Raw genomic sequence first — 72089 nt, forward strand, 5'->3', positions numbered from 1 at the left:
AAGCCAAATATCAGAAGGCAGTTAATGGATCAAGTCGAGATATATTTGCTGGCGATTTCGTGGTATCGAAAGGATACCGAGATCGTGCCAGGATACAAGCTTGGTTACAGAACGTAATCGAATTCGCGCGAGGTCACAATCAAAGTGTGAGAATAAGAATGGAAGCACAATGTAGCTGTCATTAGCACAGTCAAACAAAAGCACATTAAAACAAACACTGGTACAGTTGGTTATGATAATAATTGTTTTCATTAAACCAGTCGTGTTCTCGTGATAAATGTGAGTCACTACAAGTCAATGTGTTTCCTCAGCCAAGCTGGCTAGTCTTATATGGTTTTGTTTTGACTTGTTTTCTAGAGATACAAAGCCGAAGCTCGTTTTTTAGCTAAAATAATTGTTGCTGCAGCCTGTGACTAACTGTCCGCATGTTCGTTCATAACCGTCATTTATGATATTGTCGGCAAAATGAAAGGAAACAATCTCCGGTTTTTAATTTTCTTCAGTATTATGGACAACACTATCCCACCAACGAGTCAAAATAATACTGAGTGCCCAGCAGTAGGGGTATCAGTATTTATTTCGAAAGGACCCAGAGTTCCGACAACCATAGACAAAGCCACATATGCTACCAATCTATTGCAGAGGGTTTGTTATAAAAAAAACATGCCATATAGCAGTAATGGAGGGGTTGTACTCATTACGTAGTGCGTTAAAGCAAGCTTAACATTGAAAAGCCGGAAATCTGCTATCAGTGTGTAGTGTATGTTTGCTGTTTTGGCCATAAAAGGAAGCCGAAGGGTCATGCTCAGGGAGTAAAAAGGTAATTAACTGTTATTAAGCTCACTTTTTTATAGATCATATTTCACCACTCGCAAATTCGTTTTTTTAACGGTATGATGTCAACCGTTACCTAATATATTCACCCTTACTATGAAAAGTACCTGCAAATTCTCATCTTCATATTCGAATTATTTTTGAACAACTGTCTTCCAGTTTGAGTGCTTCGTACGCCCTGGGAGACTAGATTCCTACATTATTCGTAGTTCCAGTATAACTTTCTCACTCAGTAAGTTCAAAGTAGACACTAGGCTTTCTAAATAAGCCTGTTAAGCTAATATCCGTATTCTCTATTTCAGTAAATCGATTAAGACATGTACCATGTGCATCTGCTGTATACTGTCATTTTACTCCAATTCTAACTGTTATATCTTCTGAAAAATAAAATTGCTATATGTAGCAAATACAGACTAATGCGTTTTGATGGAGATAGAGGGGTTCATGGGATTATTAGCAGGACTGTAGTAATATTCTCACTAAAGAGCTAAGCGAGTGCGTAGACCAATGTAAGGTACCATACAGAGTGCCTTTGAGTTACTAGTGCTCCATTAGTGCGGGTAGGGGCATTGCTTGCTTATCATATGGCATTTGAATAAGGAACTGTAAGATTAGACGCAGGTACGGTTAGGATGTGTAACGCGTATCCATCCATCAGCTGCCGTGACAATTCATGGTGGTTAGAATAAGTTATGAGAGGACCCGAATCTGTAGGTTTCCCAAGAAAATGATGAAAATATGTACTAAATCACTTAAATTTACTACATATGAACTAGATGCAAAGAGGCTCGTATATCACAAGTTTCATGCAATGATTAAGTAGATAAAACAAAGTAGCATTAGATTGAAAAATTTATTCAGGAACTTTCATTAAGAATCGAATATCAAACAAAGGTTTAAACGAAGTCCCCGTTTAAAAGCTGCACTGGTAATGTTAAGCTGCAGTCTTCGCTGTTTTTTTCCAAACGAAAGGATAAAAGAATTAACTCAAAAAGCACTGGAAGTAGTTGTGAGGCTAAAATAGACATCCAGCATCCTTCTTATAATCTGCTGTTAGTTGGGTCTCCCGTAAACAGTTTCATAGGGCCAAAGTTCTAAGGGCAAAACAGTTCTTAGGATCTGTGAAGGCTCACTCGTGTTGCATTCTAAATGAGAAAATAGTAATGAATTTAGTCAGAAATGTGAAATAGATAAATAACTGAATTACATGTTTTTTAGCAAAGAATTTATGCAGTTGTGGTTTACCTTGAGTTCATGAATATTAGATCAGGTCAGCTACCATTACTTGTGCAAAGCATAACATGGACTTAGTACCCTATCGCAATGCTTTTATTATTTTTCTCTCATTTAAGTATTGCCATGCATCTTCGTCTAGTTTAACAAGACATATAAGCAGAGTTAGTATCTGATAAACTAAAAGTCCCAGTTGTTAAAAAGATTCTTAACATTTGTCCACAGCCAGCTGCATTTAATTGAGACACAGAACACTCATCTAAGACTGTATACCGCGCTTCTGAAGGCAAATTAAAGCTCAGACACTTAGCTATCCTGCTACCGATGTTATTGCTGGGGAAATTGTTTAGTGACAGTGGTCTTGAAACATGAACAGTGATAGACGTACTGTCTACAAATAAACACCTAACGTACTTAAATCTATCTTATAATATCTGACAGCAGCAGCATCAAAGGCACGTTTTTTTCCTATTTTTAATCAGACTGATTTCAATCACTATACTCACTAAAAACAGGCAGCTCTACTTACTAAACTGATCCGTTTCGTTACAGGCTTTAAGCACTATACTTAAGTATACTATAATTCTATCGACTAATCTAAGTTATAACGGCAACCAAGGATAATAAACTAAGCAAGTGTCATAATTATTGTTACATTTGCACAGACATGCTGCTAAACTGAGTAAAATGAAAATGATTCGGCCGATAAAACCAAAACACGAAATATAGGCCATTTGAACTTACCTAACAGAAGACGAACGATACATATATATTGCTTTCAGACTGAAGACAACAGTCAGTTGTTCATAAAAACATTTCTTCAGTAACATCATGCACTGACTGTCTATCTGGAAACAATAAACTATGTGATTAAACTATGACTTGAGATATCATTCCAGCGTGCAATGAACGTACAGTGTAACGCAGTCAGACGTGGAGAATAAAAATTAAAAACCGAGCAAAATTAACCACATAATCTGGTTATTCAATTAAAAATACATTATGAAATGACAAAATCTGTGGTTACTTGAACGCACTGATGACCGTTATTACATCGGGCGATACATTAAGTTTACATGGTTGCGTTGCGGATAAATTCACCCGTCTCTGACGTATCTAGCGTAGGATCCGAGGTAGATTTAGAGACCCCTCAAGTAGGTTTGATGGATCTATCACTGAGTCTCAGTTTATCAGGTAGGACACTGTCATCGACGTGTGTTGGCTTGGGACGATCAATGCTGACGGCCTCGACGCGGCCATGTCGATCAACCTTGAAGGTCTTTTCGTGACGAGAAAAGGTCGTTCGTGAGGTTGTTGCAGGGGTTTGCGTACCGAATCTACTCATATGAAAACATGTGAACAGGTAGATAACTCTCTAGGGAGAGCGACCTGTTGATGTTGTATTCGAGTTGACACCTGAGGCAGTGTTCGTATAAATTCAGACAGTCGATGGACGTAGTCGGATTTACCGAAATTAGGTCTGCTCCGTGGTGTGAAAAATTCTCCAGACAGACGCAATGTCGTGCCGTATACAAGTTCAGCGGCGGAACATTGAATATCTGCCTTCAAGCTCGTTCCGATACCAAAGAGGATGAGCGGTAAGGTTTCGTACCTATTGTTGTTTTCGTGTACTCGAAGAGCACTTTTAAGTTGGTGATGAAACCGTTCAACTAAACCATTTGATGCTGGGTGGTGGGCGGTAGTGGGCATGCGTTCCATATCAAGCAGCCGGGTTAGTGAGGAGAATAATGCGGACTCGGTCGGTCGTCACAGTCGAGGGACAAACGTACAGTGCTATCCATAGTTCTACGAAGCGGTGAGCAACTGTCTTCGCCGTAACAGACGTGATGGGAATGGCTTCAGGCCATCTTGTGAAACGATCGATGCACGTGAGTATGTGGTCATACCCTTGAAATGATGGCAGTGGTCTTTTAATGTCTATATGAACGTGATCGAAGAGAGCATTAGGCGTAGCGAACGTGCCAATGGGGGCAGCTACATGCCTATGCACTTTTGATCGTTGACATTGTAACCATTGCTTTACCAACATACTGACATCTTTATTCATGGACGGCCAGACGTATCGTGCAGCAACGAGACGTGATGTAGCTGCGATACCTGGATGAGACAGTCCATGCAGGGCATCGAAGATGAGATGGCGGTAAGCAGAGGGCACGATGGGTTGGGGAAGACCGGCAGAAGTATCACACAGGATAGTGTTTGAGCTCGTAGCTAGGGGTACTTCCTGGCACTGAAGGGATGTGACGAAGGTCTGTCGTGAACTGAGAGATATAGTCCAAATGTCTGCCTTTTCGTGGTGAGTAGCGGTCAGACCTGGTATGCAGAGCATACGTTAAAGGCTTGTGGTCGGTGAATAAAATAAAATCGCGACCTTCTACTGCGTGTTGGAAATACTTGATGGCATAGTAGGCTGCTAGCGATTCTCGACCAAAAGCTCTATATCTCGTCTTCGTGGGAGAAAGGCGTCGTGAGAAAAATTCGAGGGGTCGCCAACTACCGGAGATGTTCTATTGCATAACGGTCCTATAGCAAAAGCCGATGCATCAACCACTATACTAAGCGTGGCTGATGACTCAGGATGAGCGGGGAGTGTGACTTGAGTCAGAGCCGTTTTGATCTCTGAAAATTCAGTACGTGCGGTATCGTTCAATTCTAATTTGCGTGGATTACCACGAAGTAAGTCGGTTAATGGTCGTAACCGTTCTGCCGCGTGTGGGATGAAAACTCGATAGAAGTTAACCAAACCGAGAAATACCTTCAGTTCCTTGAGTGTGGACGGCACGTTGTACTCCCTCATAGCACACACTTTGTCCTCGCAAGGTAATATAACAGCTCTCGTGAAACTGAGTTTGTTCACAATTAATTCAATCAAGTCATTTTATTAACTTATTAAAGAACTGAGTCATCCTAACAACAACTTATCTATATCATTGTATCTTTATTACTATTGCGAATGTATGAACATGTATGCTTGAATATTGCTTACGGCCCACGCATTTATTCACTATACCAGCCTTACTACTAACCACTTATTTGATTCGATGACTCATTCATTTCACTATGTATTTATATGTCCATGTTATTCATATTCATTGCTCTCGCTCTTTCAATTGCACTCGCTTACTCGTATTCATATTCTCTGACTCACTCGCTTGCCTGCTTGCCTTTCGGCACAACTCTTCTATGCTTGTTTAACGCATCTGTTATTTTTGGATATCCGTGTATGGTCCCGTAATAAACGTTATCAACGCTTCGTATTTGCCTTCTGATTAATATACCGTTGGGGTGTTATATAGGACAGTTATCAAGACGAACTGTATACGAAGTTTAAGGATTATATCGAATACCGACCACCAGAGTAAAATACCCTCTTGCTTAATGATGTGACCCAAGAACATTATTTCTAGTTTGCCCGATTCACACTTGTCCGGGTTGACTGCTATTCTATTGTCCAAAAGACAGTGGAATAAGAGTGTAAGATGTTATTAATGTTCATCTACTTTTGATGATGCGGTTAGCAGGCCATCAATATAGATATGAACAAAATCAAAGTCTCGTACTATGCTATCGATAAACCTTTGGAAAGTTTGAACAGCATTTCGCAATCCAAATGGCATTCGTAGGAACTCAAACGGACCGAAAGCATTTGTAATAGCGGTTTTCTCGATGTCTTCAAGAACGACTGGCATCTGATGATATACTCGTATCAGATCGACCTTAGAAAAGATAGTCGCACCCTTGAGCGAGGCCGTGACGTCGTGTATGTGGGGGATGAGACAGCTATCAAAACGTGTAACTACGTTTGATTCTCGGCAGTCGCCGCATGGTCTCCAACTAACCCCATCCTTTTTGCGCACCATGTGAAGAGGTGAGGCCCAGGGACTGTAGGAAGGACGAACAATGCCAGTAGCTAGTAAATTGTCAAACTTACGTTTAGCGAAAGCTAACTTGTCTGGTGCCAGTCGGCGTGGTTTTGCAGTGACTGGGGGTCCGCGGGTGAATATAATGTGTACCACACGGTTGGTTACCGATGGAATCTTCTCGAGTGGTTTAGGTAATCAGGGGAGTTTCTCGAATAAAGTGTGGAATATATCGTCACGCGAATAAAAGACACCTAAGATTCGGTACGCGTACATCGGAGTCTATTATATTAATACTATTCTTATCGTTATCCGTCATCTTAAGTTGTTGCCAGAATATTATATATTCAAAAATATTAACATAAAAATGTGCAACAGACGTGGATAGATAAGTAATAGACTCACCGCAACTGGCTTCTTTGGAAGATTTGACCAGAGTTTGAGACGTGTTCCTAGATTTGGCAAAACAGTTTTAGTGTGGCGTCGAGTTGCGGTTGACTATTATCACCACTACAGGGAGACTACGTGCCAGTTAACCGATAAGGTCCTCTGTAGGTCAAATATCGGAAGGCAGTTTATGGCTGTAGTAGTGATGTATTTGTTGGTGATCTCGTAGTATCGAAAGAATACCGAGATCGTACCAAAGGCGTACAAGTGGGGTTACCGAGTGTAACCGAATTCGTGCAAGGTCACAATCAACGGAAGAAAGAATTTAAACAGTTGAGGTCATGAGTCAATTAGAGAATGTCTTTAGTACAGTTAAACAAACAAGTGTAGTAAAACGACCCGTGGCACAATCGGTTATAATAATAATTGTTTCAGTCAAGCCAATCGCGTTCTCTTGATAAAACTAGGTCACTACGCACTTCTCAACTATGAATGCAAATAATATGAGCAAGATTAGTTTTTTTCAATATGACAGTTGGGGCGCTTCACGTAGGTTGGGTTGAGACGTGCAATTGGTAGCTGGGAGCAAGTCCATGTAAATTTGAGAGCTTCTATAAGCCGTGACCGTATATTTCCTCGAAACATCTGAGGCATTAATGATGGCACAAGACAAAATCACCCGTTCCATATGCGTTATCGGTGGCATTTCTTGAGAGGGTTGAAAAAGAGAGCAAGAAAAAAAAGCATGAGAAGCAAAGCCCAAAAAATTCATGCACATAAAACTTGAGTCATTTGTGGTGAAATAGTGAAGGTATGACCACTTAGTCTAATTTTCTCTTATCAAGGTACTCTCTAAGCAAGAGAATCCTAATAGGTTAAAGAAAATAAGCGTAAATAAGGTATGAGTGGATAAAGCACTGTATAAATGGAGGTGGTTCAAAAAGAAGCTGAACGTAAAGGATTATGATCAGTTTAAAAATATAGTACTGAAAACGGTATTCTGATACATAAATGGCTATCTCCCTCTTTTGTCGAAGTTATTTCAGCTCATTTTTGTGCCCATTGGTTCGTGACATCCCACTGGACCATAAGGAGGCGTAATTTAACAGAATGTTCTACCCTACAGACATGGGTGGATTGAAGTTAATTTCCCACCATCGTGTTCAGTGGTCAGGAACGCGACCCTCCCTCTTTTTGTGATGTCAGGCTCTCTTACGTTTGTGACGTGTATGAATACTGCTTTAATCTATGCATATTTTTGGAATACACTGTCCCTACCAGTTCCATATCACAAGTAAATCAGATGGCTAAAGCCACCGTATTTTGGGTTAGATATCTATTTAATATATCACACTACTATGAAGATAACTACGACGTACTGAGTAGTCCAGACCATCTCAACAGGGTAACACTACCAGAGGGATACGATATAGACACAGGAAGCAATCTTCACAGAGTTTCACACCAAACGGTATGCATCATAGTGATAAATCGGGTTTATATACTGCCAGTATTTTTCATTTAACAAATTCTCGTTGCACAATTATAGCTCTTTCAGTAGGCCGCAGCAAATGACAGCTAGATGATCCACTGAAGATTCACGAACTACCTTTAAAAAATGGCCAACAAGCGAATGACTAGAATAAGATGTCAATACAAAAATATCATGTGTTTTAACGCTTGAATTCACAACCTTATTTAAAAGTACTCTTTAAAAACAATTTCACTCGACTGAATGAGCAGAATTATGCATCATATGTCATACTATGTCTACATAACGACTTGTTAGGGCAGTTCTGAAATTTTCAGCGACTTCCTGTTCGTCTTTGATTTAAAGATACTATAAAAATTGGGAAGTTTGATAAAGCCTTTTTCCGTAACACCTTGGTGATCGAAGGATGCCAACCCAGTCAAATCAGAAGTCAGGAGTGAACGAATTTGAAAATATATTTGGAAGGTTGTAAATGTGTTGAGAAGCATTCAATTTGAGCTGGCTAGCAGTTGCAAAGGATGAGTAGCATGGTGTGCTCACTCGTGATCTGGTACAGATGGATGGTTGAGCGCCTTCAGTTAGGGTGTGTCCAGTAAGACTAACGAGGTCGACATCAATATCGACGTTTTACTTCGGAGGGCTGTGTTATTTGTCACCACGGATAGCTTGATATTATGTTGTATACCAGGGGTATGTGATGAGCAACATGCATGTGAAAACATAGGAGCGTGATGAGGAAGAAATGAAGCAGACCGATGACGAAGTACGTCCATACAGATCATAATAGACAGTGACACAGGGAACTTATTAGCATAATAAGAATTCAAATGTTTCACATATTATGATAGCTTGACATAGTCAACTGAACCACCTATGAATGGTGTACAGATTTCTGACCCCAGAAATCTAATTTCTCTGAGAACTTTTCAATGTTTTAGAAAAGAATTTGTCTTTAAGTACCCACCAAAGCTGCCAAGACAAAAGGGCAAGATATAAAATGACAAAAATGAGAATAAGTACTGGGAAATGAACGTTGCTCGTAGGCTCCTTCTGGTATAACAACAACAAAAGAGTACACTCGTTTAAAGAAGGTTCCTATGCACGGATGGCACCAGCGGTGTGAAGCGAAATACAGATCCGATGGCGTCATTGATTATCAAGGCTAAGAGTAACACGTAGTTTAGAGCGGCTTAAAAGGATGTTATAACGCTTATGATCGCCAATAACAGGCAATGGTCATTAGCGCAAAAGAATGGAGGGCGAAGATAGGATTTATTTGAATATCAGCAACAGACGTTGACTAAAAATGTGGTTAGGCATAAAGTGTCACAAATAAATAAAAAATGTGTCCCTTATTTTCGCTGTTACAAAAATCATTTGACACAGAGGTCACTATAAACTACTGCAGATGAATGGCTGAGTTAGCCTCATAGGATTCTACAAAATGAGTAAAGTAGTTGATTTAAGTAAATATAGCAACTCAAACTATCTAGCTGATGTATCTCAGGACGGTCATTGGGACTTCTTACTGCACACGCTCTTACGTGCTACAAACCATTCAGTTCCTCAAACGGTTCCCAAAAGCTGCAAGCCACCTACATTAATCAAGAACCGTACTCTTCGCCTGCTAAGCCGCGAAAGGCACTGTTGGGCGGAATACAAACGAACTGATAACGACGGAGCGTATAGGCAATATAAGCATATCAGGAACATATGCACGAAGGCTATAAGAGAAGATAGGCTTCAGTACCAGACAAAGCTTATGGACAGATTTGCCTCTAATCCCAAAAGCCTATTCCGTTATGCAGCCTCTCTTCGTCAAGCCAAAACAGGAGTTTCTCAACTGCTAGGTCTTAACGGCCCGACCAACAACTATGGCGACGCCGCTAACCTTCTGGCTGAACATTACTCCCAGACATTTCGACCGACCGACATTGACTTTACTGATGACAGTTTCGTTTGCAATTCCACAGAACTTTCCGAAGTGAACCTAAGCGCTGACTTGGTGTTCCAGAAACTGCAGCACTTAAGATTAGACACTTCTCCTGGCCCGGACATGGTCCATTCCGCCATACTGAGGGAAGCAGCCTCAATCTTGGCAACGCCGCTTAGCGTGGTGTTCTCACACTCGCTAAGTCGAGGAAAACTACCGGAAAATTGGAAGCTGGCTCACATCACACCAATTTTCAAAGCAGATCGACGCAGCGAACCTTCAAGTTACCGACCGGTGGCTCTTCTCTCCATACCCTCAAAAATCATGGAGTCCTTGATATGCGATGGTATAAACGACTATTTACTGTCCTTAAATTTCTTCTCACCCCAACAGCATGGTTTCAGGAAGGGTTACACTTGTATTACCAACCTGCTGACTGCGGTTGACAGATGGACAAGCATCCTTGGTCACAAGGGGAAGGTTGATATCATATACCTAGATTTCTCAAAAGCTTTTGATAAGGTTGACCATACATGTCTTATCAATAAGCTCAAACGATTGGGTATCAGACCACCTCTAATCGATTGGCTCACTTCATATCTGAAAAATCGACATTTTAAGGTCAGGGTTAATTTCACTTTTCTCAGGCTATGGAATGTCCTAGTGGGGTCCCCCAGGGCCCAGTATTAGGGCCTCTTCTCTTCTTGATCTACATAAATGATTTTCCTCAGCAGGTAACGTCAGACTTATTACATTTTGCCGACGACGTGAAACTTTGGAGAGAGATACGCAACTAAGACAATATACAGGCACTTCAGGAGGATCTGACTCGACTTCAAAGTTGGGCAAACGACAACGGACTTACCTTTAGCACTTCAAAGTGTAAAGTAGTCCATATGCGACATGTCGCAGACTACAATAATAACTTAGGTAACTCCTCTCTAGTAGTATCCCAAGTCGAAAAAGATTTAGGAGTCTTGGTGCCCTACGATTTAAAGTCTTACACTAACTGTGACAAAAATGCCTTCCGAGCAAACATTGCACTGGTAACATTGAAGCGCATTTTTGGCCAGTTTGACGGAAGAACTTTCCATATAATCTTCAATAGTTTTATCCATCCCCATTTAGAGTACGGAAACATAGTATTTCCCCCCTCACTCCAAAAGGATAAGGACACCCTGGAGCGTATCCAACGACGAGCCACGAAATCAGTTCGTGGACTCAAATTTAAAACTTACAAAGAGCGCCTCCATTCACTAGACCTTTACCCATTAGAGTATAGGCGTCTTAGAGGTGATTTATTAATGGCTTATAGTATTCTTAACACTTTTGGACATCCTCTTAAACACCTACTTAAGCTTAGTTCGAATAATAACCTAAGGGGTAACACCCGGAAACTGGAAACACAACATAGCAAGACGGAATGTAGACACAACTTCTACTCCTTAAGAGTTGTCAAATGCTGGAATTCACTGCCGGCCGAGCTAGTCCAAGCGACTTCTCAGGAATCCTTCAAGAGGCAACTTGACCTATTCTTAAGGACCAAGGACAGCATCACACTATGATTTACCAATTTCTTTTCCTGTTTTATTGTTAACATACCTAGGTTCCTGCCTGGAGGATTTGGTGATCCCCTGCTACTAGACACGGAAGCCTGTTAAGCGAAAGCTTCTTCTATTCCGTCCACAACCATTTTGAACCATTTTGAACAAAGATATAAGATATTGTCAGATTGAAACACAATTAGCTGCGCGATACGAGTTAAGTGCTGCATGTCGGGTTTAAGGAAACCACGGCTACCCACGCTCTTCCAGAAGTAGGTCCTATGTTTTTGTGATTACTAGTACTCAGTGATATAAATAGGCATAAAGCTACGCGCTTTGATTACTGATTATAACTGAAAATGTCAGTACTTCAGTATGTACCTTTCGAAACAGTAGTAGACACCTCATTCTGGCATGGTTTAGCTGATCGGAAGCTCAATGAATATCGTCTTTCCGAAGGCCCTTTTGAAATATCAGCACAATTCACAAATAGTCATGCTAATGGCGTTTCCCCCAGGCTGTCGATTGACGTCACGTCATTTTGCGATAGTAATGTCAAAAGAAGTCATACATCAACGACCTTCAACATTTATGGAAGCCTATTATGCCTAAATAGCTTGGATGAGTTTAAGAACGTCGACAAACAATGTCTTCTGAATGAGCACGGTAAGAAATTCATGACCGAAGCCGTTTCACAGAATGAATTTTTGAGGAAGCCTGGTTTACTTCTCCGGTTCATCCTTTTGACATACTGTGACTTGAAAAGATACAAATTTTACTTTTGGTTTGCTTTTCCTGCCGTCTTACATTCCGTTCAGCCAATAGTTACGTCTACTCGGAGTATTAGGGAGGAGTTTACTGAGGATCAACGTGTACTCATTTTCCGTTCATTTGATTGTTGGCGCAAAGAAAATACTTCTCCATTTTTTGTCTTAAAATCACAACCGTCGCTTGAAGTCCTTCCGTTGTCTTGTTTCGAATTGACTCCCTATGTATATGTTGGTATGTGTGATTCTTCTGTAGACTCACAGTCACCTTGCTGGCTATTACGCAATCTTTTATACGCCATGTCTTCTACCATTATTCAAACAGAATGTTCTCTAAGGATTTTATGTCTCAGGGATCGGTTCACTTCAGGAGAAAGATTTTGGGAGCATAGCATCGTCATACACATCAATATACAACCCACAAATCCGGCATTTACTCAGTTTGTTGGCTGGGAAAAATGGAAAAACAAATTGAGACCACGTGTAGTAGATCTTAGTGCAAGTATGGACCCAGTTAAACTAGCTGAATCGGCAGTAGATTTAAACTTGAAACTAATGAAGTGGAGGCTAATGCCAGACCTAAAACTGTCAGTTTTTCGCGATACGAAGTGTTTGTTGATAGGAGCTGGTACTCTTGGCTGCAATGTCGCTCGTCAGTTATTGGCCTGGGGTGTTCGTCATATTACCCTGATAGACAACAGCACAGTTTCCTTTTCAAATCCTGTACGGCAGTCTTTGTATGTTTTTTCTGACTCCGTGGGCTCTGTTAAAAACAAGGCAGTTGTTGCGGCCAAGGCGCTCCAAACAATTTTTCCTGGGGTGAATGCTCGCGGTTTTGATCTTAGCATCCCGATGCCTGGACATCCTGTATCTTCTTATAATCGATCTCAACATCCACAATTTTCCGAATTGGAGCAGTCTGCAGAAGATACTTGTTTCAAATTAAGTGCTTTGGTTCACGAACACGATGTGATATTCCTACTAACAGATACTCGTGAATCACGCTGGTTACCCACAGTTTTGGCGACTGCTCATGGAAAACTGGCAATAAATGCCGCTTTGGGTTTTGATACATTTCTTGTTATGCGTCATGGTGTACGAGGTTCCTTTAAATCCCCAAGTTCAAATGTGGATAGCCTTACTCCACATATTTCTTCCCTCAATTTCGACGAAGTGATTCCCAACAATGAAGATTCTTTCAAAAAGGCAAGAGCCATAAGTGGTTCTTTTCTAGGTTGCTATTTCTGCAATGATGTGATTGGACCTATGAATTCAACACGCAATCGCAGTCTCGATCAACAATGTACCGTTACTCGACCGGGAGTGTCTATGGTCGCAGCTGCTCTCGCTGTTGAGTTGATGATCAGTGTACTTCAACATCCACTCCTCTATGAGGCCCCAGCAGATACATTATCTCAAGAGTTTTCCAGCCTGGATTCAACTAAACTGTCTCTCGGTGTTGTTCCCCATCAAATAAGGGGCTTTCTTTCTCATTACACACAGGTTTTGCCTGCAACATCGGCATTCACCAAGTGCTCCGCATGTTCTCAGTCTGTACTGGACGCTTACATGAACAATGGGTATAACTTTTTACGACAGGTCTTTAATGACGCTTCTTATCTTGAAAGGATATGCGGTTTACAGAATCTTCATGATGAAATTAACAGTGAATCAATTTTGATGCTAAGTGACGCTGATGACTGACACTTATTTATCTGAGTTCGTCTTTTCTTATTTTATGAAGGGTTGAAATCATGCTAAGATTGTCTTATTAATTTTTATCTCAATGAACACTACTTCTGTATAGCTCAATAATTTTTGTGAATATATTGAAGTACCAACTTTGACTTTTTGATACAAGTGCTGTTTCATTCAGTAAGTACTACATGTCATCTGTTTTTTCTGCCCAAGTTCTTGAGTCATTTCTCTCTTAAGAATTTATGCAAATTTCCGAGCAGTGACATGGTTCAGACAATTTACATTTTCTTACCGTCAGATTACAATTCATACTACTTGCACTTTCGTTTGGACGACCATATTGGTTCTGCCTTCTTTACCCCTAATTGCCGAATTTGTATGTGGTTGTGTAGATGGATTGTCATTTGTATGAGTTTACGCCTTTTCAGCCTTCTTTCTTGTTATGTAAAGTGTTGAATATAAAGTTAAATAATCACTCAGTAGACTTCTGAGATATTTATACAATTGTAAACTGGTCTACAGTTATGGCTACACCATGTGGACATTAAAATAATTTGGATATGCGAATAAAAAAGATGTAAGCGGTTTGTAACATAATCTAGGTTTAAAGACGTATAAAAATAGCACGAGAAAACTATTTGATCTGGTTATTCCAAATTCCGATGCTTATCAATCTTTAAATTTAGTAATTCCTTCAGAGTTGAGTGACGTAACTCAACATATTTAAAATTCGAGAGGTCTGAACTGTTATTGTCACAACACTCTTTAGCGGTAGTTTTACATCTACTTGTATTGTGGAGTTCATCCTCCACTACATAAAACTAAATTGGGTTTATCGTTCAGTTCGAATCATTACCATTTTTAATTTGACTTTCGTGACTAGTGATACAGTATTATGGAATGTTCGCACAATTTTCTCCTTTCTTCAGCCGAGCCACCGACACTTCACTCATAAATTGTCAGAAGTGTTTAGAGAAAGGTCACTGGACTTATCAATGTACAAATCAACGAAAGTATCTCAAACGCGAATCATACACCAGTATACTAGTGAAAAAGCTTGAAACTCAGAAAAAGTCAAAGATTCAAAAGTACGTCTAAAGCATATAACCTGGTTTTGTTCCTACAGAAAAACAAACAACGCTGAATCATCATCCTCAAGCTCTAGTTCGTCCTCTGACTCTTCGACTTCAAGTTCTGGGGACGACTCTGATGATGGGGAATCTAGCTCAGAATGTAGTTCAAGCAGTAACGGAGATTCTAGCGACGACTCATCTTCCAGTACTTCCTCATGTTGCGAAAGCAGCCGATCTTCTTCCTCCACAAGTTTAAAGCGCATAAAGGAATGATCGTAATGGTACTGAAATTGTACAGTTATTATAATATATTTTAAATATCTGTAGCTTTCTCACAACGAGAGAAATGTGTTAAATCGTTTACTAGGGCGTTGGTATAATGGATTAGCATCGTTAAAATAATGGGTTTGATAATTGTTATTGATCGGGATTATTGACTGACGTATGGTGTTCAGAAGGAATCTGTACTACGTATCATCGTCTTAATCGCATTTTATTAGCTAGGGCAATTGTTCGTCATGTTTCTACAATATAAGGAAGGTTATCTGGATATTTGTCAGACTGAAAGTAGCTGTGGTAATAATATATGTCATGTTGTGGTTAGTGAAAATATTGTCAAACAAGACGAAAGCCTATCACTTACATTGGTTCAACTAGATTTTAGGAATTAGTTTTCAAATAAGCCCCATACACTCCTTTAGGCAAAAGTAAGAAAGATTGGTTCAGCTTAGGGTTCCCTCAGAGAATTAAAATTAGTCTTCAAACTAACGAAATCAGTATCTGTGGTTCGGAGATAATTCATTCGAAATAATCTACATCACCTAACAAATTCAAATATAATGTCATTAATGGTTGAGAGTTAGTTGTTATATACATGGAGTTTGTGGTTTTTAGGCTTTTAATTACACTGAAGATAAACATTGTAGGACTGGGTGAGTGTTAAGCTTACTTGAAAGCATGTCAGTCGCATCTTCATTCTGTATGGGGCTCTAGAACATTTATTTGTGGTACCTTATATGAAACTTCAGTTATTTAAAGGACGTCCTTAACTTCATAAAGTGTTGTGGCGCTTCCCAAGAGATATTTTAAGGCACTAGAAATTTAAGTAGGATAATACACTCAGGTATAAGTTTTTCAATAGTTACCTAAAAATTAAGCGACCACTGAGACTTACCAAAGATGTTCATTACTATACTCCCAGTCGTGTTGGAAGATATAGGCATTCGAATTGAATCTCGTGTAGTCATTATAATTTATGATTGAGGATCTTGAATGACGTGGCTGAAAATTAGTGGTGGTGACAGTGAAATTCATTATAGATATTCTGTATCCTGAGCTTAGTATCATCTCCTTCAAAATCTTCCGTCCCTTCCACACTTCCCTATGCTTCGTTCCCCACTATATGTTCATACCAGGCACTCATTTTATAACATGATACTGTAAAAACAAAGAACAGTTGTTTCAGTATATACCAATTCTCCAAATACCATCTTAATACTCATGCTGCTTCGTTGGTCTGGACGTGGTATGTAAGACTTATCCTTTCTCTACCTCATTTCCATGTCGTCGTGCTAAGCTGACATGATAAATTGAGCCAACGCACAGCCGTCCCCGGCTTCACGTTGGCGATGTCTGACTGTCTTGAATCTTATTTGATAAAGCTCACTGTTCTCACTTTTAGCAGATAAGATACAAAAAGACTAAGATTTTTACGGCGAATATCAATGTTTTCGTAATCTTTCTGTTCAGGGTGGGGTTTGTGGAGATTGTAATAAATTTAATTTATTATTTATTTGTTTGGACATAAATATTGGTACAAGGGAGCACCAAATATATATGCGCCACACAAAACAATGAGAATGGGAAGAGAAAAAAGGGAGATAAGGAGCGTGGAAAAAGAACAATAACGGCCAGATTAGTGTAGGGTAGTGTAATAATAATAATAATAATAATAATAATAATAATAATAATAATAATAATAATAATAAAGGGGGAGACGGAAAGGTACAACCAGAAGAAATCTTTCAGGTAAAAGAGACACAACCACTTTTATATGAAGAAAGTAAAAGAAGGTTACAGCAGGATCGCCACTGGCTTCTATTCTGGGCCATATCTGATAACTTCTCTAGCCATTGTGTCGCACCATCTCTCGGACCCCAGCCAGGGAGTCGTGAAGGACCAACAGAAGCCAGCTCTTTGCACCTTTCTTTCATACCACGACACCATGTCATACACTGACCACCTCTCCGCTTCTTCCAACCAGTCCCAGAGTTGGCAAATAATGCACGACGTGGAATTCTCTGGGACGACATTCGTAGGACATGTCCAAGCCACAGAAGTCGGTGTTCCAAAATGGTGACAACAATTGAATTATCATCTCTGTGCCCGAACATACGATGCCGAACCTCTGCATTACTGACATGGTGTTGCCACTGAATGTCAGCAATCCTTCGGAGACAGCGATGATCGAACACAGAGAGTCGTCTAACATCCTCAACTCGGAGAGGCCAGGTTTCGCCAGCATAAAGCAAAACTGCCCTCATCGACACGTTGTAGATCCGACCTTTTACAGCCAAAGATGCCACAGGGTCCTCGGATAAACGCATGTGAAACAAGCTTTTTGAAGCGACAGATGGAGTGAGGATTTGTAGTACTTCACCAGAGTCTTGAATACGGGTCTCGGATAGACAACAAACATCAATATTAAGACTTTCCAAAGACATAGCCAGCCCTATCTGTTGTCCGACCTGCATAAATGTTCGAACGTTGAAGGCAGTCAGTTTGAATGGCGCACGTGGTTTCAGAAAAACTGCTTCAGTTCTCGTATTCGGTGGTAACATACAATTTTCAACCGGACAGTGACTCGAGAACGTTTAGATAGAACCGAGTTTCCACCATAGGCGAGCTACTGTATAAGTCGAAAAGTAAAGATAGACAGAGTGGGAATAAAAGAGAGTGAATAAGTAACGTGGTGAAAAATAATAATAATGTGAATGTTTGACTGTTGGTCGAAGCGTGGATAGAATTTTCAGTAAATATCGTCATTTCCATTTCATTTGTATGTAGGCTGTGATACAAACCAATGGTGCACATGGGCTCTAGTATCCTGCGGGAACAAATGGCGTATGAACCAATCGTTGGTCACCGGCTACCATGGGATTGCATCTCCTTACGATGCTCCACTGCCTTGTGGGTTAGACCTTTAGGTCAAAGGCTCGGGGAGTGGCCCCCTAAGATAACCACCTGCTTCGGTTTGGGCACCCGGGCAGTATCACAGCCCACACACAAATGATGAACTCTCTATGCCTATGGAAATTACTTTTCTCGCTTCGAAAAACAATTGATTCAGATTATTATCATTACAATTATTGTCATTATTAATACTATCATTATTATTACTATTATTGTCATTATTACTATTATTATTATTATTATTATTATTATTATTATTATTATTATTATTATTATTATCCACATTATTCACCCTCTTTTATACTTATACAGCGGCTCGTCTTTGGTGGAAATTCGACTGTATCTAAACGTTCTCGAGTCACTGTCCGGTTGAAAATTGTATGTTACCACCGAATACGAGGACTGAAGCAGTTTTTCTGAAACCACGTGCGCCATTCAAACTGACTGCCTTCAACGTTCGAACATTTATGCAGGTCGGACAACAGATAGGGCTGGCTATGTCTTTGGAAAGTCTTAATATTGATGTTTGTTGTCTATCCGAGACCCGTATTCAAGACTCTGGTGAAGTACTACAAATTCAATCTCCGTCTGTCGCTTCGAAAAGCTTGTTTTACATGCGCTTATCCGAGGACCCTGTGGCATCTTCGTCTGGTCTTGCTGGCGTTGGTGTCGCACTAAGCGCTAGAGCTGAGGCAGCACTAATCAACAACCACCTCTCTCCATTGTTCCATTCGAGCAGTGGGTTAGGCAGGGTTGCCCAGTCTCACCATTCCTCTTCAACTTTGCCATCGATGACATTCTGGAAACAGCTCTGATAAATGTAAGTAATGGTGTTGTGGATCTGTTGCCTGGAGAAAGACTTCTCGACCTTGAGTATGCGGACGATATTGTCTTACTGTGCGATAATGCCCAAGGCATGCAATCCGCACTTAATCAGTTGACAATCAGTGTCCGTAGGTATGGTATGTGCTTTGCACCTTCGAAGTGCAAAGTACTTCTACAAGACTGGCAGGATTCCAATCCTGTACTCACGCTGGATGGTGAGCAGATAGACGTAGTCGAGATGTTCGTGTATCTGGGTAGCTGCTGGTGGGGGTGTGAGTGATGAGATCGATGCACGTATAGTGAAAGCCAGAGCGGCTTATGCCAATCTGGGCCACCTTTGGCGCCTCCGTAATGTTAGTCTGGCTGTAAAAGGTCGGATCTACAACGCGTCGGTGAAAGCAGTTTTGCTCTATGCTTGTGAAACCTGGTCTCTCCGGGTTGAGGATGTTAGACGACTCTCTGTGTTCGATCATCGCTGTCTCCGAAGGATTGCTGACATTCAGTGGCAACACCATGTCAGTAATGCAGAGGTTCGGCATCGTATGTTCGGGCACAGAGATGATAATTCAATTGTTGTCACCATTTTGGAACACCGACTTCTGTGGCTTGGACATGTCCTACGAATGTCGTCCCAGAGAATTCCACGTCGTGCATTATTTGCCAACTCTGGGACTGGTTGGAAGAAGCGGAGAGGTGGTCAGTGTATGACATGGTGTCGTGGTATGAAAGAAAGCTGCAAAGAGCTGGCTTCTGTTGGTCCTTCACGACTCCCTGGCTGGGGTCCGAGAGATGGTGCGACACAATGGCTAGAGAAGTTATCAGATATGGCCCAGAATAGAAGCCAGTGGCGATCCTGCTGTAACCTTCTTTTACTTTCTTCATAAAAAGTGGTTGTGTCTCCCTTACCTGAAAGATTTCTTCCGATTGTACCTTTGCGTTCCCTCATTACTACCACACTACCTTACACCAGTCTCTTCGTTATTGTTCTCTTTTTTTTTCTATTTCTCTTCGAATTCTCATTGTTTTGTGTGGCGCATATATGTTGGCGCTCTCTTGTACCAATATTTATGTGTTCAAATAAATAATAAATAAATGAAGGCCGTGATACTGCCCAGATGCCCAGACTGAAGCAGGTGGTTTTCTTAGGGGGCCACACCCCGAGCCTTTAACCTAAAGGTCTAACCCACAAGGCAGTGGAGCATCATGAGGAGATGCAATCCCATGGTACCCGGTGACCAACGATTGGTTCATACGCCATTTGTTCCCGCAGGATACTGGAGCCCATATACACCATTGGTTTGGGATCCGATTAAAGCGCCGGACATTCGCTTTTTGTCCTCTCATTTTCGTAAACAACACCCCCGCCACGAGAAGGCAGTGAGTAGGACTCCCCTGATAGAGGCTGTATACGCGTGGCTTGTGAGAGCATTTCGATAGGGGGCGGGCCCACCCCACCCTCGGTCATACCAGGGCATTTTGGGGAAATTTTAATAGTTGAATTCATGAGTCGATGTAAGCTAGACCATCAATGAAAACCTGGGAGCACTGGACAGCCTTTTCGTCTTAGTATGGGACTCCTCAGTTTTGCGTACCTATGGTCCCACACACAGGACTCGAACCCAGGACCTGTGGTTTGGCGTGCGAACACTAGTGACTAGCTTCAAGATAAATTTCCTGGAGTTCTCGTGAGAAGTTTTGACTAGTGAAACCCAATCTGTGTAGGATGTGAGACATCCACCTCAGGCAGTAGATCAAGGGTTGAGCAATATCATGGATTTATTGAAGTTAGACATTAACACCGTCGGATGTCGGGTCATTGATCTGGAGGCTAAGCGTCCGCGCACGAGACCGAAGGTCCTGGGTTCGAATCCTGCGTGCGTAGTTGTGGGTACTCACGACCGAGGAGTCCCATACTAGGACGAAACGGCCGTCCACGGCTCCCAGGTTTTAATTGGTAGTCTGGCTTACATCGACTCATGAGTTTAAGTATTAGTTTTCGTAATCATGTAAGTTATAAATTATGAAGAACGTGATGGTTATTAAATACTGAAGTACCGTTTTTTAAAACAGGTCGTAATCACACGGAAAAGTTTTCCTCTATTTTTATGAATGCAAGTTATATGTGAGATGCAATTCATTTCATAATGGTCAATGCACTACCACTTGCAAACTTTACAGGGAAATAGGCAGTATACCACGACTATCAACGTCAGCGGTTTAGGCTCATTGTTTGTTTTTAAATTGGTGTTATGAAAAGGAAACATTGTTACAGTACTGTCAAGTTACTTGCTGTGGTTCATTTTACTAGCTTTCTTGCTTTGCATTAAATTCACAAACTCATTCATTATCATTTAAGATCTTATACCATTTTCAGTTAGTGCATCGTCTTTCGCCGAATAAGCCACTCGAATTAATTTATCGGGCATTGGATGATATATCTATTGATGGTGATAAAAGAACTACCTAATACTAAAGTATAAGTTTATTTCAGTATCTAATCCTGAGTTTTAGACTGATATTTTAGTAAGTTGAGCATCGACAGAAGTCAAGAATAATCGCTACTTTACAGTTTTACTTGAATGAATCCTTCCAAAACAATAAAAGAAACCGACTTCGGATTCAAGCGTATCAATTATTTTTGACTAACTGAATTCGATTTTATAATCGGTATTTCAAAACAGTAAATTTTCGTGGTATAGCATGAGTCATTTTGTAGTAGGATAAGTTTAATCTTCACTGGAAAAAAATCGATCGGTAGTTATAGTCACTGACCTGTATGGTTACATCCAAGACTGCTGTTTATGTACACTAATTTGTAATAAATCATAATGATCTCTGCGTATGTTCATTGCTGTCAACACGAAGTATGGTTGTTATTGTTGTTGTGTATCAAATGTATGTACCGAAATTGTTCGTTACTATTACTCAGTTTTAGTTTTAACCTATGTTTATAATAGTTAATCATTTGTTTCAATATGTTCTATTGAAATTTATAGATAAATTTCATTTTTATCAAGGCTAACCACACGAATCTTTCCCTATGAGATGTGGAGCAGTGTTAAATAATATTTACTTAAAAATATTTGGCTTATAAATAAACTAAGCAAATCTAGGTTTGCCGACTGACCACTTGAAGGAACTATTGTTACGTTGTACCTTTAATATCAAGTTCAGTTTCAACAATGAAATATATAAAGAGATGGGATCACAATCGAGTCTCCATTGAGTCCAATTTTAGCAGACCGTTTCATAGCAAAACTGGAAAACGACCAACTCAGTTCGATGATTACTCGATTTCATCCGTACGTAATATACATGGACGACACATTTGTCGTTTATGACGATAATACTGAATTAGAAGATATCTTACACTCCTTCAATACGTGCCACCCTTCCATAGACTTCACGTTAGAAAGTGAGTGGGAACAGTCAATCTCTGTTCTCAATGTGCGTTTGATGAAAAGAGTAACGGTTCCTTAAAAGCCCCATATTTAAAAAACAAACATGGAATGGCCAGCTGACATACTTCTATAGATGGGTTTCTTTAGGCAAAAGAGAAATCTCATTCACTCTTTATGTAATCAAATACGTCGGATATGTAGTATGGAATGCATTGACGAAGAACTCGCATTCCTCAGGAAAACTCGAACGAAAAATGGCTATCCGGACCGCTTCATAGATAAGAATCTGAAAATAAGTAGTCGTGACAAGAAATCTGTTTGTTCCGTTTCAAAGAAAAACCTCTATATAAGTTTGGAATTTAGAGTGATCGAACTTCTGATGTAATCAAAAATCGTTTAACGACAGCGATTAAAAGAACATTCAATGCGGCAAAACCGCGAATAACGTTAAGTAGCGGGAACTTATTTTCTGTATCCATAAAAGATAAGCTTCCCCGTCTGGTCACCTCCATGTGTATCTACCAGTTCACTTGCTCTTGTGGAGCAAGGTACATTAGCCGTAGCCAGCGATCGCTTTCAACTCGGGTACGGTAACACGTTTCAGTTTGGTTCTACAAGGGTGGGATAAAGGAAGTTAGGAGTTCTATACTTGAACACCTAATCGACTGTAATCATTCTACGGATCCATAGTTTGGTTTTAAGTTTGTATATACGATTCGTTTAAATCTATCTAGATTTCTTCGTATCCAACTCCTAAAAATAGCCGAAGCTCTTACCGTCAATGAACTCAAGCCAAACTATGCGTAAAAGGAGTACGTCCTATCGTTATCGTTACCTTGGACTTAATTATTATTATTATTATTACTTCATTCCCCCTTTACTTATGTTTCATATCCTCATTATTTTATTCATAAGTACTCATCATATCACTTTAATTATTTATTATTTTACACCTGTATGACCTTTAGTTATTGTGACAAAAACATTTAAGTCATGTTACTACATTCACACTATAATCCGTTACAAATTTAATAAGTCTATTGTTATTATTCGTATTGCGTAATCTAGTATTACAATCTTTTTATCACATCACTTGGTTATTCGTGTTCACATTTCCTCACGGAACTAGTACTTTAGGAGAAAAACCATGTATATGCGATTGTACAGCTTGATAATAAATTCGTTGAAAAGAGATCCCTTCGCTGAACTTCTTTTCATTTTTAAATATGGATAAGTAGATTAAGGATTGAACATTTTACTTTTATCGCCGTAATTAGTTCGTGGAATTGATTGAAAGCTGTAAATGCTACTTAATACTGATAATGACTATTGTTAGACTGATAACTAGCATAGAAAATTTATCTAGATGCATTCGTATGTGATACATCTAGTTCTAAGAAATTGGAGAATTTTACGCACATATATTCGTTTTTGAAATTACAGACGAATATACAAATATGGTTTTCTTTACGTTGATTAACAAGTTTGGTATGTCTATATAATCCCAAGTGATTGTCAATTAGTTTACAGTTTTTACACCTTATGGTAAATAGAACTTTTCATTTAATATGTGTAGCGTCTATTCGTGGTTTCTTATTAAGAGGAAACTGTGTTACCTGGTCAGTAAACATCGAAGAGTGCATACAATCAAATATTAAACCTCAAAAAGAGCATGAAAATTTTAAATCACCAAGTATGAAATTCAGTGGTTCACATATCTCAGTCATAAGCAGCTTTCTTCCGTATCGCGGTATTATGTAATAGACCGGTTACCTTTCTCTTTTGTATGCTCAGTTCCACCGTCAGCATTTGAGGTTTGATGTGGAAGCCGCTGGGATAAGATCCGTGAAACATTCAAGCTTTCAGTTATAACGAGATAAAGATGGTAACAGCAATCGGATTATCGTTACTGCATCCAAATACAGATTGCTGTACCTTAGCATTAATAACATGGTTTTAACACTGAAAGAGACGAATCCTTAGGGAACAGTGATGGTCAAGCACAGTGTCCCCTAATATCTTCGAATTGGACGGTTCAGTTTTTCTAAGCATAGTACGGAACTGCTCTTATCGATGCGTCGTAAACCTAAACTTTTGCGTCTAGACTAATATCTTGACAATGCCTTAGATTGATGAAAATCACAATTTACGACCTAAATTGCAAAATCATGAATCAGTAGATTCCAATGCAGTGGTATTGTACGCATCTCAAGCCCTGAAAGTTTCAGGTTATATTCTGCGTAATATTGTAGAAAAGTACTTTACTGAGATGAGTCCCAAACTAAAATCCGTAGAAAACCACTTCATTGAAGAAAGTTTCTGCTTGTCAACGTGCTTAGCAAAAAGGCAGCAGATAAAAACTAGATAAGGTATATAAATCGCTATGATTCTCAGAACCTTGGAAAAACATGTTGGTGTTACATCCTCTAGTGCAAAGTTTCTTTTCGTGCAGAATTAGACCTCTATATGTAAATAGTCGGATCCCGTCTTTTTGACTTAAATAAAGGCCTTTCAGATGCCTATCATTAAGGAAAAGTGATTTGTTGTTTATTACCATTATATTTCTTAAAACGTTGTACTAAGTCTTGATTACCATTGCGAATTACTCGGTTACATATAGGAAGTCTAAATATCATAAAAATAGAGTAAATAAATCACTAAAAAATAAACACAATTGTTATCCTTTTGGTGGAGCGGCTGTTAACTAAGTCTCATGTTCAGATCCTACTGTAGTAGTTATAGTCACTGACCTGTATGGTTACATCCAAGACTGCTGTTTATGTACACTAATTTGTAATAAATCATAATGATCTCTGCGTATGTTCATTGCTGTCAACACGAAGTATGGTTGTTATTGTTGTTGTGTATCAAATGTATGTACCGAAATTGTTCGTTACTATTACTCAGTTTTAGTTTTAACCTATGTTTATAATAGTTAATCATTTGTTTCAATATGTTCTATTGAAATTTATAGATAAATTTCATTTTTATCAAGGCTAACCACACGAATCTTTCCCTATGAGATGTGGAGCAGTGTTAAATAATATTTACTTAAAAATATTTGGCTTATAAATAAACTAAGCAAATCTAGGTTTGCCGACTGACCACTTGAAGGAACTATTGTTACGTTGTACCTTTAATATCAAGTTCAGTTTCAACAATGAAATATATAAAGAGATGGGATCACAATCGAGTCTCCATTGAGTCCAATTTTAGCAGACCGTTTCATAGCAAAACTGGAAAACGACCAACTCAGTTCGATGATTACTCGATTTCATCCGTACGTAATATACATGGACGACACATTTGTCGTTTATGACGATAATACTGAATTAGAAGATATCTTACACTCCTTCAATACGTGCCACCCTTCCATAGACTTCACGTTAGAAAGTGAGTGGGAACAGTCAATCTCTGTTCTCAATGTGCGTTTGATGAAAAGAGTAACGGTTCCTTAAAAGCCCCATATTTAAAAACAAACATGGAATGGCCAGCTGACATACTTCTATAGATGGGTTTCTTTAGGCAAAAGAGAAATCTCATTCACTCTTTATGTAATCAAATACGTCGGATATGTAGTATGGAATGCATTGACGAAGAACTCGCATTCCTCAGGAAAACTCGAACGAAAAATGGCTATCCGGACCGCTTCATAGATAAGAATCTGAAAATAAGTAGTCGTGACAAGAAATCTGTTTGTTCCGTTTCAAAGAAAAACCTCTATATAAGTTTGGAATTTAGAGTGATCGAACTTCTGATGTAATCAAAAATCGTTTAACGACAGCGATTAAAAGAACATTCAATGCGGCAAAACCGCGAATAACGTTAAGTAGCGGGAACTTATTTTCTGTATCCATAAAAGATAAGCTTCCCCGTCTGGTCACCTCCATGTGTATCTACCAGTTCACTTGCTCTTGTGGAGCAAGGTACATTAGCCGTAGCCAGCGATCGCTTTCAACTCGGGTACGGTAACACGTTTCAGTTTGGTTCTACAAGGGTGGGATAAAGGAAGTTAGGAGTTCTATACTTGAACACCTAATCGACTGTAATCATTCTACGGATCCATAGTTTGGTTTTAAGTTTGTATATACGATTCGTTTAAATCTATCTAGATTTCTTCGTATCCAACTCCTAAAAATAGCCGAAGCTCTTACCGTCAATGAACTCAAGCCAAACTATGCGTAAAAGGAGTACGTCCTATCGTTATCGTTACCTTGGACTTAATTATTATTATTATTATTACTTCATTCCCCCTTTACTTATGTTTCATATCCTCATTATTTTATTCATAAGTACTCATCATATCACTTTAATTATTTATTATTTTACACCTGTATGACCTTTAGTTATTGTGACAAAAACATTTAAGTCATGTTACTACATTCACACTATAATCCGTTACAAATTTAATAAGTCTATTGTTATTATTCGTATTGCGTAATCTAGTATTACAATCTTTTTATCACATCACTTGGTTATTCGTGTTCACATTTCCTCACGGAACTAGTACTTTAGGAGAAAAACCATGTATATGCGATTGTACAGCTTGATAATAAATTCGTTGAAAAGAGATCCCTTCGCTGAACTTCTTTTTCATTTTTAAATATGGATAAGTAGATTAAGGATTGAACATTTTACTTTTATCGCCGTAATTAGTTCGTGGAATTGATTGAAAGCTGTAAATGCTACTTAATACTGATAATGACTATTGTTAGACTGATAACTAGCATAGAAAATTTATCTAGATGCATTCGTATGTGATACATCTAGTTCTAAGAAATTGGAGAATTTTACGCACATATATTCGTTTTTGAAATTACAGACGAATATACAAATATGGTTTTCTTTACGTTGATTAACAAGTTTGGTATGTCTATATAATCCCAAGTGATTGTCAATTAGTTTACAGTTTTTACACCTTATGGTAAATAGAACTTTTCATTTAATATGTGTAGCGTCTATTCGTGGTTTCTTATTAAGAGGAAACTGTGTTACCTGGTCAGTAAACATCGAAGAGTGCATACAATCAAATATTAAACCTCAAAAAGAGCATGAAAATTTTAAATCACCAAGTATGAAATTCAGTGGTTCACATATCTCAGTCATAAGCAGCTTTCTTCCGTATCGCGGTATTATGTAATAGACCGGTTACCTTTCTCTTTTGTATGCTCAGTTCCACCGTCAGCATTTGAGGTTTGATGTGGAAGCCGCTGGGATAAGATCCGTGAAACATTCAAGCTTTCAGTTATAACGAGATAAAGATGGTAACAGCAATCGGATTATCGTTACTGCATCCAAATACAGATTGCTGTACCTTAGCATTAATAACATGGTTTTAACACTGAAAGAGACGAATCCTTAGGGAACAGTGATGGTCAAGCACAGTGTCCCCTAATATCTTCGAATTGGACGGTTCAGTTTTTCTAAGCATAGTACGGAACTGCTCTTATCGATGCGTCGTAAACCTAAACTTTTGCGTCTAGACTAATATCTTGACAATGCCTTAGATTGATGAAAATCACAATTTACGACCTAAATTGCAAAATCATGAATCAGTAGATTCCAATGCAGTGGTATTGTACGCATCTCAAGCCCTGAAAGTTTCAGGTTATATTCTGCGTAATATTGTAGAAAAGTACTTTACTGAGATGAGTCCCAAACTAAAATCCGTAGAAAACCACTTCATTGAAGAAAGTTTCTGCTTGTCAACGTGCTTAGCAAAAAGGCAGCAGATAAAAACTAGATAAGGTATATAAATCGCTATGATTCTCAGAACCTTGGAAAACATGTTGGTGTTACATCCTCTAGTGCAAAGTTTCTTTTCGTGCAGAATTAGACCTCTATATGTAAATAGTCGGATCCCGTCTTTTTGACTTAAATAAAGGCCTTTCAGATGCCTATCATTAAGGAAAAGTGATTTGTTGTTTATTACCATTATATTTCTTAAAACGTTGTACTAAGTCTTGATTACCATTGCGAATTACTCGGTTACATATAGGAAGTCTAAATATCATAAAAATAGAGTAAATAAATCACTAAAAATAAACACAATTGTTATCCTTTTGGTGGAGCGGCTGTTAACTAAGTCTCATGTTCAGATCCTACTGTAGTAGTTATAGTCACTGACCTGTATGGTTACATCCAAGACTGCTGTTTATGTACACTAATTTGTAATAAATCATAATGATCTCTGCGTATGTTCATTGCTGTCAACACGAAGTATGGTTGTTATTGTTGTTGTGTATCAAATGTATGTACCGAAATTGTTCGTTACTATTACTCAGTTTTAGTTTTAACCTATGTTTATAATAGTTAATCATTTGTTTCAATATGTTCTATTGAAATTTATAGATAAATTTCATTTTTATCAAGGCTAACCACACGAATCTTTCCCTATGAGATGTGGAGCAGTGTTAAATAATATTTACTTAAAAATATTTGGCTTATAAATAAACTAAGCAAATCTAGGTTTGCCGACTGACCACTTGAAGGAACTATTGTTACGTTGTACCTTTAATATCAAGTTCAGTTTCAACAATGAAATATATAAAGAGATGGGATCACAATCGAGTCTCCATTGAGTCCAATTTTAGCAGACCGTTTCATAGCAAAACTGGAAAACGACCAACTCAGTTCGATGATTACTCGATTTCATCCGTACGTAATATACATGGACGACACATTTGTCGTTTATGACGATAATACTGAATTAGAAGATATCTTACACTCCTTCAATACGTGCCACCCTTCCATAGACTTCACGTTAGAAAGTGAGTGGGAACAGTCAATCTCTGTTCTCAATGTGCGTTTGATGAAAAGAGTAACGGTTCCTTAAAAGCCCCATATTTAAAAAACAAACATGGAATGGCCAGCTGACATACTTCTATAGATGGGTTTCTTTAGGCAAAAGAGAAATCTCATTCACTCTTTATGTAATCAAATACGTCGGATATGTAGTATGGAATGCATTGACGAAGAACTCGCATTCCTCAGGAAAACTCGAACGAAAAATGGCTATCCGGACCGCTTCATAGATAAGAATCTGAAAATAAGTAGTCGTGACAAGAAATCTGTTTGTTCCGTTTCAAAGAAAAACCTCTATATAAGTTTGGAATTTAGAGTGATCGAACTTCTGATGTAATCAAAAATCGTTTAACGACAGCGATTAAAAGAACATTCAATGCGGCAAAACCGCGAATAACGTTAAGTAGCGGGAACTTATTTTCTGTATCCATAAAAGATAAGCTTCCCCGTCTGGTCACCTCCATGTGTATCTACCAGTTCACTTGCTCTTGTGGAGCAAGGTACATTAGCCGTAGCCAGCGATCGCTTTCAACTCGGGTACGGTAACACGTTTCAGTTTGGTTCTACAAGGGTGGGATAAAGGAAGTTAGGAGTTCTATACTTGAACACCTAATCGACTGTAATCATTCTACGGATCCATAGTTTGGTTTTAAGTTTGTATATACGATTCGTTTAAATCTATCTAGATTTCTTCGTATCCAACTCCTAAAAATAGCCGAAGCTCTTACCGTCAATGAACTCAAGCCAAACTATGCGTAAAAGGAGTACGTCCTATCGTTATCGTTACCTTGGACTTAATTATTATTATTATTATTACTTCATTCCCCTTTACTTATGTTTCATATCCTCATTATTTTATTCATAAGTACTCATCATATCACTTTAATTATTTATTATTTTACACCTGTATGACCTTTAGTTATTGTGACAAAAACATTTAAGTCATGTTACTACATTCACACTATAATCCGTTACAAATTTAATAAGTCTATTGTTATTATTCGTATTGCGTAATCTAGTATTACAATCTTTTTATCACATCACTTGGTTATTCGTGTTCACATTTCCTCACGGAACTAGTACTTTAGGAGAAAAACCATGTATATGCGATTGTACAGCTTGATAATAAATTCGTTGAAAAGAGATCCCTTCGCTGAACTTCTTTTCATTTTTAAATATGGATAAGTAGATTAAGGATTGAACATTTTACTTTTATCGCCGTAATTAGTTCGTGGAATTGATTGAAAGCTGTAAATGCTACTTAATACTGATAATGACTATTGTTAGACTGATAACTAGCATAGAAAATTTATCTAGATGCATTCGTATGTGATACATCTAGTTCTAAGAAATTGGAGAATTTTACGCACATATATTCGTTTTTGAAATTACAGACGAATATACAAATATGGTTTTCTTTACGTTGATTAACAAGTTTGGTATGTCTATATAATCCCAAGTGATTGTCAATTAGTTTACAGTTTTTACACCTTATGGTAAATAGAACTTTTCATTTAATATGTGTAGCGTCTATTCGTGGTTTCTTATTAAGAGGAAACTGTGTTACCTGGTCAGTAAACATCGAAGAGTGCATACAATCAAATATTAAACCTCAAAAGAGCATGAAAATTTTAAATCACCAAGTATGAAATTCAGTGGTTCACATATCTCAGTCATAAGCAGCTTTCTTCCGTATCGCGGTATTATGTAATAGACCGGTTACCTTTCTCTTTGTATGCTCAGTTCCACCGTCAGCATTTGAGGTTTGATGTGGAAGCCGCTGGGATAAGATCCGTGAAACATTCAAGCTTTCAGTTATAACGAGATAAAGATGGTAACAGCAATCGGATTATCGTTACTGCATCCAAATACAGATTGCTGTACCTTAGCATTAATAACATGGTTTTAACACTGAAAGAGACGAATCCTTAGGGAACAGTGATGGTCAAGCACAGTGTCCCCTAATATCTTCGAATTGGACGGTTCAGTTTTTCTAAGCATAGTACGGAACTGCTCTTATCGATGCGTCGTAAACCTAAACTTTTGCGTCTAGACTAATATCTTGACAATGCCTTAGATTGATGAAAATCACAATTTACGACCTAAATTGCAAAATCATGAATCAGTAGATTCCAATGCAGTGGTATTGTACGCATCTCAAGCCCTGAAAGTTTCAGGTTATATTCTGCGTAATATTGTAGAAAAGTACTTTACTGAGATGAGTCCCAAACTAAAATCCGTAGAAAACCACTTCATTGAAGAAAGTTTCTGCTTGTCAACGTGCTTAGCAAAAAGGCAGCAGATAAAAACTAGATAAGGTATATAAATCGCTATGATTCTCAGAACCTTGGAAAAACATGTTGGTGTTACATCCTCTAGTGCAAAGTTTCTTTTCGTGCAGAATTAGACCTCTATATGTAAATAGTCGGATCCCGTCTTTTTGACTTAAATAAAGGCCTTTCAGATGCCTATCATTAAGGAAAAGTGATTTGTTGTTTATTACCATTATATTTCTTAAAAAGTTGTACTAAGTCTTGATTACCATTGCGAATTACTCGGTTACATATAGGAAGTCTAAATATCATAAAAATAGAGTAAATAAATCACTAAAAAATAAACACAATTGTTATCCTTTTGGTGGAGCGGCTGTTAACTAAGTCTCATGTTCAGATCCTACTGTACCTATTTCAGCTTGGACTGTTAATTAATATCCCTAGCCACCACAAAAATAATGTGACTTAAAGCTGACCATATATACTTCGACTTTATAAATAGATCGTGTTAATATATTGAAATATCAAAGAGTTGCTAAGTTTTATGGTAGTTGTTGGAAGGCCTGTTCAGTGCTTCTGGATTTTCAGTGGTTTCCCAACTAGTGCTAGTTTATGCTTTAAATTATTTTTATAAATTTAGCCTATGAGATTTTAACCCCTTATGTGGATAAATATATTTGCAATTGATTAATCATTGGAAAATGACTATTGCCATGTTTGTCGAGCGTTACAGAGCATCAGTTGTTTTCGAGTTTATGGGTACACGCCGAATAGTAAGACACCTGTGTCCAGAGTGTCTTGTCGACTATCTCCAACCACCACCTTACATATATATATATATATATATATATATATATATATATATATATATATATATATATATATATATAATCAGTTTAAACTCCATGAGAAATTACTCTAATCGTTTTTGTTTCGTTATGTTATGGTACATGTATCTCAGTTACTCTTACCGTTTATGAAAGCTGCGTAAGTTGGTTTTAAAAATGGTTGTAACTTTTAAAACGCTACTGATACTACCTGGGTACTGAAATCAAAACTGATGGAACTTTGTCCAAACCCAAAATTCGTTGGTGAAAACAGATCACTTTAGTCAGTAAGTTACTGCTTCATATTTTTAACTAATTTTTCTTACGAACACGATGTAAACTCATCCCTCCACATCAAAGTTTGAGTTAAAAATAATTTTAGTGCTTTTTTCATAAGAAAAACTAAACAAAATCAGTAAGACCTCAAAGCATATTGAACAGAAGGTTTTCTTACCTCAGTATCTGTTAACTGTGTTTTATGGACAAGCTATTGACTGTTCATTTTCTGGTATACGTTAATACTGAATGTTAAATTGTTCAACAATCTATTGACAACGTACTACTTTCTATTGACTTATCCAACTTCCTCCACGTCGTTTCATAAAAGTTCATCTAGTATGTTATATGCTTTAATAAGTGACTTGACCTCATGACTATATTGTACAGATTAGTACAAATTCATGTGAGCAATTATAATAACGATTGGAATTTTCAAGTTCGCGGATAATGGTGTATTGCCTGTATTTATAATATTTACTGCTTGTCGATCAGTCATTGACAAAAATAGGACCCAATATGAATACTCATCGTACTGCACTGTCATACCTAATATCAGCGTAGCGAAAGAAGAGTTTTTAAGATGGTAATCACAGACGTTAAAAAAGTATCAATAGCAATCATGGTAAAAAGTGAACATAGTTTGAAAAAAACTGATAAAACTGAGGGATAAAAAAGTATAGGTAGTAAAAATGCCAATATTCAATGAGACAAAGGACTGATGTACCAAATGATATTAATCCACGTCACTTATGATATCCTAATTTTGTTAAATTCATTCTCATAAGAGCATCTAAAGTAATGTATTCAGTAGTTAGACACTTAAGCAAAATTCTCTTGAACGTATCAAACATTTTGGATTTTTTCTTCTATATAATGTCATAATGTGGTTTAATGTTTTATACATGTAAAGTCGAGTAAACATCTGTTGAGTTTTGTAGGAATTACGTAAAACAATAACAATTAGTCGGTAGTTGTTATACGCTACTAATTTATTAAGCATATAATTGAAAATTTTAAATATATTTAACATTTAAAAGATGGAACATTACATAAACGAACAGTATAATTTCTGGTTAAATTCTTATTAGGCTTTACTATAATATGCAGTGATCTTTAGATTGATACATGAAATTACTAAACCAATCAAGACGGTTTATGAGTCTGTACTGACCTTAATTCATCAAGAGAACGCGATTGGTTTAACGGAAACAAGTATTATAACCGATTGTACCACGGGTCGTTTTACTACACTTGTTTGTTTAACTGTACTAAAGACATTCTCTAATTGACTCATGACCTCAACTGTTTAAATTCTTTCTTCCGTTGATTGTGACCTTGCACGAATTCGGTTACACTCAGTAACCCCACTTGTACGCCTTTGGTACGATCTCGGTATTCTTTCGATACTACGAGATCACCAACAAATACATCACTACTACAGCCATAAACTGCCTTCCGATATTTGACCTACAGAGGATCTTATCGGTTAATTGGCACGTAGTCTCCCTGTAGTGGTGATAATAGTCAACCGCGACTCTACGCCTCACTACGAGTGATAAAAACGAAAAACACAAATTGGTAATGTGATTATAGATGTATTAGTTGTGATGAAAATAGTAAAGGCTTGAATCAATGTCTTATAACAGGAAGTAGTAGATCAAAGACTTGGAAAAATAGACATTGAAATGAAATTCATTAAAAACCAACAAGATTACCAAATAAGAAGCATCCAAACAATTAGACTGAAGAGTATATTCAAATAAGGGATGAAGAAGAACAAACTCGGAAAGAGTATGGAAAATGATGAGTGAAATCACTTGTGAAGCCTAGTTGGGCCAAAGAAGAGATAAGGGTGTTAAAAATTTCTTATGATTACCGAGACAGGTTATTGGTTGGGATCACTATAGTTATTGTTACCTGTAAGAGACGTGGTTGAATCCCATAAAGAAAAGTGGTAGGTGTAAGACAAATTACTCTGAATGATTTAGTTTTATCTATTACATGACCACTGTTGACCAGGAGTGGTAGAACAAAGATTACTTATTGTTTTGATCATTTCGTGGATCCTTCATCCTCTCCAATGAACATGGATCTAACCTCCTACACGAACAGGCTTGCAAACGCAATGCGTTCATTTGAACCTGTTTCCACTCGACCGCAATCAACTGATGTTTTCGTTCAACCTGACCTACGATATATTACACACGTCTTCGTGCGTCGAGACTCGCATCGACGAACTTTCGAATCAGCATACGAAGGACCTCTCAAAGTTCTTCAACGCGAACTTAAGTACAATAAACAGAGGTCAACTTTACTAGATATTCTCTTCACCGCTTAAGCCAGTCTATCGCGTAGCACATCACTAGCTATGTCTCCATTGATTTGTAGTCTCAGAAACAGGGATTTCTCATCAGCCGTTGACATTGTAGCGGTAAATAAATCTCCAAAATAAATAACTCTCTAAGTTTTCGACATGGGATGCCGACCACAAGTTTTAATAGACTCACCTAGCTGAAGGCGCTCGGTCATGCATCCGCACCAGATCGCGAGTGGGTACGCCGTGCTCAACATCCGCTGCAATCGCTAGCCAGATTAGATCAGACGATCCTAGATATATTGTTAACTTATCGAATATATCTTCAAACCCCCTGGCTTCTGTCTTTTGATTTCACGTGGTGGGTACGCTTCATATAGAAGGTGTTACTGGTTAAAGAGTGTCAAACTCGAATACCTGTGGCACCTTCAACATCACTATCTTTCTGTTCACTTCAGCCATATATTCGTCAGAAAACTGCGGTTAACTCATATCAGTCAGTATATTATGAGTAAACTGTAGTTACTTATTTATAGCGTTTGTCGAGCATATTTCGATAGCTCCACGTGCAAGATGTCTTACTATGTTTCTCTTACAATAAGTGAGTACAAAGCTAAGGAAATGTTTTTTATACCAGCAAACCTATTCTATACATCCATTTGCCGATCAAACCATTATCTTTTCTGTTTAGCAAAACGTGGATGAAATGCGTCTCGCCATCGATATCTTGCTCACACGTAAGTCTGCTAGGTGTATACTGTTAAATAGTCTTAAGAGGATTCTGAGTAACGTTTATAAAAAATAGACATAATGCATTAAGGTAATGAGAAAGTGATGGTCATTAACTTTAATGACTCAAAAAACAATGATTAAGAATACCCATCCCCTTGTAGAATTGTCAGTCCCTACACGGATTATTCAAAGTTCCTACGAAACGTCTTGGATTTTGGCGCGGAATCCATTCGTCCATTTGGTTAAGGAGCGTTTTTGGATTTTAGCAGTCAGTTCGTGATGAAAAATCTGGGTCTAATTCCTAACCCTAACCATCAACTCTAAATCGTAATCCTTATTCTTCACACAGGTTTATAACTCTCATTTAGCCCTAAATGTTAGGTGGATATTCTCAAGGTCACTTTAACTTCACTCATAGTCGTCCATAAATTATATATTTTATGGTGAGAGTATATAGTCTCACCGTTGAAATTTCCCAGTATTGGGACCATATGCATGAGACTCAGTTGACTTCTAAAATCAGTAGTAATTTACGGTTATTAGGCAGGATGTTAGTTACGTATGGTTAGAATAACAAGTAGTGACAACCCAGCTGAGCGGTTACTACAAGTGGAGCATGACACTCTACACATAGACCAACGTTAACTGTCACCGCGCAACAACCAAATGTCTGTCGCTGTAGAGACAGCGAAACGTCACTGAGACCCAACATGCTGAATTACTTCTACGTTTGGCAATATATCACTGGGAAGTATCAAACATCGTGTAATAGTTTAAAGTATTTGAATTATTGTACGAACTAGAAATTCCCAAAATAACGCAATCTAAGTTAACAGAACTAGGTGAGTACTATCGAACATCGTCAACGACGACTAACGCCCATGACCATACGGCGGTGGTTTTACTCTGTTTCCCCGACCTATACTTGCATCATGTTTGTTCTATATGTTCATCGAATTAGCCACGGTAGTTGGATATCACGGCAGGTTAGTCCACATTAGGTATTGACTTCTACGTAGGCTTGGAGGTCACTGTTCCCTCATAACTCGGGTAAACCTTCTTTACCAGTGATATCCACTTCAGTCCTGATATGAATTAACTTAATCGGTCATGATTACTCAATAAAACCTCAAAAATCAAAAGCCAGGTCACTTATGACCATTTTCCTTAAGTAAACTTGTATACATCTTATACTGATCTCGTTAAGTAACATGCTCAAATGATATGATATTGAAAGTTTAGTATGAAGTGTTTTTTATGGTTATACATCAGTAGATCACACGTACAAATTGAGAGGTCTGTAAGAATAGTGAAGGATTGTAGATCACGTAGTGATTAATTATGTTACATGTGAACTGACTTGACAATCAGATTGTCTTCGTTCGAGTTTAGCATGGAGATAATTGACTCAGTCTACCAACCCATCGACTTAATACAATTAGTAAACACGGTCACGTATACTTTATTGTATATGAATAAGAGTCAATGACCAACAATATCTGAGTAATTAATGGGGTAGAAAATGGCACATTTCCTAGTCACGCTTCTTATCTGTACAGATATGGAGAGGTTTTTGTAGATTTGTGATCCAGGAGAACAATATATGTCTACCTCTGTTTAATACTTAAATACGAAATTTATGAAGATCATTTGATAGCTTAACTGTTAAAAATACGTTGTAAGACGAAGAATATTTAAGGACTGAAATTGTGAACCATATATGTTCGGTTAATGAATCTGACTAACAGACTGGAAACTTGGAAGTGGAAAGTAATCGGAATCTGCATGAAGTCCCGAACAAGTGATCGAACGATATTCAAATTAAGATGTTGAGATGTAGTAGACTCATATACTTTCGAACATCTAAGAGAGTTCGTGAAAACCCACAAGTCCTTGAATTTTGATTTATGCATTTTTTAGACTACTAAGTCTACCGTGTAGGTAAATCAGATAGGCTGATACGATCGTAAAATTCCGCCAAATGTAGATGAATATATTTTTTAAGTGTTTCTGCTCTGAGGAGTCTCCAAATGGTGTAGTCTACGAATGAATATGTTGCCGCAGGTTGAGGTATAGAGTTCGAATTGTCAATAAAAAAATAAGAGTTGTTGGTTGACTGATAAGTTTATTAACATTTTTCCATCCTTTTAAGTTTGTCATTATAAAATGAGATCAACAGAATGCTACAATTCTAACAGTCACAACAAATTCAATTAAAGTTTGTAGCCAGACCACTTAGAGTCTTTCGTTATCCTGAAGAAATCACGTGACGACTTGGAGTTTTCAGGGAGAAACTTTTTTTAGAAGGGATTGTAGCAACCGGACTATATAATATTCCTATGAATGAGGAAAACGATCCAATCAAACAATGTCCGATCAGGCTGAAGTGTTAATTTTTTTGGTGTATATATCTGTTTTGGGTCACTAACAATCAACAATTTTATGGAAACAAATTGGTAAGTAATTTACACAGTATATATCATGTCAATATCCCACAATGTTAATTTCTAACTTTGATCCGAGATGTTGTGCGATCACCGTATTGACATTTATCAAATTCTTACTAGAAAAAATTTCCATAGTTCTGATGAAAAATCGTGACAAAAGGTGTTCGACCATGTCAAGTGTGAGGTAGTGATTTTCGAAGATAATAGGAGACGGTCTCACAATACAAATGACTGATTGAAGCTAAACATCAACACCGCTGGATGTCGGTCCAGAAGTCTGCGGAAGGAAGATCCTTGGTTAGATTCACGCGTTTGAGATTGTTGATGCCTTCTGCTGGAAAATCCCATGCTGAGACGAAAATGTTGTTCAAATCTTTCAGGTTTCCTGTGGTGGATTTACTTAAACCCGTTTATGATTTTAATGAAAATCAACAATCTCCACGTCCTAGTACTGAAAATTTCTTTGGGTCACAAAATTTCTACTGAGGTATCAAACCATTCTCTTAGTACATTGAAAACGCTCAAAATTCAGCGGGAAATCGATGCCTAGATTCTTTTCCGTGGTGGAAACTATAACACTGGAGTCAATCCAGAAGTATGTAATGGATGGAGTTTGCTGGTGTTCTTGTTAGTTCAGCTATTTATCTTATGTAAGCATCCATGGAGAGTCAAGACATCTTCTGGACCTCTAGATCTTAAGGCCATTAAAGTAAATGAAAGTTTGAGAGTCCAGAGATCTAGACATACTGTCTGTCTATAGATCATCTCTTGACACATCAAAACAAATATTATCAAACTTGCACATACAATTATCTTTTTACAAACTTTAAACGTAGGTCTCATGTCACATTCAATGCACTGGTAACATTGAAGCGCATTTTTGGCCAGTTTGATGAAAGAACTTTCCACATAATCTCCAACAGTTTCATTCGTCCCTATTTAGAGTACGGAAACATAGTATTTCCTCCCTCACCCCCAAAGGATTAGGACATTATGGAACGTATCCAATGGCGAGACAAAACATCAGTTCGGCGACTTACATTCAAACCTTATGAAGAGCGCCACCAATCACTGAACCTTTGCCCATTAGATTACAGACGTCTCAGGGGTAACCTTCTAGTGGCTTACAGTATCCTAAATACTTATGAACACCCCCTTAAACATCTACTTAAGCTTAGTATCCATACAAAGCTAAGGAGTAACACTCAGAAACTGGAGACACAACACAGTAGGATGGAATGAAGACACAACTTCTACTCTTTAAGAGTCATTAAATGCTGGAATTCGCTGCCGTCCGAGCTAGCCCATGCGGCTTTCTAGGAGTCCTTATTAAGAAAACTTAAGTCAATTGACATATTCCTAAGGACTAAGTATGGTATCATACTATAGTTTACCAATTTCTTTATCCTCTTTTGCCGACAATATACCTAGGTTCTTGCTTGGAGGTATTGGTAGTCAGTTGCTACTAGACACAGAAACCCATTAAGCGAAACATTTTGAACCAGATTTCAGACACAATTTGTACATTGAGGGCGCATAGTTTAAATGGTGACCTAGTCCGGCTATATAGCTGCAAGCACTTTCACCGGTTGAATATCCTTATTATTAAATAGGTTTGTTGGGATATGGGAGGTGTAGTTTGTTCTGTCATTTCTTTTGCATAACCAAAATTTTTCAGTTGCACTATTTCCTACTTCGTTTCGTTAAACGAATATGTCATTGATACTCATCTGCACACAACTGACGTGAAACTTACATTTAATAAAGGTAGATTGCTAGCTCCAGTGAGATTTGTTTTATCGCTGAGCTTACAGATGGCTGCATCGCTCACCATCTTGATTTTAGAATTCTGAGGCATATGCTTAGTATTAGACGTATTGATACTATTTAGCTAAATGTTCGTGGTCCTAAAGTGAAATGAATAATGGCAAGTTCGAACTTGTAATGGATGTACTGAATTCTAGTTTGTATTGACAGCTATTAGTCATATGGAATCTGAGTTAACTTGATATATTTTAGTTCTTCAGTGGATCGTTCGCATCCGTCTAGTGCCTTACGTCTCTCTGATGACAAGTATATTCATAGTGTCAATGGAAAATCAAATATGTCCTCATAAGGCTTTTCTTTAATATATAATGACAAAATGGACCACACAACTAAACATTATAAGTAAAAGGTACAAATTGATAATGTGGTTATAGATGTATTAGTTGTGATGAAAATAGTAAAGGCTTGAATCAATGTCTTATAACAGGAAGTAGTAGATCAAAGACTTGGAAAAATAGACATTGAAATGAAATTCATTAAAAACCAACAAGATTACCAAATAAGAAGCATCCAAACAATTAGACTGAAGAGTATATTCAAATAAGGGATGAAGAAGAACAAACTCGGAAAGAGTATGGAAAATGATGAGTGAAATCACTTGTGAAGCCTAGTTGGGCCAAAGAAGAGATAAGGGTGTTAAAAATTTCTTATGATTACCGAGACAGGTTATTGGTTGGGATCACTATAGTTATTGTTACCTGTAAGAGACGTGGTTGAATCCCATAAAGAAAAGTGGTAGGTGTAAGACAAATTACTCTGAATGATTTAGTTTTATCTATTACATGACCACTGTTGACCAGGAGTGGTAGAACAAAGATTACTTATTGTTTTGATCATACTCCTTCCCAATCACGAACGTAACTGTTCTCTAACTCATTAACTAAGGTCGACTCTTTGAACGTGCACCTCGTCTCATCTTAATAAGTACGGTGCTAGCACAAAAGTTACCCACAAGAGGTCGTGTGTTGCTGGACTCAAGCAATTTTCCCTTGGGTACTGTGGTCACGTTGTTGGGTCACTAAGACCAACTCTAACCCAATTTCCTTTTCAGGTACCTCTAGAATAACCCTTACGCTGTGTGGGCAACCGGGAAATAAAAACTGCCCTCAGATTCCCAACCACACTCAAGAGCACCCTATTTGATTTCTTCAAAAAACTTCGTCGGTAACTGATACAGTCAATATATTGCGAATAAACTGTAGTTACTTATTTATGATCTTTATCGAGCAGATTTTGCTGGCTCTATTTGCGAAGTGTCTTATTAGGTTTCTCTTGTAACAAATGGGTAAAAAGCTCAAGATATGTGTGCGAATGGTTTATTTTGTTGTTTTGTCACATGGAGTACGCTAATCGAGATATAGGATGTATCCATCTGTTCAGATCTAGTTGCGTCCCACTTTTATGTTCATAAACAAAAGCCATTCTAGACCGTTATATGTACCGGTAGCCACCATAACATGAAGTCGCTATAGTTTTTAACATTTCACGCTTTGTTCAATCCAGTATTTCGGAAGATTTATTTAAACCACCATCTAATTTAAAAATAAAGATCCCAGTTCAATATCTTCCTGTTTGTGTTCGTTCACTTGCTGAAAATATCTGATCGCGAACAAGTGGATCTTAAGTATTTTTAGGTAGGAGGATGGAGACTTTTGGATGTGTAAACTCAGTACTCCGAAATATTTTACTACTGAAAACGCAAATTTATGGAATAGGTAATGCATGAAATTTTTAGGACGGACTTTTTCCAACCTTCATTTGTGAAAAGACAGTATCTATGTAGATGCTCGTTATCTGTAAGAAGCACTTTAATGCGGTCGTACCTTAGCACAGTAGGCAATACGACTTCGCCTTCGGGCCTTGAGTTTCTAATTTTAGTCCTACCCTTTTTCTAGCCGACCTGCCTAACGTGGTTGGACCTAAAGAGCCAAAAGTCCCACTCAATACATCTCGATTGGGTCATTATGATAGGCAAGCCCAACCGCCAAGTAAAGTTAGTAGTGACTTTGGATTTGACTGATGGACCGAGAAATCTTGCAAATGAAACGGTCCATTACCATGTACATTGGTTTTACGCACACGGTTTCTAGTGTTTCTGTACAGATTTTTCTATTTAAAGCCCTCAAATGCCCTGGTATGGCCGAGGGTGGGGTGGGGTGGGCCCGCCCCCTATCGAAATGCTCTCACAAGCCACGCGTATACAGCCTCTGTCAGGGGAGTCCCACTCACTGCCTTCTCGTGGCGGGGGTGTTGTTTACGAAAATGAGAGGATGAAAAGCGAATGTCCGGCGCTTTAACCGGATCCCAAACCAATGGTGCACATGGGCTCCAGTATCCTGAAGGAACAAATGGCGTATGAACTAATCGTTGGTCACCGGGTACCATGGGACTGCATCTCTTCATGATGCTCCACTGCCTTGTGGGTTAGACCTTTAGGTTAAAGGCTCGGGGTGTGGCCCCCTAAGAAAACCACCTGCTTCAGTCTGGGCACCTGGGCAGTATCACAGCCCACACACACAAATATGGTGTGGGGCATATATATTTGGTGCCCTCTTCTACCAATATCTGTGTTCAAGTAAATAGTAAAAGTAGTTTCTATTTAAAGCTCTATTACTTGTTATTCGGTGTTTTGGACAAACTTCATTTCATATTTCATGGTTTAACATTTTTAGTTTATCTTGAAAAATTTACTGACTATATAGTTGGATATCTATTAGTTTAAGGCAATTCCATTTAAATTCTCAAGTTATCCACATGGTAAGTTTAAGTGTACCAAACAGTGAGCCTTCCTCTTCTTTTAGAGTTGCCGAAGCTTTTCCTGTGCATTTGAGAAAAAAGCCAAAACGGTGCATATTAAAGGAACTTATTAAACATCTACTTTGATGCTAACCTTTCGTAAACCCATTACCTTCCCCCTCTCTTTATCTACTAACTTTTTATGTCCGTATGGTCCTTCCGAATACGTTTAACCTCAACATAAATATTATACCCTATCACTACTCAACCAGTTTTCACTACTACTAATTTTCATTTATCTTGTTGAATATTCAGACTATCAATAGCTAGGATCTTAGTTTCTCAATAAAGATAACATTTTCGTGCTATTTTTATTTTACCTCTCTGTTATTATGTCCAAAAAGTTATTGTCGTTATTATTACAATAATTACTATAACAGACGTATTAGTGCTTATCGTTTTGGAAAAGTATTTGTAACTGTACAGCCCTGAAAAGGAAGTCGCCAAAAAGAGAACTCTTTGCTTGTCTAATCTTTCTTGATTTATATCTCAATGGTGGTACTCTGTTAATTTTGAACTTCGCTAATTAAATCTTTGTATTTTAAGTAGATTAACTAGGATTTAGTTGCAACTGTGTAAATTTTTTCATTCCTTATTTATCTACAAATCTTAAGTTTTGATATTCATGCTTTTCATTTAGTCTCTTTGATTCATTGCTTTCACTACCGTTCATATCATTATTTGTATTTGTTCGTTTTTCATATCGTCCGTTTCCTAGCACTATGCTAATACATTATTACAATTTTACACAGCGTTATGTTCTAGGCTGTTTACTACTGGGTTAAAATAAATGTTTACCGTTTGTCTAATTCTCATGTAACCCATCTGGGAAGTATAGGTTTATATTCCCAAGTCACGTTATGTAATAGTTATGCTCCCCAGATACCCAGACCGTAGTAGATGATAGAGAGATTAAAATTGTAGCCTACTGTTTGAAAGCCATATTTAGTAAGTCACTACTACTTCAGTTGATTACACACAGATATGAAGATTGGTGCAATCTAACGATAAATTTCATCAGAAAGATTCATACACATCATTTTTGTTCATTATAATTAATCGAATTTAACTATTTAGATTTGTTTTGTTTCAAGGTATGTTACCACCAAATGACTTATTGCAACTGACGGATGAGGATGTAAAAACATTAAAGAAGTGCAGACAAATCTCATTTTGGAGAGGCAGTCTCCCATTCTCCATCGGTGCTCTTTTAGCTGTTAGTGCTGCTGATAAATATGGATGGTTTTCAAAGCGTAAGATGTTTCGTTTTCCATCTTATTTTTTCGGAGTTACCATTGGTTATTTCGTTGGGCAATTCAGTTGTGCAGGAGAATGTAGACGTATGTTTCTCCAGCTTAACAATAGTCGAATCAAAGATCAGATTCTTAGAATGGAAACTCCCGGAACATTTCAACCTACTCCTGGTTCACCTATAATTGTAAATACACCTGTAGAAAAACATCCACCTATGAATTATGAACAACGTAGACAGTTTTATAATAAGCAACGTGAACAATCTACATCTCCGTACCCCAGTTCCAAACCACCGACAACGATTGAAGAAGAGGATACAACATCCGATCAAACAAACTCAAGTCTATCGTACTTTGATAATGATAGACCAATTAGTTCATTTTATTATGATAATGATGTCTATCGACCTAAAGAGGAATAATTTGGTAACATAAAGAGAAATATGTATTTTGTGAAACAAACTGTTGTACGAATAGTAATATATTTAGTTGCTCTTATTTAATTTTTTTTAGATTTTCCTTCACATTCGGAGATATTTTTTGATTAGTAGCATATATACAGATAATAATTAATTTATCTATTCATTCATCCACCCAATTATCCTTGTTCAGTGCAGATTTCATAACTAATTGTAAATACACGTTTTGTGCGGAGTTTATTTGTTTATATGATAAAATTAAAGGGTCTGTACCGATTTTTGTTTCTAGGAGGTGTTACTCTTACTGAGACTTATTTGTTAAGTTTTTGTTTGAGAATTAACACTAAGACTTGAGAAGCTGTAGCTTGATGTTCTCAGTACGTTTATTAATTAATTTAAATTTACCTTACCGTTGCTTGGCAACAGTCCACGAAGACAATGTTGAGCTGAGCCGTGTAAGTGGATGTAGACTACCTGGTCGAGGTCTGTGGTGTTATCGTAGCCAATGGTTATAGACTTTGGATGACGGCTGAAAATCATGCTCAGTAACGCAAGTATATTCATTTTTTGTCTTTCCTCAGGTCCTAAGTTAACTAATAAACCTTGTTTATTCCAATAATTTTTATTTTCTGTTAGAGTCGTATCTTCGATGCATAATATTTTCTCTTGCCAGTGATACTGTCACTACTTTCACTACTCTGGGATTTACCGTGAAAGTTCTATTTTTCAGTGCTAATGCTGTGTGGTAATTTGAACCGATGTATACATATGACAGGTTCTACGTTACGTATGTCTGTCTGAATAACTCATAACTCAGGTAGAGTCTAAAGAAATAATTATTTAGTATCTAAAATCTTTTCAATGCTCTATAAACGATGTGTGATATTATTCTTTTAAGCATCCCCACTTTCGTACTGTTAGCGGGACATAGATTGGATTAAAGCATGTTCCGTGCACGATAGTGTTGGTGTGCGCTGATTGGCTAATTATTGTCCAATCAGCGCTAGTCGATACTTGTAGGAGACTAGAATCTCATGGAAATACCATTAATATACTGACGTTTTTCTTATTGTACTTCTTACTTCCATCTACCCTTGTTATTTGAAATGTAATTTCTCTCCTGTTCAACCGTGCTCTGATTTGGGAACTTGTCGAATAAATTAGTGTCCATGACTACTAAGCAATAGGAATAGCTGGGTCGTAATAAGAGAGAATTATAACACGTATCAAGCATCAAATGATTTGAAGATAAACAGTTTTATGTGCACAAACTACAAATAAATTAAAGATGAAATATAAGCAATGGTCTTTTTTTAATAGCGAAACGCATACACTATTTTAATAAACATACCGAACGGTTATCATCCAGCTACTGGTTTCAAACTCTGGTATATATTGATACAAACAGCTTGAATTATTGATTCACATTTGGTCATGACACCTTTAATTAGTACTGTTTCCTTGAGTTTTAATTATCAGTTACTAATTGTATTATAAAATATAACTTTCCACGAGATTTCACCATTGAATATCAGGCTTACAAGTAGTTTTTTAAATTTTGACCTGTCAAAACATGTACATTGCTGGAATAAAGTGTAGTGTGTAAGCTACATTTTGCTTTACATATTGATGTAACAAGAACGAAGTGTTACTTGACAAAATGAGTTTGTTAGGATTTACAACTATGTGGGATATTGACTATTATTATTATTTTAATTATGATTATTAATGTCCACTTTGGCTTAGTGGTATCATTTTAATTTCCAGATAAATTTCATTTGTACTGATTAAAAGAAAGAGAAGTTAATCGATATGAAAAGTTTTATTGCATTTGAAGTGTTAAATTATCGGATATAGTTCTCATACTTTCTAACGATGGTAAATTTAGCTTGTATCATGGATTGACTTCGGTTAGTGAGCCACTGATATCCAGGAAACCTGGGCAACTGTTTCGTACTAGTATAGGGCTCTTCAGCAGTACACACCCTCAAATTCTCTAGGGATCGAACCTAGAGCTTTCATGTGCTCCTACTAAGTTGGGACAGTAATTGACCAACGATGTTAATTAAACATCACGCTGTATTACTATATTAATTTGCGATACCAACTGCCTTCACAAATATTTCATAATGTTTCCATATTTCCAAATTTTACATTGAATATGGATCTACAGTAAATTCCCTAACATTTCTGGCTCATTTTTTTTTAGCTAGAAAGAATCTTTTTTGGTGAAAAGCATTGTGTTTTCTCAAATATATATAAGTTCTAATCTGGAAATAGGTTGTTATGAATTTATTTTCAGCCTTTATTAACTGTCTTCAGTAAATCTTCGACTGCAGCTTTATGTTATTATTTCTGTGACAAATGACTATGCTTTACCCTGAGTGATTGCTTAGAAATGACTAATGTTATGTTTTATAATTGTTAGTACTGACTCAATACTAACAATCAAGTTGTACAGTATGATTGTTAGTTTAATATATTGTAGGTTATGGCGGAATAATCCTCTAATTTTGAATTGACTTAAATGTCTCATTTTCTATGCAAGTTTTAACAATCCCATTTCATGTTGTAGCATATTCAATCAGATATTTTTACATTGATGAGGAAAAATCACCGGTAAAGTGAACAAATCACAAAGGCTGTCAGCATTACCATACACTTTTTATTCTTAATATACACTTGAGTGCGTCGCGATTGTTTATTTACCTGATCTTAATTTTTATCTTTTCACTTGTTCTAGTCCTTCACAACTTTTGACATATTATTATTTTTAAGTCTAACTATTTCTTGTCCGAGTAAATGTGCAGTTGACTGACTCGGTTGGTTTCTTCATTGTTGTTTGTAATCTGAGTCATGTAATAAACTGAGATTTGTAAGAGTGACCGTACCGTAAACGAATTGTTGGTTGGAAGTCACTTATAAATTGTTCAACTGAATGGCTTATTTAATGTTTTGGACAGTAATATTACGTTTTCTGACTATTTCCGACTCTTTATGATAGTGAAATGATGGATAGGACTTAATTCATTGGAGAACAAGTGACTTTCAAAACTGATAATGTTCAATCGTTTGTGATATCTGACCATGTTTATTTACTGTGAATATTTTTTTACTACATGCATGCTATTTTAATAAATGGAAAAACTCTCCTACTGAACAGCTATTTTGTCTACTAGTAGCAATTCAGTTAGTGTCTTGAGTCAATAATTCGGAACTTTGAACTATTAACATTAGGCTACATGGTATCATTACATATCATTTATCGATTAACACTATATTCATTGTAACGATTTAAAACCCGCTTTTCAAAACAAAGTGCTGTTACGAAAATTTTAAGTTTTCAGTTTAATATTTAATCATTTGTTTTTTCAACAAACAAGATTTTACTCTAATTGAGTACCATTTTCTGTGTTGTCAAGTTTCAATATAGTGATTAAAAGTAGTATATTTGAATTATCCTCTAAATTGTATTACGAAAGATTAAGATTTTTTTGTGGAAGGATAAGAATATACCAATATATGAAACATATTGGCGACTGTTTCCATTTATTTACATACTGACATCGAAAATATCGCATTTGACCTTTAGATAAATAAAGCCCAATTCAACATCTAGTATGTTTGATATTGCTCCATAGTATTGATGGTGATACTTTGTTAATATGTAAAATTTTATAGTTTAGTGAATGGATCTTTGATTGTTAACACGAAAAAAGGGATGGTAGTCAATAGGGAATGATGTATGGTGATAAGAAGTGTGACCGAGTGATATCTGTTCATGAGATTGAATTGTTGACTTAAGGTGCCGAATAATTTGAGATCAAAAGACATGTCAGATGACCAGAAGAATTGGTATTTTATGTTAACAAGAAATAGTATGCTTATAGTACAAATACGAACACCAAGCAGTCATGATCAGATGACAACTCAGTAATTAGTTAATGTAGATCAGAAATTAAGCTTTGATAGACAAAGCGTACGTTTTGTGAATACTTACGATTAAACAAACTTTCGATTTCGTTTATTTTTATGTTAATATTTTGTGTGTCGTCTTGACACGAAAAAACAATTCTTACTAATTATTTGTTAATTCTTCTGGTATCCTTTCATTTTTGGATAGAGTTAATAGTAGTTCGAAATCCGTCTGAAGGTAGTTAAATCCTGATTCTCTGCAACAATAGATATGGAATATGGATATTCTATTCTATATTGGGTCACATTGACTATCGAGGTGATCCGCACATACGCCGGCCAAGACTGATCACATCTCAGTCGAAATATCAACAACGGGATAATCCAAGTCACTATAAAGTGAATTAAGAAATATGAAGGTTCTAGAATAGTTTGAAAATGTTTGGATAAAATTGTTCTGGATAAGTGTAACATAGTTTTCAACATTAAACTGGCCTCTTCAAATGCTTGTTGAAGGAAACACTGAATATTATCTAACAGTCAGACTATCAAATTTAATATAATTCCGTCTGTATATACCATTATACACTGTCTCTTGTCAACAGATTTTCTTATCATGAACAGTTTGAAACCACCTTATAGTCTATCAAAAGTAATCACGATGGAACTTCAAACTACATCTTACAAAGTATATTGTTTGGACTTATACGGTTCATTTTTAGTGGTAGAAATACAGTATCTTCACTTTGTCGCACTAATATCATTCAGAAGAAATCAAATAGGAATTTATTTAGCAATAATTACACAATATAATGAAACATTAGTAAGGCACGTATTCGCTGAAGTTACCTTTAACATCGATTATAAATGTAGAGTTGCTTAATTATACAATACTTCGTCAAATGTTCGGATATAAAACTTGATAGTTTTGCATTAATAAAAGCTTGTTATTTTATTTTAATGCGTTAGTTCTTATTCATTTTATACAAAGTTTTCTTATTTGAAAAACAATTATTGTATGACATTTCGACTAAACTCTTCTAATATAACGCATAAAGTTGATCAGGAGTTAATCAACTGGTAACTGACAGTATACTATGTAAAAAAGCTTCAACAGATTAGTTAAATAATTTGACAGAGGTATATTGAACATTAACCCGACCCACGACGATCGCTGGGGTATAGCTTTTATTGTAATATAGTGTCTAGTCCTATGTCAAGCCCACGCCATGGTTGAAACTACCCCAACGCTAAAGACAGTTAACGACTCTATCATAGATATAAGTTTAGAGTCATGCTCCTGGTAGTAAGAACATCAAGTATTCAACGCCGCATTACTAGCCGATTAGTAACGATTATGTTCCTCTCATCTATTTATTTACATATATTACTGCATGCTGCATTATTCATTACCCATAAACATTACTTGATTACTCCAGTTAATATTCTATTCCCGTCGTACTGTAAATCAGAACATAGAGTTTAGAGCTAGTCTCTCAAGGATACACTCTTGTTCGTTACATGCAATTCAGTTTCACTCGCCTGTCGTGAACAATCAGGTGTACTGATATTTTTATTATTCCTTAGTACGACTTAATGACACGAGGTCGAGCGCGTCTCCATCAAACGACGTAAACTACACTAGGCTTCAATACCAAAAAGGAATACGACTCCGCATATCTGGTATTCACAGTCACTATTCTGTTCCCCTGGTCATTCTACTAATACATAGTTGACGATAACTAGATGCATCTAATTATACGCGAACGACAACATGCACTGGCTTCGCATTTTATGATTTATCAATTTCAGTACAGCCATGAATATCGTCCATCGATTCATTTCTCATTTTACGGATTGATTAGTCTTATCTTACAAACAGAAACTCTATTCCACGTGAATGTCGATACAATAATCGCTAGTCGACGCTATTTACCTTATTACGGCTTATTATGACTTGTTCATACTCAAATATTCTTTATCTTTATATTCTGTCGGCACCACAGATCAATTTGTCATATTCTACTATACTTATTTTCTGTTGGGGACGATAGATCCCCAAACTCATATTTTTAAATTTTATCTTATCGATCATCGAATCGATTAAATGCTAGATATTTTTATTGGGGTCAATTCATGAACTATCGATTAAAGGCGCAAATAGGTCAATTGATGAACTATCGATTAAATGTACAAATAGGTCAATTGATGAACTATCGATTAAATGTTCAAATAGCAGTCAATTGTTGATTAATGTTCAAAAATCTTCCATGACAATATCGATTGTAAATATTTGTATAAATACGCTTGACTTGTATGCTTGATCTGATCTGCCTGCCTGACTTGTTATCTGCTGTTGTCTGTAGAATACACTTTCTACACCTTACCCAGACTTCTTGATCGAGTTAGCAGAGTTGGGGACAACGGACCAGAATAGGCTATCGAGTCGCTGAATCATTGATCCTTCGTTCGTTCGAGTAAGACGCATCAGTAATCGCATTCAAGCAATAACGAAACATAACAAATTGGCGACGGTGGTTTTGAATTATGGACCCTGTCAAACTTGAACTGTTACTTGAACAGCAGCTAAAATTGATGCAAATGTTAATGGAGACCAAGGTTACGCCTCCCTTACAGCCAAGCACGTCTAGTTCAACCACGGCACCATCAGTAGATGGCATCGCAAATAGCATAGCTGAATTTCATTACGATCCTGATTCTAATGTTACTTTTGAGATGTGGTTCAGGCGATATGAAGATCTATTTAAATTTGATTTCGCCAATCAAGATGATGCTTGGAAAGTGCGGTTGCTACTTCGTAAACTGGGTGCAAATGAGCTGGACAAGTATTGCAATCTGATCCTGCCGTTGAACCCACGAGACCGATCATTTGCAGACACAATTCAAACATTAAGCCAACATTTTGGCGATAACTCGTCACTGTTTAATACTCGTTATCGTTGCTTGAAGCTAACTATGAACGAAGATGATGATTTTCTTACGCATGTGGGCGTCGTCAACCGCGAATGCGAACGCTTCCGGTTAAAGTCCTTGACTGAAGATCAGTTTAAAGCCCTGATCCTTATTTGCAGTCTACAGCACCAAAAGTTCAGTGACTTACGAACAAGGCTACTAAGTCGTTTGGATCAAGAGCCAAAACTCACCCTGAGTGATATAGCTAATGAATATCAACGTCTCATTAATCTTCAACGAGACACTTCTATGGTCCAGAATGGTGGGTCTAGCCGATTTGAAGTACGAGCGGTGCAACAGACACCTCACAAAAACAAACACGTCCCCGCTTCATCCAGTCCATCTCACTCCAGCTCTAGACGACAGACTAAAGCAACTCCTCCTGCTCCTTGCTGGCAATGTGGTGCATGGCACTACGTTCGAAACTGCCCATTTAATCAACATCGATGCAAGAAGTGTAAGGTTATTGGTCATAGGGATGGTTTTTGTCTGACGAAGAAGACTCCAAGTCAATCCAGAAATACCAAAAAGACCCTTCCTAGATCCCGCACCAATTCATTGAGCTTAGTATCTTCGTGTCAAAGCTCATCACCAAGTCAGAGAAAATTTATTACTGTTAACATTAATGGGCATTCATCTAAATTACAAATAGATACAGCATCAGATGTCACTATCCTTTCTCGTAAGACTTGGATCAAAATGGGCAGCCCAAACTTGCAGCATACAACGCAAAAGCCTCGTACTGCGTGTGGTAACTACCTTCACCTGCTAGGACAAATGGAATGTACAGTCACTTTCCGTGATTTGGCATTTGTTGGGGTATGCTACATAACGCCAGCTGACCTAAATTTACTCGGGTTAGATTGGTTCGACCACTTAAATTTAGCTGATGTCCCGTTGAATACCATATGCAACCTGGTATCACAACCCCAACTACGACAACAACCACACGACTTGGAAGTTTATACGAGGAACCTAATGACGCAGTTTTCAACTATTTTCCAACCTGGATTGGGTCGCTGCTCTGCCATGAAAGCAACACTTCGATTGAAAACTGGGGCTAAGCCTGTTTTTCGCCCAAAGAGACCTGTCCCTTATGCAACATTACAAACAGTAGATGAAGAGTTGAACCGCCTTCAACAACAAGGAGTTATCACTCCCGTTTCCTACTCTGCATGGGCAGCACCTATTGTGGTTATTAAGAAGGCCAACGGCACGATACGTATATGTGCTGACTTTTCAACAGGTCTCAATGCAGCTCTAGAACAACATCATTATCCCCTGCCTGTTCCCGCAGACCTATTTACCATGCTGAATGGGGGAAGATTTTTCGCTAAGCTGGATCTAGCTGATGCTTATTTGCAAGTGGAAGTAGATGAAGCATCAAGAGAGCTGTTAACTATCAATACTCATCGTGGTTTGTTCCAGTATAACCGTCTACCTTTCGGAGTCAAAACTGCACCATCTATTTTCCAGCAACTAATGGATACCATCCTATCAGGTATCTCGGGAGTCGCGGCTTATTTGGATGACATTTTAATTGTAGCAACGACATTAGAACAGCTACGAGAACGCACGACATTGGTACTGCAACGCATCAGTGACAACGGTTTCCGGTTACGCCTAGAGAAATGCCAGTTTTATTTGCAGTCGGTAAAATACTTGGGGTTCATTTTCGATGCCGACGGCCGCAGGCCGGATCCTGAGAATATCCGAGCTATCAAACTGATGCCAACTGCTACTAATGTCTCGTCACTACGTTCCTTCCTGGGACTTGTCAGCTATTACTCAGCGTTCGTTCCATCGATGCATGATATTCGCGCTCCACTGAATAGCTTACTGCAGAAGAACAGCTCTTGGAACTGGACTAAACAGTGTGACACTGCCTTTTGTAAACCGAAGTCCATTATTAGTTCGGAATTGCTGTTGACACACTACGATCCAGCCATGCCGATCATAGTAGCTGCAGACGCTTCCGCCTATGGCCTAGGCGCTGTTATCTCCCATCAGTTCCCGGATGCATCGGAAAAAGCCGTTATGCATGCTGCCCGCACACTAACCCCAGCAGAAAAAAAATACAGCCAGATAGAAAAAGAAGCTCTTGCGCTTGTGTTTGCTGTGCGCCGTTTCCACAAGTTCCTGTACGGTCGGAGATTCACGCTTCTCACAGATCACAAGCCTTTACTCGCAATATTCGGGTCGAAATCTGGCATTCCAGCTCATTCAGCAAATCGCCTTCAGAGATGGGCTTTAGCACTCTTGGGGTATGATTTCGAGATCCAGTACCGACGCACTCAACAATTCGGTCAGGCGGATGCCTTATCACGACTCATTAGTGACCAGTTGGCGGCTGAGGAAAACACGGTAATCGCATCTCTGCTAGCGGAAGACCACGCCGAATGTTATCTGACGACCGCAATACGAACTTTGCCGGTATCTGCAGCGGACATACAAAATGCTTCTAAGAGCGACCCCATCATCAGGATGACTATGAGCTATGTCACCAACGGTTGGCCGTCTAAGAAGTTTGATGGTGATATAAAACAGCTGTATCAGCGGCGGGATTCTCTATGCATTGTGAACGACTGCTTGATGTTCGGAGAGAGAGTGGTTGTGCCAGAATCCCTTCGTGCAAAAGTGCTGAAACAGTTCCACCTTGGTCATCCGGGGTTAGACGAATGAAATCCATAGCCAGGAGTCATGCGTATTGGCCGCTAATGGATCAACATATAACAGAATTGGTTGGGAAATGTATGCGGTGTCAGCAAGCGGCAAAAATGAACGCCAAAGTTCCACCAGTTTCATGGCCACAACCTGATCATCCTTGGTCCAGAATACACGTCGACTTTGCAGGCCCGATTAACGGGACCATGTATCTAGTTGTAGTCGACGCCCTTTCGAAATGGCCTGAAATCAACCCTATCATACCGCCAACGACAACTAAAACAATACAGATCCTCACAGAAATTTTCTCCCGAAATGGTATACCAGATGCTATTGTATCTGACAACGGTTCACAGTTCACCTCCAGCCAATTCCAGTCATTCTGTCAACGACTAGCCATAAAGCACTTACGCTCGCCACCATACCACCCGCAGTCGAATGGGCAAGCAGAAAGGTTTGTGGATACGTTTAAAAGAGCCTTGGCTAAAACAAAAGGGGAGGGGACGCCAGCAGACGCGTTGCAAAATTTCTTATACGTGTATCGAACAACACCAAATGAAACGTTGCCGGAGCGAAAGTCCCCAGCAGAGATCCTAATGGGAAGAAGACTGAAGACAATCCACAGCCTGATGCATCCAAGTAATGCACCGACACCAGTACGGACAAAGTTTGAAAAGCGATCCACGTACGAAGTGGGATGTCCGGTGTTTGCCCGTGATTACAGACCGACCCATAGTCCATGGACAGAAGCGCGAATGGTCAGAAGAATTGGTCGAGTCATGTACGAAGTTGAGGTAGGCAGCGACAGGTGGCAACGCCATCGGAATCAGTTACGCAAACGGTTAGCACCAGACTGCCCATCAACAGAATCAAGTATTCCTCTTGACATCCTGCTAGACACATTCAACTTACCGGCAAACCCACCAAAAGAAAAACCTCAACAACAAGCTGAAACACGTCACAGACGGTGGCCTATCCGAGAACGGCGAGCAACAGTCAGGATGCAGGTTGACCCCAGGAAAGCCCGCTATTAAAGGGGGAGGAGTGTTGGGGACGATAGATCCCCAAACTCATATTTTTAAATTTTATCTTATCGATCATCGAATCGATTAAATGCTAGATATTTTTATTGGGGTCAATTCATGAACTATCGATTAAAGGCGCAAATAGGTCAATTGATGAACTATCGATTAAATGTACAAATAGGTCAATTGATGAACTATCGATTAAATGTTCAAATAGCAGTCAATTGTTGATTAATGTTCAAAAATCTTCCATGACAATATCGATTGTAAATATTTGTATAAATACGCTTGACTTGTATGCTTGATCTGATCTGCCTGCCTGACTTGTTATCTGCTGTTGTCTGTAGAATACACTTTCTACACCTTACCCAGACTTCTTGATCGAGTTAGCAGAGTTGGGGACAACGGACCAGAATAGGCTATCGAGTCGCTGAATCATTGATCCTTCGTTCGTTCGAGTAAGACGCATCAGTAATCGCATTCAAGCAATAACGAAACATAACATTTTCACGATTTATTCAGCTGTCATATCCATAAACGATTTATTATTACGTTCTCACGGTATTTCGAATCGCTCATACGAACGTGTTAATTTACCGTTTAGATAGTCATGACATAAATGCATGTTTTTTGTAGACTTATTAATTTGCACTCATATGACGCTGTACTCTATCAGATATATCACAATAGTTTTCGCTACGTATTGTCAATATTAAGCACATACCTCTTCAGTTTTATTGTCGAAAACATTATTGTGCTATTTTCTACATGGGAGCTTTTTAGTGTCTAGTCCTATGTTAAGTTCACATCGGTTGTTTTAGCCTCCAAACAGACCGGCTTATTCATTCTTCTCCAGTCACATTTTGACCTTATTAATTATTCTCTTATTAACCATGATTGTGTATGTATATGCACTGCTTACCCTACTCATCATATGTATATAAGTTATTTTTGTCTGGTTATGACTGTCGAGTCACTCTTGATTAAATCAAGTTGGCCTTCTCCGCGTCGCTTCGTTTCGCTTCAGTTCTCCACTTCGTTCCTCTGACTGTCTGTTCGTACAAATGAGTTTACGAAATATACATGTTCACAATTCATTCTCGTATTCGGTTTATTTTATTCCGTTATTCTCTAACATTATGCCCGAGGGCAGTTGGTATGTATATTTCGATAACATTGTCGAACGATTTAACTGGAGTCAGGTACATGGCTACAAACAACTGAATTTTATAGGGCATTTAAACCAAGTATAATCCAGAAGAATACGCCTCAAAGAATATAAAGAAATACTTGAGGTTGTTTAAGTTTATCGCATTCTTTTGTGTGAAAAATCTTGAGCATAAAGTCAATGATTTATTAACAATTTGACTTAAATCACCTCAAACAACTCTTAGAGGATAAGATTATTTTACAGTATAATCAGAATACTTTTAAATGTTTTTATTGAAACAACTGACTACTGAATACTATTCAGTAGCATAAAGGTTACAATTATTTTAGTCCTGACACCAAAATTCAGTAGTTAGAAAAAAGTTCAACAGATCCTTTTTTGGTTAACGTCCGATCCGTACAAATCCGCGCTTTCCGATCCGAACAAATCCTCTCTTCCCCAGACGTACAAAAGCCCTCTTACTAGGGATTATGTATTCAGATAGCTGTTGAGATTGAAGTGGATCATTTAGATAATCTGATTCAGGAATTAATTCATTAGGTTCATCATCGTAAAGATCAAAATGTGATTGTGCCTTCGATCTGTCATGATCACATGTCAGTATTGGTAATCCATCACTGTTTACAGTTGTAGTACAACGACTGAATCCATGTGCACATATGAAAAGTAAACAGAAGATCTGATAATATGTGAATAATTGAATAATTCCAAGAAGTGAATATCTTGTCATCTAAAAATGGAAAAACAAATAATCCAGTTTATTATTATCAATTTTTGTGGCAAAAAGTGTGATGAAAAGTCATAAAAATAAATCGTCAATACAAAGTGTAAAAATCCAATATGCTAAGTTGTGAGTACAGAATAAAGTCACAATACCTCACTGAGATTTTATTTAATGTTGTCTGGTACTTACAGTATCAATCAAGAAAAGTTCGATGGTCTTACGCTAACCTGACAGTTGTTTTACTGATATCAAAAATCGTCGTCTTATGGGTGGTATATTCGATAAAAATAGGTCATTTTGGACTAGATGGTTCAGCTTCTAAATTGAACAAATTTAAGTAAGAGAATGTATAGGGTAAGTGAGAACAAAACAGAACTTTGATTAAAGCGTAAAGAAGTGATGATCAGAATAAAATTTATCAGCATTAGTCTATCAAGAGAGCTGTCTACACTCTATTAATAAATGTAGTAAATAAGATAATATTAAAGCGAATAACATAAATCAGAGAGGTTCCTATCCATTGACAGATATAATTTATTTCTGACCGATTAGTGTTATTAATCAAAATACGTAGATCGAATTGAGGAAGTTTTAATTTTGTCGTTCATCCAGGGAAATTATATTTCTTCATTTAACCGGCTATGGTATTGAGTTTCACACCGAACAATCTTTTACATTTTTGTTATATCCTATAGCCCGTTAAATATCACGTGACAAATCGCCAGTCAGAATACCAACTTCGATGACCTTTTCTCTGTGCTAAACCAACGATGCGTCAACTGGCACTGACAGCTTTGAGTTAACTCTGAGTCCCTATTGGTTCTCTGCAGAGTAACTTCTAACCTAGCTCAGCATATCCAGTTTATGACACAAATATCAGCTGTATGACTCATATATTTCAGACATACTTGGTTTATGTACAAGAAGACCAGACCGCATCACATCATAGAATGAAAAATAATAGTTATATAAGATCAAGCCAATAGTGTTTATGAGTATAGGAGATTGTAACTAACAGGTTTAGAATAAGTTAAGAACAGCGAATCGTATAATATTAAATACTTCCTAGTACTTATCATCCATTTATTCTTCGTTCGGATATAAAAATTTTAATGTATCTTTTCGCAGCTACCCTTGATGTACTTCAACCCATACCTATCGGAAATATTTTCTGCCAAAACTGATTTATATTCATTTTGTAAACTTGAATTATCTCATTACATAGTATGGTGTATATAAGTTAGATTGAATCGATGTCAAGAAATAACTTCTGATTGTATAATCATTTCAATTAACTGACAATTATCTCAGATATTCTTTTGTTTGTTTATAGCGCTATTTTATCTGACCGATTGTATCATACAATGTTTTTAATTATTGATATAATCAAGATCAGTTACTGAGTTGTGATTTTATGCTTGGTTAGACATAAATATTACTTTCCAGTTACAGGTTTATTATGCGTCTTATGATAGTCCTGTGATTTAGAGAACTGATAAGAGAAACTCACTGTTTCTAGTTTATTCTTTAGTAATTTTTTGTTTAATCATTCATTTCATTTAACTACACCCAGTCATTCACTTAAACATACAAAATTTTTTCGTAATTTTACACAATATGTAATATCACTGATTGAAATCGTGAGTCAATTGAACCTAGACCACCATGTAGAACCTGGAAGCACTGGACGGCCGTTTCGTCCTAGCATGGGACTCCTCAGCTGTGTGCATCCACGATCCCGTACCCCGTGAAATTCGAGTCCTGGACCTACCAGTCTCGTGCCAGGCGCTTAACCAACTAGACCACTGGGCCGGAATCCAACGGTGTTAATGTCTAACTTCAACCAATCCACGAAGTTGCGCCACCGTACACCATTATCTTCAGTGAGTTGATATCTCACGACAGACCTGGTTGAACTCCAGTGGTAAAGGTTTCTCTCTAGAATTCCATGAGTATCTCTTGAAGTCAGTCACTAGTGAGCAGATAATTATTATCAGAAAGGGTTTTGTGGAGATTTTAGAAATTTCACTGGTTGAAATCATGAGTCAATTGAAGCTAGACCACCATGGAAAACCTGTAAGCACTGGAAGGCCGTTTCGTCCTAGTATGGGACTCATCAGCAGTGCGCATCCCCTTCTGACAATATATAATACATATGAAATTAACAAAGTGTCATTTTCTGTATAACACTATCTACTAACTAGCGATTGTTTAATATTACTCTAATAATATTAGCTTAAAGTGAAAGTTGTCGTTAGAAAGAAAAATTACTTTTCTTCAAACACGTCAATCGGATGTCGTCAATTTGTTTTGTAAAATATTTAGCTAATTATTGATCACTGAGTGATTTCGATCAACTGGTTTTTTAATGGAGTCATAGACCATTGGAAAAAATTGTAAGTCATACAAAGATAACTAAGGTAGGTATTCTGCGGCCATTTCTCCAACATACAAATTTATTATACGATTTCTGATCTCTATGGAAATGAGAATTTCCCACCACATAATGACAGTACATCAACCTTTCATAAGTTCTGATGATGCTTTTTAACGCTTCAAGTGATTGGAACGTTACCAGATACAATGTACCCAAGAATATGTTATCTGTTTACGTGACAACGTGAGAAATGACAGAGCTTTGTACTTTGTACGTTACCAACGTCCATAATTTTAAGAAAAGGTGGTCTGTCGAAAAGCACTTACATTTTATATCAATCTTAAGAAATAAATAACCAATTATAATGAATTTAAAACTAACCATTTAATTTGATGAAACGGAGTGGGAAAAACATAAATGGCATGACAAAAAGGTTAAATAAAAACATACATAAACCACCGTGCGTTTAATGATATTCGACAATATATGTAGTCAGTTAGGGCATTTAATATTTACTTGAAAATAAACAGTCAAGCTATCTTCATTCATCATGTTAATTATTTTATCAGTATAGGGGTTGTGGAGATTATTAAGTTTTTGATTTAAATCATGAACTGATTGATGTTAGACCACTATTGAAAACCTAGAAGCACCGGACGGCCGTTTCGTCCTATTGTGGGACTCCTCCACGATCTCGCGCGCGAGAATGAAGGCCCTGTGTTCGAATCCAGAGGGCGGGATCATGGATGTACACTGTTGAGGAGTTCCACAATAGGACGAGACGGCCTTCTAGCGCTTCCAGGTTTTCAATGTTGGTCTTACATCAATTCGGTTCATGATCTCAACCAAAAAATTATTTATTTTAGTTAAATATTTATCCTTTCTGGATTTAATTCTGTCGTACGTATTACCAGCTTCAACAACAACAGCAATGACGAGAAAAATCATTTTTTCACGGTAACCGTGGTAAAAAAGAGATTAACAATAGATTTTGAAAAGGAGTTTTAGAATTCTTACAGCTTTCTAGCCTATTAGGACTGTTAATTTCTTGTGTTCTGTTATTTGATTCCAATTGGATCGTATGAATGTTGTTAAAGTATACATATATACATATACATATATAATTATCGACTTAATCCGCGTTGGTGAATAACGGAATGAAATAAGTCAAATACGAGAATGGATTTTTGATTATATATATTTTGTACACTGATTGGTCTGGGTAGGCAATCAGAGGATCGCAGCGAATGATGCGAAGAAGAGAGAGCGGTGCGAAACGAAAGGACGTGCAGTGAAGGCTTGTGAGCCGACTCTAACCAAGCGTTAATCAATATTTATAGTCACACAAAAAGTAAGTTATAGACATGTGATGAATGAGATAAGAAGTGCACACACACACTCATGTAAAAACAGTCGAGGATGATAAGTGAGTAATTAACATGGTCAAAATGTAGCTTGATAAGAATGGATAAACTGACTTGTCCGGAAGCTAGAATAAGATATACGGGCCTGATATAGGACCTTCACTACAAATTGACCTAAATTCTTTAACTCACTCATTCAAATCAGTAGAATTTATAGATGTTTCTATTTTGAAGGTATGAAAAATATTATCTAAGTAACATTGTATTAGTATAAAAAAACTAATATGATTAGTTGAAGTCAAATATTAACACCGTTGGATGCCGGCTCAGTGGTCTAGAGGTTAAGAGTTCGTACGCGAGACCGATAGGTCCTGGAGTCGAATCTCGTGAGGCAGGACCGTGGATACGCACTTCTGAGTTTCACAATAGGGCAGGACGGCCGTCCAGCGCTCCCAAGCTTTCTATGGTGGTCTACCTTCAATTGACTCATAATCTCAACTATTATAATATGAAAAGTGTTGATCATAACTCAATTAATAAAAAAATTTCTATCTAGAATTTCTTGCAGGTATAATTATTGAAGATTTTACAATAAGATACATCATAAACTCTTGATTTAATCAATCGGTACACTTCCTATTTATCTATGTATTATGTAAGTAGTCCCACTTAAAAAAAAGTTTTACATAGGTCAAAATAATTATTTTTATCAAATATAAAATTACTTCCATTATATTAGTGATTGATCTAAGTTAGTCGGGCCTAAAATTTGAACCTATGAGATAATTAAAGAATAAGTGAACAGATTTAATAAAAAGAAATATACAAGTAGCCTTGTTTGAACAAACGGTGAAACTATAATTTATGGACGACTTTTGAGAGACGCTTAAGTGACATTGAGAGTGTTCACCTAATAACTAGGACCACATGAGGATTATAAACCAGTATGAAGAATTAGAATGATGATGTACAGTTGATGGTTAAGGTCAGGAATTACATTTAAGGCTTTCATCACGTAATGACATTAGCTGTAATGCCAAAACTCTATTTAACCAAATGGATGAGTGAATTTCGTGCCAAAATCGAAAACTTATTATTTTATACCTAATAGGTTCGTCCATAAATTATCGTCTCGCCGAGCAAACCTCTTGTACTAATCACTGATTTTCTTTAGTTAGATAATGGTAACTTAAAGATTAAAGTATTAAATTCAATATATTTGTTTGGTCATTAGTTTAAAAAGTTGAATTGCTCAATTTATCTCAGTTCTGGCTAGCTACTTGATATTAGTAGTGATGACTACGATCAAACTACCTTGACTTCAGTAATGCTGCATAATAGATTATAATGTGGCTATATTTTTCTTATGACTGCTTGAATTGATGTCATAGACATTTTGAACTATGAATATTGCGAAAACTTACAATTACTAAAGGTAGAATTAAATATGCACTCATTACAAATATATTGAGTAACCTAGCTTATGTTCACTTTATTTTAAGTTACTAAATAATATATAGGTATTATTTGTGACTAAATGCAATCAAATTAGGGTACCATAAAAACCAGGAAACATTATATAACTATCTCGTCCTAGTATGGATCATCCTGAAAGTGACCATCCACCATCCAAGGGTCAAACCCAGGACTTACAGATCTTGAGGCAAGCGCTTAATCACTAGACCACTAGGTTAGTATTCAATGATACATATTTTAAACTTCAGTCAATTTACTTCATACGTAGACCAACGTCCTGTGCTATTCGTGAAGATCGTTTTGTCAATCAGCTCTACTGATCATGATGAATACCACTTAAAAACTAAACAGATTTCCACTAAATCTCTCGATCAAAACTATTAAATCGTATCTTCGTAATAATGTTTGTAAGCTTACTGTTTGTCAACGATTTAAAGATTATTTTTACCAAACCAAAAATATATTGTTTTATAGAAAAAGATGATCACAATTATAACCAAGAATGTATAGTGGCTAGCAGTGGAATCCAGGATGTACGTTTCATCCTACGTTGGACTCGTCAGCTGGATGTACCTGCATCTCGGAGTTGATGTTCACGCTGGGACTCGGACCCAATACCATTCGCTTCAAAATCCACCACGTTATCCACTCAGCTACTAAGTCCTGGTAGCCATCTGCTTGTTCAGTGGGGTGAATTTAAATCCACTTGGTATTGCTTGACTTGTATCTTCCCATTGAGGTTTAAGACTGCAATTGATCAGTCTGTTATTGGCATATGTGCATACTGTGCATATGCCTGGATTCCATTGGTAGTGACTATCCACCTTTGCTTATAAAAGCTTGTGAATTAAGGCAATATCTAGGCATACGCACAGTATGCATATATGCCAATAACAGACTGATCAATCGCAGTCTTAAACCTCAATGGGAAGATACAAGCAAAAACAATACCAATTGGATGATCACATTTGTTTCATTATTTTACACAAAAATCAGAAATGTTGTACCGTGAATATGTGATCGTTTTATGCGTACAAACGATAAATCATTCAGTTGCATAGATAATCTTGAGATTCAGAGGCTGTTAAAATGATGTCTATAATAGTACACCTTTAATTCTTCAACGACTATACAGAATAAAATAAGAATCAATTATTCAAAAAATGTAATTATACTTTACTCTGTTCGAATGATTAGGAAGAATTACAACTGAATAGGAGGATTTTTATGGTGTTCTGTTCTTTGAATTAAATGATTTGATTATGAAGCCTTTATTATCGTCTAACTCTGTGAATAACATTTTTACTTAGTTTATGAATTTTTAAAAGTATACTATTCGGATGGAAAACAACCCATATGTGAGTGTGAATCAATTTTCCGTTTCAGAATTTCTGAGTTAATAAAGGAATCCACATAGTCTTTTCACTGTCTGTATGTATATTCATTGATAGATCTATTACGTAACTTCATAGATTAATAAATTTAGGGTCAGATAATAGAGATACTTTAAACCGTTTAAACGTCTTTTACAAAAAGACCTATTATTTCATGTATCATTGATCTGAGATTAGGCAAGCAAAGAAATAAATTACCAGGTTTTATTAATTTATGTTGTAGTGAACAAGCACATATGTAGGGACAATCAGAAATATTTGAATACAAAATTACATAACATCTTAGTAAAATCTGAAAACTTCATTTACAAAATGTCAATCATTTGTCTCAAACTTAACTATTTCTTCAGCGAAATTTCAATCAGTTATCTCAAACTTCACTGTTCTTCCGTTTCTACACTAATCATTTTCTGTTCTCTTTCTCTTTCCTTCGATCTTCTTAACCTTCTGCCACCAGATATTTCATTTTCGAATGATGATACATACTACTTATATCTATCAACATCAGTAGCACACATTACAATGTTTTTACACAATTTCTATCAACGTAACTAATGTAGTAAACGAGAACACAAGTGAGGCAATCAGACGTATTTGAATACAAAATTACAGAACATCTTTGTAAAATCTGAGAACCATACAACAAATAATTCATTTCCAAAATTTCAATCAATCGTCTCAACATTCATTGTTCTTCCGTTTCCACATCAACCATTCTCTGTTCTATTTCTATTTCCTTTAATTTTTTTAACCTCCTACTGTCAAACATTTCACTTTTGTTTGATGATACATACTACTTATATCTGTCGACATCAGTAGCACAATTTCTATCAACATCAATGAACTATCCGAGTGCTTTTATATTCATTTTATATTATTTCTACTCTTTGTTAAGATAATACACTTTATTTTACGAATACAATACTGTTTTCTTTCTTAAAAAAAAAACAAACACTTTAAAGATGTATCTTTATTTCAAAGGTAATTCATTAAACAAATGATAATTGACACTCAATTTTTTTTTCTGTTTTGAAGCCTTAACTTCACTACTGTCTCAATAAATATTATAATATAACCTAAATATGAATTATTTGATATCTATGTCTAATCGTTAAGAAGCATAAGTCGGCATAACATAAACTGTTAACCTCAATTCCTTTTCATCGTTTATTTACCTATTTATTTTACTTTGTTTTTTATTTTTTTGGTTTTTCACTTCCCTAAACAACTTGTGAAGTTTCTTTTAAGACATTAGTAATAGTAATAACAATAATACTGTTGAAAGTTTTACTAAGAATATGTATAGATGATATAGATGATGTATGAATTCCCTATGGATTTAATGTCCAATCGATGTAATGCTATTTATTCTGTAATCAAATTATGTTTAATATGACATTTCTTAGTGTTATTATCACTAATATCATTATCTATATTAATTAAGGGGGGAAAAAGAACTACCTGAGTGTTATCCATATATATATATATATATATATATATATATATATATATATATATATGGTTGCTTATGAGGTGTTTGTTTGAATATGGTGACCTTTAATTATGATTATATTTCAAAATGGTGTTTATATATATATATATATATATATTGGACAATGATGAAGTTTGTTATTCAATTTTAATAATATATCATTATTTAATTGATGAATTAAACAGAAGTCACACTTTATTACCATATTTCATTGGATAGAAACAAACTTGAAAAAAAAGTTTTCAGAAGATTAATGTTTCTTTTAATAAAAGAAAATTTTCTTTATTGTGAATAAATACCAAAAAAAATAATAATAAACAATTCTGTTTTGTATAAATAGTGTTAAACAGGTTGGATTTTCTTAATTTATGTATAGAGATCAATATTTTGTTTAATTAAAACGTATATATGTAGTGTTTTGAAAGAGAACACATAAATGGGGACAATCAAATATTATTTGTATACAAAATTACAGAATCCTTTCACAAGTGACTGATCACTGGTGGCCACATTGCAACATGATCGATAGCATTCGATCTGCACTAATAAGGACTTGACACGCATGACATTGATCACCACCCAGTGATCAATCAATTGTGATTACATCTCAGTCCTACAGGAGGTCGCTCGCGGCTCGAACAGCTCAGTGGTAAAGTCATTGACTGTGAAGCTGGGTGACACGAGATCGAATACGCCAGGGAGCACCAGTTCCCTCAAGATTACAGGTACACCTTGCTGACGAGTGCCAAGTAGCACGAAACCCTGGTCCAGGGTTTCCTGTCGACTATCTCCAACCACCATCTAATACAGAATCCTTTATTAAACATCTGAGAATCATATAGTAAATATATCATTTGCGAAATGTCCATCAATTGTCTTAAAATTGATTTTCTTTTGTATTCATAACAAAAACGCGTTGTTCTCATTTTCTTTTTTTAAATCTTAACCTTTTGCCTCCAAGCATTTTATTTCCTCTTGATAATATATACTACTTATACTTGCCGATATCAGTAGTATACATCACATTAGTATTCATTAATTCAAGTGGTTTATTATGAATTATTAAGATGTTTAATCAACTGAGTTAATGAACCTAACACAAACTTAAATGTTCAAATAGATGATTAAGGTTTGATACAAAATTTCTGAAAGATTTTTACTGAAATCTCATTTTGTGTTTGTTTTAATGTGTTGTCAAGTGTTTTCTTTTTTTTAAAAACAATGTCCTAATGTATTAGTGGGCAATGAATCATGTCCAACGAATGAACAACAACATAATTTACTCAATAGATCAGATTTATTCTATTTCTTTTTTCTTTTTGAGAACTCTTGATACACTGATTAGATAACAATTACTAGGATAGTAATAATAACAATGTTTTCTACTAAGAATTTCCATTTCTAAACTTTCTTTAATTTACACAGTTACCTTTTTGAAATACATGAAACCAATTTTTTTGAACAACTTAACAAATAAAAGTCTTTCCATTTTTTAAATGTTACTTATATTTTATACAATAACTGGAAACGGAATTTAGAAAACCTGTTTTATTCTCTTTGTGATTGACCAATCTAATGAACCTGCATTAGTCTTTATAAGATTTGAAAAAATATCTATCGCTTTAATTATCATAGTAATAACAGTTCTAGGCAAATGAATGATGGTAGTTATGAACTAATGTTGACATGTACAATATTTACTATTGTTCATAAAAATTATCAGGATTCGATTAAATAAACGTATATGAGACAATAACTAGATATAGGTATGTAGTTAAAAATGAACATGTAACTAAAAAGTCAGTTCTTGATTATATCGATGTTAATGATATCAAATAGGATATGTTTCAATTATATGAAGTGAGAGAGTGTAAAGAATTGAAATTTATTATTACTATGAATTATGAAAGCTAAGGAGGCGACTTTCATGTGACCAACCATAAGGTAACGAATATGTCGGTATCGATTGTTTTCATACACTTGATATCTACAGTAATTGAAAAGTCATCCATTTTTTTAATAAGAAAAATGAGTGATTTACACCTTAATTATGATTAATGTATAATAAGTATAAACAACATAGTTAAAACATACTGACAATAATTTGTTTAGTTAGTATTATTACTAACAAATGGAAATAATATATAAATGGTCGGAAAGTGAGAAAAGATATTAGAATGAGCTATAGTTAACTTTATTCTTCAGTTCACTTATCTCTTTCATCAATTAATTTTAATTTCTAGACCAATTAAAAAGTTATAAGCAAAGATGAATGGTGTCTAGCAGTGGAATTCAAAAAGCGCGTTTCATCTTATTAGTGACTTGTCAGCTGGATATACCTGGGACTCGAACTCAATACTGTCCGCTTCAAATGCCATCGCGTTATCCACTTAGCTACTGAGTTCAAATAACTACTAGCTTGTGCAGTAGGAAGTTTCAAACAAACAATGTAACATTCACATCTAGTTTTAATATGATTTTTAAATGAATTATACTTTCTCTTCTCTTAATTTATTTTTAATATTAAAATTTTGCCAAATTTATTCTAATCAAAACTTTATTTAACTATAAATTTTATACTACTCATTTTAATATAAAATGAAACTTGACAACAATTTTTTTATTTTTTTTCATTGTAATCGATTAGTAATAATAATTACATAATATTGATGTATTTTTTAATTGATTTATTTCAAAGCCTAAGAAATAAATTACTGTCAGATTACAATTTGAATAAACAGGGTAAAGTAAAAGCGTTCGCACGCGAGACCGAAGGCTCTGAGTCGGAATCACGCGAGCGGGATAGTGGATGTGCACTGCTGAGGGGTCCCACAATAGGACGAAATGGCCGTCCAGTGCTTTGAGGTTTCCAAAGGTGGTCTAACATCAATCGGTTCATGATCTCAATCAAAAAACAAAAATATTAAACTATAGGGAAAAAAATAATTTCAGAATGATTTCAGTAGTAGATATATATGTGTGTGATAACTTTACATTGTTTGTTGTTTAAATAAACTGTAATAAGCGTTAAATAAAAGATAAATCACAATATATTATTTTTCACCAGAACATTTCAGTCCAAGTTATAAATACAACTTCATATTATAGTTATTTATATTTGTAAATTATACCTCAACAAATTAATATTTGTGTTGGATGATTTGGAGGAGATGATAGTATTTTCTATAGTTTCAATCACAAACTAACTTGAGTTAAACAATCATTGAAAATCTAGAATCACTGGATAACTATTTTCTATTAATATGGGATTATTTGATTATGAACATTCACAATCTTGAGAATGGGAATAGAACTTAAGATGTTCGGTCTTGTGTGCTGTGATAAGTGGAGTTCAATCATGTCGGATATGAGTCAGTTGTCTACTTTAGGGAATAGAAGATGGTGAATTTATTGAAGTTAGACATCAATACAGTTGCATATTGGTTCAGAGGTCTAGAGGAGAATCGTTTAAGAATCAGACAGAAGTCTCTGGGTTCGATTACAATTCATGGCATTTTGGATGCGCAATGCTGAATAGTCCCATACCACGAAGAAAAAGCTGTTCAGTGCTTTCAGGTCAATTAGTCCGTCCAGTTGAAAATAAACATATTTAGAAATAAATAATTCATCCCAATGTGAGGGAATGAATGATAATGATATGCTTTCATTGATTCACTGAAATTCATCCTGTGGATTCTTTTGAAACTACTTCATAAAATAGTCTGTGATATTTATCCATTCTTATGACATAACATGTATTTTTTAAAAATATAGGTCGAATGTGTTGCTGATCAGGTTATAAGTAAAAATCGTAAGTTGGTGTGTTGGTTTTTAGTTTATTTTGCAGCTAATTCATTGCTGATGACACTATCCAGAAGGATAATGAAAACTTCACAATTAAACTATTCAGCTCAAAAAACAGAATTTTATCAAAATTAATCTACAATCACTTTATCTTGAATGGATATTTTATAATAGATATAGCTGTAGTTAATCAGTTAACTAGGGGTCCTGTCTCCTAATCACTATTCAGTTCACGTCTACTCATTAGTTTGTTCATTGGAGTTATTCAAACAGTTTTATTAGTCACTTGTAACATCATGACAATTTCCAGAGTTAATTCGAGATACTATAGGTTAAAATACTATTTCGGCTGGTTAAATGAATGAAGCATCCAGTTGTCATAATATCGATTACAGAACACTCAAATATGATGTGATTTCATAAGTATTTGAAAGCTTAAGTAAAATATCACAAGAAATTGCATAAATATTCATTTTAATGTAGTTTCATAAGAAACAAATTCGATGTGATCCAACACTTTTACTAATAACTCATAACTGGATTAATTCCATGAAAGCTTAATGTAATATGACATCATTTTCAAGGCTGAATTCAGAAGATAATTGCTATCTTTCTAAACATATTTTGCTTTTTGGATGAAATATTTCTTGTCTTTAATCTATAAAGCCATTATTATGGCTAGTAATTAATTTAAGCAAACAAACTACTCATTTTACAAAAATGATGAATATATTCGACTTTCAAAGCTCAATGATAGTGTTTTTGAATTTGACTCTCTCATAGAGAAGTCACTTCAGATATATCATACTATTAAGTACAATTCAGTATTAAAGGGTTTATCACCGACTACTTCAAATTACGTAACATTATTTTTATTTTCATTTGGTATTGTTTGTTTGTATCTTCCGATTGTTATTCAGGACTGCAGTTGACCAGTCTCTTATTGGCATATGTGCATCCTGTGCGTATGCGTCGATATTGCCTTAATTCACAAGCATTATAAGCAAAGATGGATAGTGACATGATGATTGTCACATTAAAAAAGAAAACAAAAATAATCAAAATAATTGTAACCAAAGATGGATAGTGGCTGACAGTGGAATTCAGGACGCGCGTTTCATCCTTTTTGGGACTCGTCAGCTGGATGGACCTACATCTCAGAGTTGATGTTTATCATTTGCACAAACAAGTGACTATTAGGACTCAGTAACTAAATGGACAACGCGATGGTGTTTGAAGTGAACGGTAATGGGTTTGAGTCCCAGAGTGAACATGAACTCCGAGATACAGGTACATACAGATAACGAGTTCCAAACAGAACGAAACGTTCAACCTGGATTCCACTGTCAGCCACTATCCATCTTTGCTGATAATTATTTTTATTATTTTCATTTTCTTTTTTAATGTGACAATCATCATTTCATGTAAACTGTGTAATCATCGAAATGCAATGTCATCGTCCGATTAATAAATATCGTGAAATGACGTAGTTTTTTGACTATTTCTTTACTGTGTTATAAATCAACTCCAAAATCTATTTTGTCTTTTCATATTATTGTGTTTATTTATTCATTTCTATGAATAGTGAACTCTGATATAAAATAATAAATATATTTTTGTTATATTCAAATAAGTAGAAAATAAATTATATTTCTGATGTTTCGTGACTTAATGTAAGCCACTTCTTCAGAGTGAATAAATAACCGACATTAAATTAACACAAGTTCAAATTCACCTATTCTGAAGAAGTATGTTATATTAAGTCACGAAATGTCAGAAATACAATTTTTCTATACGATGGGATATAATAACAAAACAAAAAGTTATATTTATCACTAACTCTCTACCTAAAGTTCAACATTGGCATTCATATCTATCTGATATGAAATCTTTGTTTTTTTTTTTGGTTGTTATAGAAATTATAACCTATCGATTCGGAATAACTATAAGGTTAAGTGATACAAATTATTTTTCTATTGACAAAAAAAATCTGTAAAACCCTTTTATTTGTATCTAACAGACTGGATTCCACTGCTAGCCATTATCCATCTTTGCTTATAAAAGCTTGTGAATTAAGGCAATATCGAGGCATACGCACAGTATGCATATATGCCAATAACAGACTGATCAATCGTAGTCTTAAACTTCAATGGGAAGAAACAAGCAAAACAATACCAAGTGAATTCAACAGACTAATTGTTGATTAATTCACTTATTTACAATAAACATACAAAAAATTTATTTATTTGATAAAAATAGATTGATACATTTACTGTTAGCTGATTATGTAAGAACAATCATTATTAACTTTTGGTGGGTGTTATGTAATAGTAACTGATAATAGAGAAATTTCATAATGAACTGTGGTACTAATTAAAGGTTTATGACAACTTTGATATAAAATGTCAGATGTAACAGAAACAAGTTTAAAGAAATCTTAAAATCATAACACTAAGATACTTGGAACCGCTGATTGCTGATTCAAGCCAACTTGCTAGATGAAGACTGTTTGGTTAGGTTTTGTGTGGTAACTTTGAGAAGTCGTTGACGATGTTGACTAATATAGTTCAGAATCAGTCACAATGGATCTTGTGTTCTTTCCAATATGTCTTTTCATTATGCTATCATGATCTATATTTTCACAAGGACCTGAAACTATAACTTTAAGATCTTATGACAATCAAGAAGTTCTTCTCTACCAATTTTGATTAATTGATGATATGGTACAACCTGTATTCCATGTTTTTGGTATATAATTAGATTACTCACTACTTAGTTGATTTTACAGATACCAATTTCATCATAGTACTTTAAAATTTCATTCCAGAGCTAAGAATCATCGAGCTCAGAGTCATTATTATTATTATTATTTACACGTCATTGCTTAATGGTGAAATTTTAATCTTATTTCGTGTATATATATATACAAATTTTCGAAGATGCGCACTGTTGAGGGGTAGCATACCAGGAAGAAACGGTCGTCCAGGGATTCCAGGTTTTTCATGGTTTTAATCGACTCATGGGTTCAACTATTAAATTAACACAATCTCCATAAATCTTTATTTTGATAATAAATAAATTTGTTTAGAAATATTATGTAAGGGAAAATTTACTACATACTTGAATGAGTTGGTTTGGGAAAAAGTAAATAGCTTCATAACCTAAACTTTTTATGTAGATGTAACATGTGAAGATAATCATACTTTTTCTGTATTCAATAAAAATGCGGTGTTTAGTATTTTCGAGAATTTTCTTTGTTTATATAGTGTGCCACTAATGAATACAAGTGTGTGATTTTCACTGGGGACTTCATTCTAACCATCAAAACCTACCTATATATATATATATATATATATATATATATATATATATATATATTCTGTGAACAGGATACTGTAGAGCATCCTAACTTGATGGAAATAAAGAGCAACTAAAGTGATAATAAGAGCTTGAAACAAAGTTCCTAGAGGAAATTATGC

At 36.5% G+C, this 72089-nt stretch overlaps 3 protein-coding genes across 4 annotated transcripts in view; 2 read left to right on the plus strand and 1 right to left on the minus strand.

Moving 5' to 3' along the window:
- Positions 1 to 11206: 11206 nt before the first annotated feature.
- On the plus strand, positions 11207 to 16767 carry ATG7 (Autophagy protein 7). The gene is made up of 3 exons (XM_051215653.1): positions 11207 to 11576; positions 11612 to 14857; positions 14896 to 16767. Exon 2 carries the CDS (start codon positions 11664 to 11666, stop codon positions 13773 to 13775), a length of 2112 nt encoding a protein of 703 aa, XP_051066184.1. The 5' UTR covers positions 11207 to 11576; positions 11612 to 11663; the 3' UTR covers positions 13776 to 14857; positions 14896 to 16767.
- Positions 16768 to 39441: 22674 nt separating this feature from the next.
- MS3_00007388 (uncharacterized protein) lies at positions 39442 to 45922 on the plus strand. The gene is made up of 2 exons (XM_012939880.3): positions 39442 to 39549; positions 43654 to 45922. The coding sequence occupies exon 2, from the start codon at positions 43656 to 43658 to the stop codon at positions 44232 to 44234; it is 579 nt and encodes a 192-aa protein (XP_012795334.1). The 5' UTR covers positions 39442 to 39549; positions 43654 to 43655; the 3' UTR covers positions 44235 to 45922.
- A 10226-nt stretch (positions 45923 to 56148) lies between these two features.
- MS3_00007389 (uncharacterized protein) overlaps positions 56149 to 72089 on the minus strand; it is a gene marked incomplete at both ends in the record, with an annotated part of 23260 nt that continues 7319 nt past the window's right edge. The window contains 2 exons of one of the 2 annotated variants that reach the window (XM_012939879.3): positions 56362 to 56709; positions 59903 to 60028. In XM_012939879.3, coding sequence (XP_012795333.2) covers positions 56362 to 56709; positions 59903 to 60028 — 474 coding nt within the window. Of the gene's footprint in view, positions 56710 to 59902; positions 60029 to 72089 lie in introns of those variants that run through there. The other variant, XM_051215654.1, reaches the window with a different exon arrangement.

This window comes from Schistosoma haematobium, chromosome 4 (genome assembly GCF_000699445.3).
Source record: "Schistosoma haematobium chromosome 4, whole genome shotgun sequence".
Lineage (NCBI taxonomy): Eukaryota > Metazoa > Platyhelminthes > Trematoda > Strigeidida > Schistosomatidae > Schistosoma > Schistosoma haematobium.

Bases quoted from the DNA above. Each gene is read 5' to 3' on its own strand.
- ATG7 (XM_051215653.1), top strand. From the start codon at position 11,664: ATGTCAGTACTTCAGTATGTACCTTTCGAAACAGTAGTAGACACCTCA.
- MS3_00007388 (XM_012939880.3), top strand. From the start codon at position 43,656: ATGTTACCACCAAATGACTTATTGCAACTGACGGATGAGGATGTAAAA.